This window comes from Azolla caroliniana, unplaced genomic scaffold, assembly GCF_043228905.1.
Source record: "Azolla caroliniana isolate FFs.n. ecotype wild unplaced genomic scaffold, voAzoCaro1.0.p SCAF_8, whole genome shotgun sequence".
Lineage (NCBI taxonomy): Eukaryota > Viridiplantae > Streptophyta > Polypodiopsida > Salviniales > Salviniaceae > Azolla > Azolla caroliniana.
In genome coordinates, this window is record NW_028230443.1 from 16,336,751 (window position 1) to 16,408,484 (window position 71,734).

Below are 71,734 nucleotides of genomic sequence, written 5' to 3' on the forward strand. Positions count from 1 at the left end.
GTTGACTCCTTGGCATGTCCATACAACTTTTTAAGATAAGTGTATATACAGTGATGTATCATAACATTAAGATCATGTCATATATCTGGATATACACATGCATATATGGTGATCATGGTAAGGTGGAATATGCAAATACAATTTCAAGGCATATGCTGTGTATAATAGATTAGATTAGATGTTTTTTAGCATCCATAGAAAGGCCAATATTTACCCACGGGACCTAAGTACATAAGTTTTCTTGATATGTGTTTCCCTCCTATGAAGAAATATTCATACTTTGAAGCACAAAGTGTTGATGTATGAATAAGGCATACACATATGAACTCAACCCTCTAGGTGTTCTCTTTAATGTGATACTAAAAGTCATCACCCTCTCTGAATGTGACATCATAACTTTCACGAATTGCACTATACAACATGGAGAGAAATATGCAAATACAATTTCAAGGCATATGCTGTGTATAATAGATTAGATTAGATGTTTTTTAGCATCCATAGAAAGGCCAATATTTACCCACGGAACCTAAGTACATAAGTTTTCTTGATATGTGTTTCCCTCCTATGAAGAAATATTCATACTTTGAAGCACAAAGTGTCGATGTATGAATAAGGCATACACATATGAGCTCAACCCTCTAGGTGTTCTCTTTAATGTGATACTAAAAGTCATCACCCTCTCTGAATGTGACATCATAACTTTCACGAATTGCACTATACAACTTGGAGAGAAATATGCAAATAGTGATTAAGTTTGACATTAAGATCATCATTCATGTCCTATATCCATATATAAGGAGGTGTATAAGATGATGTTGCTGTATGGAAATCTATGTATAGATTCAAGGCATATAATCTGAATCGTTTGATTACCAATAGATCTCAATCATTCATCTCTTTTCTTCATTGACACACATACACAAGTATGAATGAGGCTTATTTATTGATTGATTGATATGTCTTTAAAGGTGGTATGCAGAAAAGTTCTTGAAAGGACAATGGGAGAAAGAAGAGTGTGTGGTTGAATGGGAAGCATATCGTGCTTGCGTATTGGTATTGCACCTGCGGCTTTTAGTTCTTATTTGACTGATTCCTCTACTGTGCGAAATGTTGTGGAAAGTTAATTATCTGTAGTTCCTACTCTGTTCAGAAAAGAATGGAAGATCGGAAGCTCCACCATTTATTCAACATCGACACAGATATGCAGGAAAGTTGAGCGAGGTGGTGAGTTCTATTCTATTTGTTCATGAAAAGCCGTATTAGGTTTTCAAAATGTGATCAGAATATCCCTTGTGCAGTGTAATTTGTCTAGCATATTAGGTATTTCCAGGAAGTTTTTAAAACTTACAGATATTCTTGTAAGTATCCAGAAAGCTAGGTATATGTTGTTATTTTACCATTCATTTTGTGCAATATGCCTCTCCGGAGTCGTGAATAGATTTGTTTCTGCATCTCAGAGAATCGTACATGTTTTAATAGTATTTTAGTGCATGTATAATTAGGAAATTGTGTGACTGTATGGAAGCAATTATCTCTCCATTCCATTTGTTTCCCTGCTCCTCATGTTTTTTATTCATCCCTTTTTTCTGATTTTCAGTAGTTGATCAAAACCTTGGCTTTCCTCATGGTCAGATATTCTTGAAGCAGGCAATGAGATGGAAGAGAACGGGTATAATCCATGTGCTCATTTTGCAGATATCAAGTCTGTGATCCTCACAATGACCTGTGAAGAAAAAGGGGAGCCGAAAAGCATTTGCCATACCAAGGGTGATGAAATGCGATGGAAACTTGTAACTGCAGAATATGGAGGACATGGGAAAATAATAATCTGCGAAAATATACAAAAAGGAGTATATATAACTTGGAACATCACAAGCAGTAATGAAGAAAGAGCCCAAGTGAATAGGTGATAAGTTAGAAACCTACTAGTGTAAGAACTCGATATGCATTTGGTGCAGGACAGATCGATTGGAAGCGTATTGTAATTTAGAATGTGCGAGAACCTGCGATGCATGCTGAGAAGCTCCCCCTTGTACCAATTACAAAAAATTGGCATGGCGATCCTTAATTTGGGAAGCATTTTTTATATCGTATTAATAGTTCATGTTGTTTGAAACAGGACTGAGTGGGGATTAAAAACATGATGTTTTGGGTACCTTGTAATTTTGCCCAATGAATTATTGTTATTATTGATCCTTCAATTGTCCTAGCAAAGAGGGTTTTATTATTTAATGGACATATTGGTGTGAAGCATTATTGCTAAGTGGGAGAGACCCCTTGATGTTGCCCCTTCCAGACAATGTACATGATTCAATGCACATACTGACCATAGAAAACAATAGTGTTGCAATAAATTAAACACAACCTTGACGCATGAAGAAGGCAACAACATGCTTCCTTGTCCAAAATGACCCACAACGATATTGATAGAATAACTCTTGCTAATAGTAAAGTTTAGAAGGCAAAATGACATGAAGGCCCAAATTTGATGACCAATTGGACATTGGAGGAACATGTCCCTTGAGAGGACATTTGTCTAGATGAAGCTATGTTTGCAATATATAGTTAAACTATCGATTCTTTTGAAAGGGAGGGGAGATACCACTCTACTATGTTAAGCCTTTTTTGCCACCAATGCCTTCAACCCCTTCCCAAACATTCAAAATACTTTTTAAATCAATTGATCATACACTTTATTGTAGGGAGCTTAGACAAAGGTTTTGAATCCTTGAACATCCAATAGACCCATGGCTTGTCTAAAAACTTTGTCACATGGGAGTAGAGAACAATTGAAACCCCTCTAAACGCTGCCAAATATACACATCTTTGTAGCTCGTGATAATATGCTTAAGGATGTACGAGATTGCATCAAGTTTTACCTTAATGGGAAACTATGTATGGGTTCTAGAAAGATCTTAGTGAAGATTTTCAAATAAATTTGATTTGCCTGACATTCCCTACCATCCTATTGAAGGAGTTAAGAAGTTGGTAGAATCCCGGTCTAGATTGGCTTTTGGTTGCCAAATTATGAGGCATCCTCTATACTAATCAATTGATGTGTCATCATTTAACAAAACTCTTAACGGAAAACACCCCACCACCAAGAGGAAAGTAGACTCTCCAAAGAAAAATCCAAAAAGTGTCCATGGTTAGGGCCTCTCTCATTTAGCTTGGAGTGAAGATGAATGTGTCCCCTAGATGCATCCTCTATACTAATCAATTGATGTGTCATCATTTAACAAAACTCTTAATGGATAACACCCCACCACCAAGTGGAAACTAGACTTTCCAAAGAAAAAATCCAAAATGTGTCCATGGTTAGGGCATCTCTCATATAGTTTGGAGTGAAGATGAATGTGTCCCCTAGATGCCCATGCATCGTTCATGAGTACGTATGCATGTAACTTGGAGCATTTTTCAAATATATAAACTCTTCATGCTTGGCTTGCAAGTTCAAGTCTTGAGCAATGGGTTGTTGTTGAGTTTGCTATATACATGTTTCATAATTTTAGTTGAGAGCATGTCTAATGCTAGTTTTCTCTCGAGGAAGCAACATTATTATTGCCATATTTTCCACGATATAAAGAGTAGAAAGGATAAGATACGGCCCTTTAGAAGGCAATGCTAAGTTCTAACAATTATCAAATACATGCTCTTAATACAAAATGTAAAGGATTAAATTCAAGCAATCAAAAAATATCCACAACATGGTTCTATTATTAGAATTTTATTATTTTAGAATTTTATTTTATCATTCATGACAATTTTATATCAAAATCATTAGGATGATGGCAATTATAATTGTCAATCAATATAGATTTCATGGATCATATTGTATTTATGATCCACGTTGATTTATATTCGGATTCAAATCACATATCTTAATCACAATAAATATGAGAAGCAAAGCAAGTTTTATTAAACTAGTCCCAAACCCTAATTATTAGCATTGCCTGGTGGCGAGCTAACCAAGTCACCCAAAATCAACAACTTCTCGATCAATAATGAAACCTTCTCTTTGGGGATATCCTAAGTCTAAGATTGAGGAAGTATGCGTTCACAACCTCCAAGGTTTCATCATGATGAAACTAAAACGCGTTGTTGCATTAGTGGGGTCTCGGGTCATTATGCAACTTTTTACTTATTGGCAAGCTTCAATTTTTTGTTGATGCAATTTATTCCGACATTTTCATATGCCATCCAAAAAGGGAAATGTGGGTAACTACCCCACCATTTTGACAAAATATAGAAAAATCCGTGCGGGGCATTCTCTCTTGACTGCGTGTAAAATACAATGGTGTTTTTGTGAATACAAAACAATGTATGGAAATATAAAAAACACTCCTCGTGTATGACAATCAACAATATCCCTTGTATTCAACAATCTCAAAGTATACCCTTGATTGAAATGTAGCACATAAAGTTAGTTCCTCCTTAAATCCAATGTTGAATAAAATACAAACTTACCTCTATTTTCTTAAGGATGCTTCGTTGTTCGATTGCAGCATGCAATCTAATCAATATGCTTAATATTTTTTAAATAAATCATACACTTCATATTTTGATTTTGTATCATCAAATCAAGATGCTCATTGTTCTCATCGAGACAATACTTTGTGTATATTTACGTTGTTGTTGTTAAAAAGCTTGTAGTTGGATCTTAGGTGAGGGGAGTGATATGCCTCTTCAGTGTGCATTGGTCTCTTTGCCATTTTTGTTCAAGATGTGATTATGTTAGGATGTCCTTAACTTGTGGGCACTCAAATTCAACAATGTTACTTCGAAAAAATTTGAGCGCTCGAAGCAAGTCTTCAAATACGTTACTATGGAATAATGTGATAAAACCTTGGTCATATTGTGTTGGTCTTGGGGACGAGAGTAATGATTAATAGGGATAGCCAGGGGCAACATGGTATTGCTTAAGTGTTTCATCTAATTAGGTAGTGGATATTTTTAGGAGGAATGACTTACAAGGATACTTTTTGGCCAAGGGTATATTTCGATATTATGAAAATTGCGGAAAAGGTATACGATTGATTGATATTAGGATACACACAAGAGAGGAATATGTTCAATATAATTTCCCAAAAATATACACCACATCCTGGATCACTCTCACATAGGCTAACAATCAAGCACAATGATGTGATACTCAATGATTCAAGTGAGAATTGAAGCACTGAAAGAAACATGTCATGCCCTAGATGCGATTGGACTTATGCTTCAATGGCAACAACCCCACACCTTTGGGGTGGGGTGGGGGGGCATATGCTTAGGTACCTGGACGTTCTTTCTTTCTTCGAGGGGCCCTGGCTCTGATGGAGACCGAGGCGGGAGCACATTGTCAAGGACCTTTTTGTTATTATCGCCAGAAGTTGAAAACGCAGCGATGCCAAAAGCGAGAACCATTTACATTTTCGAAATGCAGGAAGGGGCGGTGAAAGCAAGCACAGGGACATGCAAAAGTAGAGCGAAAAAGCAAAGCAGAGGGGGGTCAATGAAGCGTTACAGGCCGAGAAGCATGGGCATGGTGTCCCGTGTGGGGCTTGGCTTGGACTTGGGCAGGCAAGTTATGGTCGAAGCGGTGGAACGGCCAAAAGACGAGAGCGGTAGCCGTCGGGTTTTGGCCGGCCGGCTATAGGCCACCGATGGACCCCACACCCCCCCCCACACACACTCTCTCTCTCTCTCTCTCCTTCTCTCTCATTCCTTCTTCATTCATCTGTATCCTGCCTGTTCCATCATCATCATCATCATCATCATCCGCCATAGCCAAAACCTAGCTCACTCTCAACAGTCACTCTCGACGATTCCTTTGTGAAAGATGAAGGAACAACAAACCCTAATTCTCTCTTTAGCTTCGTAGCTCTCTTCCCCCCCCCCCCCTCTCCTCCATCCGTTGCATTTTTGTATGTGCGCGCGTGGTGCGCGCGTGTGTGTGTGTCAGAGAGAGAGAGAGAGAGAGAGAGAGAGAGGGAGAGAGAGAGGGAGAGAGAGAGGGAGGGATTTGGGGTATACGGAGCAGGTAAATCATCTTCTGATGTACAGATTAGCGTCAGACGGCAACAGAGGCGAAAATGGAGGTCCGAAAGACTTATGTGACCTCTCCTTTTGCGAGCTTTTTAATCAGAGGAATGCAAAAAGGTTAGTAGTACGTGGTGAATGTTCTCTTTGCCAAAAAAACCATAAAAACATAGTTAGCTTCGAGGAATTGTCATTTCTGTACTCGAATTAGCATAATTAGTAAGGGAAGAAAGACACAAGTGCCGGATCCAAGGTAGGAGGAGAAGAAGAAGGAACATCACGATGATGAGCATATTGAAGGTGAATTTCATGTAAAAAAGAAGAATAAGAATAAGAAGAAGAAGAAGAAGAAGAAGAAGTAGTAGTAGTAGTAGTAGTAGTAGTAGAAGACTATCATGACGACGAGCATATCGAAGGTGAAATTCATGTGCAGTTCTGGAGGTAAGATACTACCTCGCCCATCTGATATGAAACTGCGATACGTTGGTGGTGAGACACGGATGATCTCTGTTGGTCGTCACACTGTTTATAATGCTTTCCTTGACAAAATGACAGAGATCTATGGTCCCGACATTGTGTTTCGGTATCAGTTACCTGAAGAGGATCTTGATGCCCTTGTCTCTGTTTCATGTGACGAAGATCTAGAGAATATGATGGAGGAATGTGATCGTCTGAGTTTGATAGGCGGCTCATCTAAGCTACGAGTTTTTGTCTTTTCAACATCTGATCTTGATGTGACTGATTTGCAAGATATGTCTCTAGACCATAAAACTTCGGAACAGAAATTCGTGGATGCAGTAAATGCTATGGCAGCCATTGACATAGCAAGCTCTGGAATGCATAACAAGTTTCCTGTGATTGCAGAAGGGGCCATAGGCCCAAGTTATAACATGAATGATGCATATGAGGTATGGAATGGAGTTGAAAGGCAAGGCAGACCCGTTTCTCTTATTAGAAAAAACCCTCAATCCGATGTTTGGCTTGCAGAGGGGGCTTTACCATTCGAAACATTTCGTAGATTTGACGACAATCCTACAAACCATGGCCAACATCCATTTCCGCTGCTTCCTCATGAAACCATTGCAAACCAACAGCATGGGTTTATTGGTAATTCGGTTTCTCCACCAGATTCATATAACAACATAGATATGTATAGTGGTGCTGTGGGTATGAATGATTTTTATGATTTAGAGAATGTGGGTGCAGTTCCCTCTTCTCAATATGAACCCAAAAGCAAATTTCTAGCAGATCGGCGAAGCCCATTAGCAAGTTCCCTAATACAACCTCAGGAAGAAAAGTTAACAATATACCATAATGAGCACAATGATGAAGAGAGAAGGGACCCTGGAATTAGCATGGATTTTGGCGTAAACCTTAGAGACGGAAAGCTTTTAGACCTTGATGATTTCAAGAGTTCAGATGCTCAACTACATGGTGATCAATTTTCATTGTCTCCTGGTGCATTTCTGCAGAAACAACTACATGAAAATCACCATCCAGTGGCAAAGCATTCTAAGAACCTACCATTTGCTGACAGTGGTGAACCACTTGCCACAGTAGATGACTTGAAACAACATGAAGTGAATAGAAAAGCTTTAAATGAACATGGTGGTGATTATGAGTGGGATCGTTTCCCTATCTATGATGCTTCTCCTGCTTCAGATCTGGCAACTACAGACATTGGAGGAGCTCTGCGTACACAATCCTTCATTGAAACTGAAGTGAATTCACTTTCATCTCCTTCTATTGAGAAAATAAAAAATGACAGGAGGTTGCAACAGGGGATAGGAGGTATACATCAGCGACCCTTGGCAACAAATCCTGCGATGATATCTTTAGATGAAGGGCAACAACCAGATATAGATTCACAAGATTTTCCTGATCATATGACAATTCATGGTGAGAATAATGAGAAATTTATCCATTTACAATGGAATCCTAAAGATCCATTTTTGAGCTCAGAGAACTATGAAGAAGATATTCTAAACCTGAATAATCGCCAAGTATGGTCACAGGTTCCTGAGACTTACTCTGATAGCTCCTCAAATCTCATTCCTTCTCGTATTCATAAAGTTGATGATAAAGACTTCCTAACTTATGTGGATAGATTTCAGTCTCAATCAATTCCATATTCACAACAAGAGCAACCAGGGAAAAATACAACGCGTAAGGCATTGGAATCTGAGACCGAAAATATCAAAGAGGCTTCCTTGTCATCGGTCATGGATGATTTTCCAGCATTAGACATGATTTCAAACTTGCTCCGTTCATCTTCACGGGCTGATTGCATACCAGCAAAAAGCTCAACAGAAGGGAGTCTTGGATCAGATAAGACAGGTGAAAGAGAGACAGAAGGACATCTCAAACTGTCTGATAAAGCAACCTTTGATGATGGAGGACTTAAAATGATTCATGATGCTTTACCTTCAAAGGAGGAGTTTGACATAATAATGTCAACGACATTTGTGGATACCTTAAATGAAGAAATACCTAGAGAAGATTTTTCACCGATTAGAGATACCATAACCCCTGTGGCTGTGCCTTGTCTTGCTGGCACACCACCTACAACTTCTTTAATTGACACATGGGATGAATGCGAGAAAAATGATGTAGTTCCACAACATGTGATGCATGAAATACCTGGGGAAGATCAGATTGATTTGGTATCTGATGTTAGTAAAGAAACTGTCCCTGAGGTATGTGAGATAGGAAAAAAGATTTACTCATCTTCTTCTCCGAACCTGTTAAAAAAGAGAAAAATTCTATGCAGGAGTACAGAGTGGAGTTGGAAGAAACTGACGAATTCAAGTCTTTTGGTAATGTGTCAACAGATCCTGTGACTCTTGCAGAGGCAGAGGCGATATCTCGTGGTTTACAGGTGAGAACTTATTCGAGTTTTACTGCTATGCATTTTCTCTTGTATTCACTAATTGTATACATGTCATACATGGATCTTCAGATAATAAGAAACAGTGATCTGGAAGAACTAAGAGAACTAGGATCTGGCACATTTGGTACAGTTTATCATGGGAAATGGAGGGGCACAGATGTTGCAATCAAACGGATTAAAGCCAGTTGTTTTTCTGGTCGAGAAGCAGATAGAGACCGACTGGTTTGTATTCTGTTAGCTGAAGAAGTCTAACAATATTATTCGGCATGCAATTTCAGTAAGTGATTGTATGATGCGATGAACTTGTAGATGGCTGACTTTTGGCGTGAAGCATATATCCTTGGAAAATTACACCATCCCAATGTGGTTGCATTTTACGGTGTCGTACCTGATGGTCCTGGTGGGACTCTAGCTACTGTGACAGAATACATGGTTAATGGTTCATTGAAGCAGGTTTTACAGAGTAAAGACAGGTACAGTGTCAGGATATTTTGCGTGTAAAGATTAAACAATCACGAAGTAATGCTTACATGCATGTATGCTGACTTGGATACTATTGGGCAGGACATTAGATAGACGCAAACGTTTGCTTATTGCAATGGATGCAGCATTTGGGATGGAGTATTTGCATGCGAAAAATGTGGTTCATTTTGATATAAAATGTGAAAATCTTCTTGTCAATCTACGAGACACACAACGACCTATCTGTAAGGTTATAATCTGGGAACCTTTCATCTCAATCATAATGTATTTTGTATGATCAATGCAATGAAAAGTATTTTTTTGCGTTTTACCTTTGCTTGAGGAGATGGTTTGAAGTAGCTCATCCATTGACATCATCAATCGTTGCTGAGAAACATGATGCTAGCACAATTGCATCTTTATCAGAAAGTGATCTTTTGCAGAAAGTGGTCATATATGCTTTATGGAGTAGGAAGTCATGAAAACTGGTGGGATAGAAAAATGTTGAGAATAACACAACCAACAAATTGACTGTGTTCAACAACTGGAGATGAGAATTATGATGATGCCTTCACATCCAAAGAATGGTGGGGAATACACTTGAGGGGATCATTGATGAGTTGAGCACATATTTTTGGCTGTCACAACTTCATCCTTCTATAGTGTCCATAAGTTTTTCGTGTGGCCATGAGAGTTTTTTTTGTAAGTTGTTAATTCATAATTATTTCAGTTGGTGATTCAGTTGATGTTTAAGTGGAACCAATAAAATCAATACTTTTTGTCAAAAACAAAAAAAGAAATAGAGGGTTCATGATAGATAGACATAATTTATTAGAGACATAGAGAGTGGAATATCTAGACTACGTTAAAGGTAAAGAGGGATGTTTGAGGGAGCAGCTATTGACTGATGATGTTCAGCAAACAAGACTGTAGTAGAGATGAGAGTAGAGGCACAGATTTTTGGGTGTACCCAACTGCCTTGATTGGTACACAAGAAACAAAGGTTATTATATTAGTTAACCCTACAAAGAAAGCGGTGTGTTCACATTACAAAAGGAGGTGTCCTGTCCAGGTGAACAATGTGTTCACATATACGAATAATTACCTAATTTGTGAACTATGGGCCTTTACACCTAACTACCTCCCACTTAAAGGTCCGATGTGAACATTCAAGTAACTCCCACTAACTGTACGCAATGCTCATGTTGAGCTTTGCCAAGACTTTTGGTGAGAATATCTACAGGATTATCCTGTGTTTTGATCTTGGTCAATGTGACTAGACCATCCTCCAAAACTTGTCTGATAAAGTGATGTCGCACATCAATGTGTTTAGTGCACGAATGAAACATGGCATTCTTAGCCAGATACACAGCACTCTGGCTATCACATCCTAACACAAGAGTACTAACAGACATGCCAAGATCTTCAGCAAGTCTGCTGAGCCATATAGCTTCCTTTGAAGCTTCTGTAGCTGAAATATATTCAGCTTCAGTAGTACTCAGTGCTACAATCTTTTGCAATTTGGAGCACCAAGACATTGCTCCACCAGCAACCGTAAATATATACCCGCTAGTAGACTTCTGTGTATCCAAGTCACCTGCCACGTCTGCATCACAATATCCCTGCAAACTTAATGCACCCTTCCCATAGCATAAACTTTCTTTGTGTACCTTTAAGATACCTGAAAACACACTTGACAGCCTCCCAATGTGCTTTGCCGGGATTAGACATATAGCGACTGACAACTCCCACTGCATAAGCAATATCTGGATGAGTAGCTACCATAGCATACGTTAGAGAACCACATGCTGATGCATAAGGAATTCCCTTCATAGCATTTATTTCCATCTCATCCTTTGGACAATCAGCCTTTCTAAGTTTAAGATATGGTGGTAAAGGAACTCCAAGAGACTTTGCTTTTGCCATATTAAATCTGTTAAGCACTTTTTCAATGTACTTTTCTTGTGACAAATATAACAAATTGTCCTTTCTGTTTCTACTAATTCTCATGCCCAAAATATGCTATGCATTTCCCAAATCTTTCATAGAGAAGACCGATTTCAATTGATCTTTTAGAGCATCAAGACTAGTCTTTCTTTTCCCAGCTAGCAACATATCATCCACATATAGAACAAGTATGATGGGACTATCATCAATATCCTTTTTCGTGTATAAACAATGATCTGCATAGCTACGATCAAAGCCTTGAGAAAGCATAAAAGTATCAAACTTCTTATACCATTGTCGTGGTGCTTGTTTTAGGCCATACAAGCTACGTTTTAGTTTGCATACCAAATGCTCCTTGTTAGGGACTACAAAACCCTTAGGTTGTTTCATGTAGATCTCTTCATCAATATCACCATGCAAAAAAGCGGTCTTTACATCCATTTGGTACAACTCCAAATTAAGCATTGCAGTGAGAGCAAATAGCACACGAAGTGTGGTCATCTTCACAACAGGAGAGAAGACCTCTTGGAAGTCAATACCTTCCTTCCGTGCATAACCCTTGGCAACTAATCTTGCCTTGTATTTTGGTTTCCCTTCAATTTTCTTTACCTTATAAACCCACTTATTTGGAAGAGCTTTCCTTCCTTGAGGTAAGGACACAAGATCCCATGTATCATTTGCATATAAAGATTTTATTTCTTCTTGCATTGCAAGCTCCCACTTACTGCTAAGTTCACATGACATTGCCTCCTTATAAGTAAGAGGTTCACCCTCATCTGATAGCATGACATAATGCAAAGAGGGGTCATATCCATATACTTGCCTCCTTGAACGATTAGACCTACGTACCCAATGATCAGTATTTTCTGGGATTGGTTCTAAATCTGGAGGAAAATCAGTTTCAACACTTTCTGGCTCTTGCAAACCATGTCCAACATGTTGTTCGACATCTATATTTTGTTCTTCAGTACCTTCATCTCGTTGACCAATACCTTCATGAGCATCTCTTTGCTGTGCAACTTCTTCTGGCTCAAAGATAACCGGTCAATCATCATATTCAACCTTTGGTATATCATCATGAGGTTTATTTTCAGATTTTGTGGATGGCTGTAATTGCTGAAATGGAACGCCCTTAGAGTTCCCAACAGAGGAACAAGCATTTTTCAGCAATTTTTCTTCATTAAAAACAACATCCCGGCTGCGTACAATTTTTCTGGACTGAGGTAACCAAATCCTATAGCCCATTTCACCTTCATCACCGTAGCCCATAAAAATGCCCATGGTGGACTTAGCATCGATTGAGCTTATTTCTCAGCTCACTTCTAATGTGTACAAATACAAATGCATCACAACCGAAAATTCGTAAATGGTCATATGAGGCTGGTTTGCCAGACCAAACCTCCTCAGGGATTCCATTCTTTAAAGACTTGTTGGGAGAACGATTACATATATGAACTGCGGGTTTTAATGCTTCTCCCCAAAATTCATGAGGGAGATTAGCTGTGGACAGCATGCACCGTACTCGCTCACACAAGGTCCTATTATATCTTTCTGCCACCCCATTTGATGAAGGGTTATATGGAGCTGTAAGCTCTCTTTTAATACCATGTAAGTCACAATAGAACTTAAATTCTGCAGATGTAAACTTACCCCCATTATCTGTTCTGAGACATTCCAGTTTTGTCCCTTTTTGGGTAGTCACAAATGCATTAAATGCATGAAAAGGTTTAAATGCATCACCTTTCTTTTTCATCAAGTACACCCAAATCTTCCTAGAATAATCATCGATAAAGGAAATAAAATATGCAACACCGCCCAAGGATTTTACAGGCATGCTACATACATCAGAATGCACCAAATCTAGCACATTTGGGTTATGAGAGATACTAGAATAATAAGAATTTCTCACTTGTTTGCCAAATAGACAATCATTACAAAAACCCAGCTTTGATCCTTTTAACATCAAATCTTTTTAGAGTAGAAAGGACATCAAGTCCTTTTTGGCTCATATGTCCTAATCTCTTATGCCAAAGCTCTAAACGAGAGTCAAATTCAGCAATAGCAAGAAACCTTCCAGGTAAAGCTTTACATTGCAAACAGTACAGAGTGCCCTTTTTGCAACCTTTCACAATAACCTTAGATCCTTTCTTTAGTTTCCGCAATCCACCACTGAATAATGTGGTGTAACCATGCAAATCCATTTGTCCTACAGATAGCAAACTTTTCTTAATGCCAGGTACATACCTAACATCTTTGAGCACGAGCTCTTGACCATTATCCAAAGACAAGTGTATGGTTCCAATACCATCAATATTGTAAGCACTATTGTTACCAAGATAAACTTTTCCATAATTGCCTGTGTCAAATGTGGTAAAGCACTCCAAACATGGAGTAACATGAAAAGAAGCCCCAGAGTCTACTATCCATGTCTGTGTCAATCCATCATCAATTGACAATAAAGCATCAATAACATCCGTTTTGGTGATTTGCATGTCTTGAACATGAGCTATGAAGGTATCACCTGTAATGCAAAGTACATCACCATCTTCACTAGATAGGTCTTCAATGATAACATTTGAAGTCATATTAGCTTTCTCTGTTGTATTAAATTTATCATCTTTATTTTTCTTCTCTCCTACATTCTTCTTCCTTTCTAGTTCCATCTTCAAATATCTACAATTAGGTTTCTTATGACCTTTACGGCCACACTGATAACATGTGATATCTTGTTGCTTTCCTTTCCCTCTACTCTTACTTCTATTTCTTTGTCCTACATTTAGGTTCCTCTTATCATATCTCCTCCTAATATTGTATGCTGAACCACTACCTTCTCCGCTAGATTGTCTTCTAAATCTCTTCACTGAGAATAGAGCCCCGCACACCATCGAAGGTCAAGGTGGGGCTATTAGATAGTGAAACAACTAATGTTTCCCACGAATCAGGTAAAGTCATAAGTAAGAAAATAGCTTTGAGCTTGTCATCAAAAGCTGGTAATCCCGAATCTTGTAGTTGGGAGAGAGTACATGTGAATAATGATAGATGCTCTGTTGCACCTTTCGACTCATCAAGCCTCATACTGACAAGTTTTCTCATCAAATGCACCTGATTCACAGGAGTAGTATTCTCGTAAGTTGTCTTAAGTTTCTCCCAAACTTGATGGGCAGTAATCAAGCCCTTTATATCTACAAGAATTTCATCAGAAACAACCATTTTAATATATGTAATGGCTTTCTTATTCAGAGTGTTCCAAGCATCATTTTCCATGCTCTCTGGTTTCTTTTCCACGAGAGCATCTTCACAATCCCTCAGAAAGAGGATGCCCAGCATACACTCTTTCCATAATTCGAAACCTTTTCCATTAAATCTCTTGATTTCAAAGAGGTTTTTCATTTCAGTTGAAGTGGAGGCTATTGCTCCCAAGATTTATGACAAATGCCTTCAGAAAATTGAGCAAAATACCAATAGGAAAGGGTTTGACAGAAATTTTTTATTTATTTTAAAAACTGTGTTTTCTGTTGATTCTGAATCTAAAAAAAACAGCAAAGCAGAGGAAAGAGATTTGGCTCTGATACCAGTTAAAGGTAAAGAGGGATGTTTGAGGGAGCAGCTATTGACTGATGATGTTCAGCAAACAAGACTGTAGTAGAGATGAGAGTAGAGGCACAGATTTTTGGGTGTACCCAACCACCTTGATTGGTACACAAGAAACAAAGGTTATTATATTAGTTAACCCTACAAAGAAAGCGGTGTGTTCACATTACAAACATACGGGCCTTTACACCTAACATACGTTTGCTATCTTGATATCAGTTGCTGGATAGTTTATTTCAGAGGCAAACTGTGCACACAGGCTTACGGCTGGTTATCTGGGTGGTCAGAACAGTTGATTATCCCACTTGTGGAATGTGAGGATCTTGTGCTGGATTTTACCAGCTCATTGCCTATGGCGCTATCCACCTACCCATGAACTAGTCTACTGAACTCCCATGCTGGCTTGCACACTGGATATATCTTCGGTGATCAGCTCTTCAGTTATGATATAAATGGAGTGTACATTTATTCTATGGGGAGATTTCTATGGACCCAATCTTCATGCTCTCCACTACTGAATACTCTGGATGCATCTTAGATACATTATATTCTTAAGAGATCATTATCATGGAGAATTTTCTGTATAGCTGATAGCAGCATTACTTCGTGGTGTATTTGAAGAGTAGTTACACTTAGATTCTAGATGGCAAAACTCATTCCATCTTGGGGAGACTTTTCAGTGTATGGTTTGAACTCATTCACACCTTGAGGAGTCAATAGGATGCTTCAGCTGGATTGTCGAGGGAAGAAGAGGAAAGAAGGCAGACTTTCCTGGCTTCCTGGAGGCAATCTTAGCTTTTCTTTGATTTATCTCTTGAAGATATTATTGTGTGCTCATTCACAGCTTTAGGATTCTATAGGATGGTTGAGCTGGATCATTGAGTGAAGTAGAGGAAAGAAGGCAGGCTTCCCTTTGCTTCGTGGAGGCAGTCTTAGCTTTTCTTTGATTTGTTTCTTGAAGATATTACTTCGTAGCAGTATTCTCATCCACTGGTTTAATCGGTCTGGCTTCCATCACCATTGACTGATGTCTGAGTTGTCCTTGTGACAGTACTTGTATATACTGTTGATGTACAATAATCAGAATTAGACTGCTTGGCAATTTAATTGGTTTTTTTGTACAGTTAATATATAACTGTATTTCTTTGAAAAAAAAGAACTTTAAATTTAGATCATGAAATGAGCCCAAGAGGGTTGCTTGGTACCACTTGTGTGTAATGGTGGGCTTGGAATAGGATTGATAGGAGAAAGAAAACGGCTGAGATGTAGAGGAAATAGAGAGAGAAAATACACCTAGGTTTTTTTAGCCCCCAAAATACAAAATGTTTTAGGGGCAATAGTATATTGTTTTATTAAAATGTGTTTTTAGAGCACTTGGGCCAGTTTGCACTGACCAAGTGACCTGAATATGTCTTAAGAGGCTCTTAAAAAGTGTTAATAGTGTGAAAGGGCCATTATAAATGTACCATTGAAAAGTTCTTGAACCTTTATAACCAACAACCTCCTGACTAAAGCGCCAAGGAGGCTCCTTTAAGCTATGTTTCTTAAACTAGCAGAACACAATGTGGTGTTGTGCCCTTCAGAGGTATTTAGTGATCATCTGCATGATTTTTCCTAGTGCTGATTTTATGCAATGAGCCGAGTTCCTCCTCTATCACCTCCTTGATGAAGTCATACTACACATCAATGTGCTCAGTGCATGCATGAAACATGGTGTTCGTACCCAAGGATATGGCATTCTGGCTATAACAATGTAGGACTGGTATCCCTTTATGTAGACTAAACTCATTGGTTGTAACAAAGTTCATTTTGCATTTGAATACCTGCAAAAGGTAGGTATTTATGGGATTCCTCATGTTTTAGACCTGTTCTCACCATGAAACTTCTTCAAGAAGCATCAAGTGTTTGTAGAACTGAATCAGCAGCAACACTCTTTTGTTTGCAATGCCTTTGTCATGAGAGATATACCTTGTCTCTAATACCAATTGAAAGGTCATCAAGAGGTTTGTTTTGGTACCACATGTTGTGATGGTGGACTGGGAAGAGAGAGAAAGAAAGAAAGAAGAAAGACCAAATAAGAGATTACATCTTAAGTGTTGTCTCGTCTTTGAGAACAAATCAAAATAAAATAAATATTGCACAGTAAATATAAAAGTAAATAACATGAAAAGAAAATTAATGAGGGAATCTGGTTTTTGGCACATGTGAGATCCTCAAGTTAGGTATATTGTAGCTTTTGTCTTCGAAAGATCTCTAGCATAGGTCGATCCAAAATGGAAATGTCTTTGAAGCGAGGGAAGCACCTACAATGGCGGGAGATAATGGCTTTTATCTGTCGATGACAAGGGTGTCGAGGTCATGGTCCATGGGGCCGAGGCCTATGTGCATGGCAAAGAGAGAGAGAGAGAGAGAGATTATATTATTGTCTTCGGAGGTCAAATATGACCTATGAGACCAAAAATATTACATTTCACGTGATACGTGTGAAGGTGAGTAGCGACTCTCGATTTTCAAGAACTTTACCAATGAATGTTGCAATCGAGAGTGCACATTGTGGTTGTGAGAAATTCGTGCAAGAATTGGGCTCGATCGAAGAGATGTGGAAAGCATGGTCGAATATGATCAAAGGCAGAGCATTGTATCAAAGTGTGATACTCAGACTCTCAAACTTGTTTAGGGCAAAGTGTGCATAGTTGGCCACTCTCATCACTTGTGCCCCAACGCCCTGTCTCACATCTCAATGCATGTGAGCTAAGTCGCATGTAAGAAATGGTTCGAATGGCAGATATCGGGATGGGCTCTAACATGTATCGATGTGTACCTTCCTTGTTCCGCAAAGAATATGGTTTTGTAGTTAGGTGCAACATTTGTAGTATAATGTGTGAAGCGTGAGCCACCACATTTGCCCCATGTCATGATACATTGGCGTTGCAAAAAGGCCTCATTTGCTGAGGAATCTAGTGACGCATCATGAAGCAAGTGTCTATCATCCCATCTACCAAACCATTTTTCTAAATCTTGCATCCAACTGGAACACAAAATTTTGCTTTTATGCGTCTTTTGGATCTTTTTGCTTGCTTCCCATGCAATTCTAGGAAGTCGATGTGAGGGTCTTTTTTGAACCTTAAGCATGTATTCTACAACCCTTTCCATGGCCATGATCTCAATGGGAAGCGATCCCGTCTCAAGGAGGAGGGTGTAGGGCGTTTGTTTCTTAACTTGTAGAAACTTTGTAAGAAAACGTTTTTGGACATTTGAGAGAGAGAGAGAGATGAGGGTATTTGGATCCCCCAAAATGTAAAACTTTTTTGGGAAAAAAATTTTGTTTTATTAAAATGCATTTTTAGGGCACTTGATTCAGTTCACATTTGCCAAGTGACCCAAATATGTCCTAGAAGCTCTTAAGAGAGTTATAGTATGAACGAGTCTTTATGAATCTACAAATGGAGAGCTTTTGAACCTTTATACCCAGCAGATCAATAATAGAGTTTGGTAGGCACAAAGATAAGTAACTATGATGGCCTGAGGGTTCTTTACCAAAATCCACATGGCAAAGTCTGAGGCTATGGTTGGGGTGGTGAGGCCAAGGTTGCTGCTGAAGACTGACTGATGCTTAGAGGTGAGTCATGGCTACTATAGGAACTATTGTGACACGATCTTGAAGATATCTGAGGGAAGATAATGATAGATGAGGCTAGAAGACACTGCGACTCATACTGATGGACAGTTGTGATAGCTATAAACTGAGCATAAAGAGATGTAGTTGATCAGGGCTTTGTGAATCTGAGCTACTATATCCTTTGCCTAGTTTGTTTCAGAGAGATACCATTCTTTTTCCAGTGATGGATTTGGATCCTTTGGGTGGAGTGGAGTACGGTTCCAAAGATGCTTAGGACATTTCTATCAGAGATAAGGAAAAAAGAGACAGTGAAATACAAATGTCTCTGAATTATGATACTGGCATGTAAGACCTAACAAAGACCACAGCATAGAGACAATTTATATTAATGTCTTTGAAAGATCATCCTTTAAAATCGCTTCCTACAATTAGTATTTTTTGAATAGATGCAGACTGGAGTAACCTTTAGGCATTATATGGGTTGCTTGAAAGCACAATTACTACCCTATCAAGATAGATAGATATATAGATATCTTTTTAGCATCCATAAAGAGGCCTATATTGACTGACCCATGGGACCCGAGTATACGATTTTTTGATGTGTGTCTTCGTCCTAAGAAGGAAATTCATACGAATCACAAAGTCTCTGCGTCAATAAGTCATACACATATGTGGTCAGCTTTCTAGGCTGTTTCTTAAAGTATGATACACTAGTCATCACCCCCTCTTAATATGTCATTGTAGCTTTTAGGAACTGCACTACATGTTGAGCATGTAGAAAGCAAGTGACTCATCGTCTGCTAGGCCGTCATCCCATACCTTATATGCCTTCAATACCTAGCTTGTGTGAATTGAATGTGAAGGCTTTACAAGAATTAATACTCATGTTGGCAATGAAATAAGGTTGAATACAATTATAGGCATTCTTGCCTTATAATGAACTCAACATTCAGGGTTGATGTTTGCAATGTAATACTCTAAATTTGCCATTTTAGAATCTTCCCGCTTCTTCCTTAGTGGTTCCATTGACCGTTCCTCCATATACATATTGCATAGCACCAGTTGAAAGCTTGAAGAGATCTCTGCACCCCATCTTTTGAACCATTTGTTGATGTCAGATACCCAACCAGATGAGGGAATTTTGTTTGTGATTTTTTTTCTGGATTACATTCAACAATTCAAGCAAGATGTGGCAATCTATGATTTGGCATATTCTTGACTTTTATAATGTATCTGTATACTATTTGTAGTGTTGAGACCTCTATGGGTCGAACACCTGTTTCCAAGAGTATAACCTTGCAGAAGGTGGCAGATTTTTCTCCCAATTGTCTCCTTTGAAATATCTTTTGAATATTCTCAATCTCATCCCATGCATTAAGAGGGATAGTGCCACCTCCTATTTTCACTCCATAAAGCAAGACTTGGGTTCCCATGCCATTAAATAACATTGATTTCACTTGCCATCCACAAGTATCACTTTGGTTGCATTGATTCTCTAACATGTAGTAACTTTTTCAAGATACTTAAAGCTTTGCACAAATTGTACATATTCTCCGTTATATGTAAGCATAGGGTATTGGTGAGGTTGATGGGGTGGAGAATGTGTCTTTGGTGTTATGTAATAATGGCCTTGATCTTATGAATTGGTCACCACTTCTCTGAGCCGTGTTTGCACTTTGTCCAGTGCCACGTAAGTTGCATGGATATCTGACCGGTAGAGATTTGAGAGACAAGTGGAGTATATCTAAGGAATTAAGGCAGAGATGGATCGGTTGAGTAGATAGATATTAATAGGGAATTGAATAGAGGGAATATAAAAGAAACTGATTACAAAGACTAAACAAGAATTAAATAGATAGTTCCTTAATTATATAATATGGAAAAATTGATTACAATAGTTGAGCTATCACCCCACTAGAAAGCTTGTTGCTTTGTCATTCCTAAAGCCTTAGGGTTTATAGATGCTCCTTTAGGTGCATGCAATTGCTTTTGTTTTTTCCTATTCCCTCTTCAATTAAGTCTGAATTATCCTTTTTACACTTGCACACTATATGCCCTTTTTGAAGGGCATGTAGCTTTAGATCATGTGAAAGAAATAAAGGCTGAGGAGCGAGCATCTGGAGGCTTGGTAATATTTATAGATTAAGGTTACAAGAGTGTTTATATCCCAGACATTAACATGTATGCTCTTCGATGTGGGATATAATTATTTTTCTCCTTTTCACACACCCTTACAAGCCATAGCTTTGGCTTGGTTTAGCCAGAGGGCACTTCTTGTGTGAAAAGCAACACAGCTGCAGGGCATTTGCTGTTATGGAACGAACTCTGAAATGCTCTATGCATGAGAAAATTACAAGAATAAGATTACAACACCTCAATGAAATATAACTAACAAGGTCTGCTAATGGCAGTAGATCTACCAAGCTGGATTTGTAATTATTGATTGTGCACCTTAAATACTGTACCATTACTTTATTTACCTGTTATCGTTGTCCATCTGTGACTACCTCTAGAGAGATTTGTCTGAAACCAGGAGAGATAGAAGGCCTTTCCTGAAACAAAGATAATTTGAGATCTACAATTATTCAGGGTGTCATCAAGAAGCCCACAATATATATAGAGTTGGGCAATTTTTTCCAGTGATTGTGTTAGGCATGAGCCATCGTTGTGAATTGTGCTACCCCAGCAAGATATAATTGAAGCCATAAGAAATGGGAGATTGTGACAGAAACCCATGGAAATTGCAGAATAGTCTTGGTAGGAATGGCTAAGGATGCGCTGGAAGCATATTTGCATTATCTTTTCAAAACGATCCATGAAATTATGATCTTGATGAGATAATGTCATTATTTCATTTTCTGCTGCTTCTGTAAGAAATATAGCAAAATTTGAGATTTCTAGATCCTGGCTTAAAGGAATCAGATGACATGGAATGATATGCTCATATATCCTTTCAAAACAATCCATGAAATTATGATCTTGAAGAGGTAATGTCGTCAATTAATTTTCTGCTGCTTCTGTAAGAAATATAGCAAAAATCGAGATTGCTGGATCCTGGATTTAAGGAATCAGATTCATGAAGTGAGAATAGATGCAAAGGTTGGTACATGACTGCATTATAAGACAAAATTAAACTAGAGACGGTTTACTCCACGTGAGTCTCATAGCTGGTGTTTGACAAGACTGCTCATAATAGTTGGGCAATGACGTGCATACTAGCTTGTCTCCATTCTTTGTTGATAAGATGAAGTATTGAGCTGCCCTATGTATATGCGAATTGATGTGACGTGTGCTTGGGTTGAGTAACGAAGCCATCTAGGGACATCTATCTTTGTGCCTTGCTATGTCCTTATTACTCATTTGGAACATGTTTTATTGGTCTATTCCTTATTCTCCATACTATTGTAATATTATGGGGAGGTGAATTGTCTATTTGGGAAGGGGTTAAGATCTAGTAAGAGACCATAGACTGATGGTTTTGAAGATAAAAGAATGCCTAGTTGTTATTGCCAACCAGAGGATTCAAGATCCTGCATAAAGACAAACGAGCAGGTTTAGATTCCCACCCATACAAACCATGTTCACAGACCCCTTTAACATTGATTATAAATAAAGTCAGAGTCTGAGATGTGACCCAAAGTTGTTGCTGACAATCGAACCATTGTGTTTTGTTGCAATGCCTTGAATCATCAATTGCCATATCAAATTTGTTTTCCTTTCAATGGTGACCATAAATGTTTGCAACAAAATTTAAGCTTCCAATATCTAGATTACATTTTCAAGGTGAAGTCATGGAAAATACATCATAACACTACAAAGTTATGTCAGATTGTTTCATCAAGGAGCAAGCTTAGATGGAATGGTAAGAACTGACAAATCAAGCTGGAGTACTCAACATGGGTGCTTGTTTACTGTATATTCTTCTCTTCTATATGCTGTAATAGTTTATTTCTCACTACACATTAGGGTCTGTCTCTATGTCTACCTTCAGTATCGCAGTATGTTTTGAATATTTATATTGTCGTAACAAAATTGTCTGATTAATCTTCATCCCAATAATGTTTGACCAAAAACATTTATTTTCTGGAAAAATGTGTGAATGTGTAACCTCACTAGACCAAGATTTCTTTTCCGTTTCCCTCAGGTTGCTGATCTTGGTCTCTCAAAAGTCAAACAACAAACTTTTGTATCTGGTGGTGTAAGAGGAACACTCCCATGGATGGCCCCAGAATTGCTCAATGGCAATAGCAACTTGGTCTCTGAAAAGGTGGCGATGAGCAGGATTATATTGAATGAATGCAATAGAATAAAACCACCACTAATAGTTCTGTGTATTATCTTTTAAAAAGGTTGATGTGTTCTCGTTCGGCATAGTCATGTGGGAGCTTTTAACAGGAGAGGAGCCATATGCAAACATGCACTATGGGGCAATCATTGGTAATTTGATTATATAAAAAATAGGGGCACTTTTTGATAATTTAGAAACACCTAGAGGTATTGCAGTAATCTAGAGAAACATTGGTATTCTGGTAATTTGTCAAGTAGTTACAGTATTTTGTTGTTTTCCCGTATGTATATGCATTACCAACTAATCTAATTCCAATCTAAAATGTAAAGGAGGGATTGTGAACAATAAGTTACGGCCGACGGTTCCCAAATGGTGTGATGTTGGATGGAGGTCATTGATGGAGAGATGTTGGGCAGCAGAACCGGCAGATCGGCCAAATTTCTCTGAGGTTGCAGCAAGTCTACGAGCAATGGAAGCATCCCTATCGCTAAACCCAAAGGGCCTTACATTCAAACAATGAAAACTCTTTACTTGTTTGAGTGTGTACAAGTATCTCTATCTAGTTTCCTACCAAACTATTTACATGTTGGAGTGTGTAAAAGTATACCTATCTAGTTTCCTACCTATTTATTGATTGTGAAAAGAACTTCATTCTTCGGTCCTATGTAATTTTAGAAACGATTTCTCTCTCATGATTTGTATAATGGTACTGAAGCCCATGGAGCTTGTATGGCATACATGCCTTAGCAAGGTATAATATCTGAACATGAAAGTTTTCATGGCTTGTATGTATTTTTCATACCTCCCAATTTGATTGGACATTCATATTTTTGAAAGAAAAGAAACAAAAATCAATTATATAACTGTTTCACTTCAAAAGACATATAATCATGTAGTATGATTGGTTATATATGGCCCGGTTTTCTATTAATGAGGGAAAAATCATAGGATCTAACTAAATAAATTTAAAGGTCGTGACTCTATGCTAGTGGTGGACTAGAGTATAATTGGCCTTATTCTAGGTGATATGGTTACTATCTAGAGTGCTATTATTGGTTGTTAGAATCATGAATTATGATATAAATTGAAGTAAAAATAACATCATATTGCTAATGTGATTGGGTATTGTACATGCATCATTAAAGTTTATTCATTGACACTAGTTCTCTTTTTGGTTGGAACTTGGAAAACATGTATGGGATCATATTCATGTATCAACCATGTGTAAACACAATATGGGTTGCATTTGCATCATTTGGGTCTAATATTTAACTGGGTTTTGGATCCATAACATGGAATCCATTTTGAATTTTGATTCGTTTTTGGATCCTTTAAGTTTTAGATGCTATAGTTTGAGTGCAGAAAACCCATGATATGCAATATTTTCTTTCTAGGGAGCTCGGCGTGGTACAATCCAAGTTAAGCTCTATTAAGACTTGATCCACAAGCCCAACTTTAGCTCTTAAATGTTGATATATTGAAATTATCTAATGAGCATATGAAGAAGGATAAGAATGAGGAAACATAACAACAAAATCATGTAGGAGAACACAATGGTTTCAAAGGATTGTGACATTTCAAAGAATCATGACTAGCGTGGGGTAGTTCATATTTAGATGTTGGAGTACTAACTTACTTGGAAGCATTTTGATTTTTTTTATTGAACCATGATTGTGACTTGACATTGATTGAAAGTTGGAGCACTAACTTACTTTTTGCATGTTCGAGTAGTTTCAATGACAATTAAAGACAATTAAAAACATGGATGTTCTTAAATTTTTCAAGGATATTCAACTCCTCATGGATCAATTCGGATTCCAATACATATATTGATATAATATCTCAAAAACTATAGGAATTAAAATTTGGATAGTCAAGACTGGTACATCTTACCTTGGGTTTGTATCATATGCCCTCTTGTAAGTGAATAACATTTGGATCTTTTCTACATTTTGTTCTTTTGAAGATATCAATAAAAAACGATAATATCCTATTAGTGCACGAAGAAGTCTTAGATAAGCTCAAAGTGTGAGGCCCAACAAATAATCAAAGATGTCACAAAAAAAGCTTCAATTTGTGATTGTTAATTTTAATACCAATGGAGCATATTTTTTATGGAAAAAAGAAAAAGAAAAAAAGAACATACCAAATAAGAATCAATGTAAGCTAATGGGCAACCTAGTGTAAAAGGAACTCACTTACCTTGTAAAAGGCTATAAAAGCCACTTTTTGGTGACTTTTGGAGCTCTTCTCCAATCTTATGTTTTCTCCTTCTCATTAGCACAATAGAGCTTCTAGTCTATCCCACTAAATCTTTCATTAGAGCTAAGAGAGATAAGTGTTAAGAGCTAAGTCAAGCCCTAATCTCCTCCTCTTGTATGATGCTAAACCTCTTTGCAAAAACAAGCAGTGTATTTGTTTATATCTTCTTTGTTTCTACATTCATGTTCATGTGCAAGAGAGAGTAAAGCAAGGGAGAGTGTGTGTGTGAGGTTAAGTATGAAGAATCATAGTTAAGTAAACTAGTAGCTCAAAGGTGCGTAACAACCATATTGATGCCATCTATAGGAGGACAAGACCAAGGCTATGGCAAAGCTATATAGTTTACCTTGCGATATCTTAAAATTGTGGCATCGACTCTATCAAGTAAATCACAAAGGGAGATAAACATCTTCTCAAGTTTTAACCACATGAATGCCATCTATAGGAGGATAGGACCAAGGGCCATGTAAGCTAGAGTCAAGGTTGAGATATTTAAAATTTGTGGCATCAATGTTGCCGACTAAACCAGAGAGCCAACAACTAGGGAGAACGACCCAAATTATGGGAGAGTAAGCTTATCTTCTCAAACTAACAATTGTCGATGCAACAACAACCAAAAATATCCAAGCGGATTGATACGATCAATATGGGGATATACATGGGGGGCGCAAAGGGTTTCATGAAGGCTTTAAGTACATGTCCGACAACAACACACCTTCTTGGGTTCAGGGGTACTTGCGGTTAGAGGAAATGGAGATTAGGAGTCGAGCATGGGTTGTTTGGAGGGGGGGGGTTCCCGGCGTTGGTGTGAGGTGACAAGCCTGTTAACAAGCAACACACATTAGTGGAGGCCAATACGATGTGATACAATTGATGGATACAATACGATTGATAGGGATACGATACAATTGATGGATACAATATGATTGATAGGAATACGATACAATTGATGGGATGCAATATGATTGATGGGATACAATGCCATACAATTGATGGTATACAATACGATACAATACAATCGATGGGATACAATACCATACAATTGATGGTATACAATACGATACGATACAATTGATGGAATACGATACGATACGATACGATTGATGGAATACGAAACGATACGATACGATTGATGGAATACGATACTGTACGATTGATGGGATAGGACACAATATGATACGATACGATCGATGGGATACAATCGATGGGATGGGTCGAAGGTGAGGGTCGAACCGGGGCTTGGGTTTCTCTACGATTGTACGGCAGGTAGCCAGCCGGTCATTGGTCCGTGGAAGGAAGCAAAGCAAAGCAGGGACAGGCAGGTGATGGTCATGGTCATGGTCATGGTCATGGTGGGCGATTTGAAGGGAAACGTGAAGAAGGTAGTAGACTGCAGGGGAGAGAGAGAGAGCAGGGGAGGAGGCGTGAAAGAGCCATGGCGGCACATCAAGGCCTCTTCTCCTCCTCCTCCTCCTTCTGCTTCTTCTTCTTCTGCTTCTTCTCCTTTCTGAGTTGCTTCCTCCTCGTCTCTGAAGCTCACAACGACGACGATGCTCCCCCTCCCCATTGCGATCGCCCAAGCGCATCATCCTTGAGCTTGCGTGCCGCCTTCCGCCCTGGCCTCATCACCGTTGACGCCATTTCCTCCGACTGGGCCACTGTCACAGGCGGACAAACCTTCACCCCTCTCCAAGCCATTCAACCGGATCCAGCATCTCCATACCCCTATGGATCCTTCAATATCAAGGTTAGTATTTGAGACTCAGAGAGAGAGAGAGAGAGAAAGAAAGAAAGAAATATATATATTAACGTCTTCTAAGACCAAAGAGATTGCATTCTGTACATACCCAAGACTAGGGTTTCTTTCCCAAGCAACAAGATCATTATTCTAGAACTTGTACATACCCAAGATGAAGGAATTGTTCTCTATCGAATATGTGCTTTTCGTCTGCTATGTTGTTGTCATCCCTAATTGTGGTCGCAGGTCAACTTAATTGTTCTGCAGGAAAGAGGGGACGATCCGATGGACACTTACAGCACTAGAAGTAGGGACTTTTTAGGGGGCTGATTAGTCACAATCTCTGCTTCTTATGCCACTGTTTGCGGGTTAGATCTTGTACATGCCTACAACCATGGAATCATCTCACCACCATTGTTTGGAAAAATCTAAAGATAGACAAATATCCATTAGAAAAGAAAAATATATATACTGATCTGGGCCGCTTTCGTCTTATTTCTCGTCATTCTTGGTCATTTTTCAGCATTTTTAATAATGGTGATAATTGTTGCCATATGTGGGATGATAGATTCATCCTTGGTACATAGTTTATAGGCTGAATATGGTTTCCATTGATTCACTTGGCCATCAATTGCTTCTCCTTTCATGAATGTGAATTTCTTTTTCTGTCTCTCTCCTTCATCAAGAATGCTTTTTGAAGCCTGAAGAGATCTAGGATGTGAAAGAACTCTTGTTATCTTAAAACACGCTTGGCCATCAATTGCTTCTCCTTTCATAAATGTGAATTTCTTTTTCTGTCTCTCTCCTTCATCTAGAGTGCTTTTTGAAGCCTGAAGAGATCTAGGATGTGAAAGAACTCTTGTTATCTTAAAACACGCTTGGCCATCAATTGCTTCTCCTTTCATAAATGTGAATTTCTTTTTCTGTCTCTCTCCTTCATCTAGAGTGCTTTTTGAAGCCTGAAGAGATCTAGGATGTGAAATTTTGGAGTAGTTGGTTGAAAATATTTATAATCTGATCGGAATATATATACATGGCATTTTTTTCTAGTTTCCTATTATTTCATTTTTAAAGGGAAACGTGGCCCATTATTAAGGAAAAATGTCCTGAACCCAAATGCTTAGGAGCACAACTGTTCGCGGCAGTCTTTTCTCTTCAGTTTCTGGATGCCCTTATGTGTTCCATCTCTGTGATGAGGAGATGTAGAAGGTATTTATGAAGGACTTGGAAAATCACATAAAGAAGTATTTGCCTCAGTTAAGACGTCCAGCTCAATATGGCTTCATTGTGGTTAGGAATATATTGCATTCTGTGTTTAGCGCAGTAATGACTATGGATTATGCCACACATACACACGATGAATTGATTATGGTGACACTTGAATTGGAGAATGTTTATGATTGTGTGAACTGGTCCTTTGTTTCAGGGTTGATGCTTAGTATAGGTTTTGGACCACATATATCTTGTCTTGTAATTTTATCAGGCCAAGAAGCTGTATCTTCAGTTATGCTTTATGGTGGAGTCACCTTGATAATTGGCATTTTAAGATCAGTCCGTCAAAACTGCTCACCTAGTCCATTGTTGTTTGCTATTGTTTTCCATCCTCTTTTGAATTTATTGTGGGTTTACACCTACCATTTGGATGTCTAGGAAGAACAGCCCCAATCATTATTAGTCTTTGTATTCCATTGCTTTGTAATGTGGGGAAAAGCCTTGTTCGAGACTTTATTTCTTAAAAAACAGTTCAATGGAAAATATAACGTTCCTGGGATTCCATATTCCAATGGCACAATTGCCATATTCATTCTCCCATAGATTTTCTTGCATATCCACTTGTCTCAAGCTCTAACGTCTGTGAAGATGTATTGATCTTTCCTACCGCACAGCAGAGCACACAAGATAGATGGGTATCCATATAAGAGGGCCTGTTAATAGATCCATCTTGTGAGGTGTAAAAAGAAGGTATTATAGTGAACCATGTTTCAGGCTGCTCCATGTTTGGTGCTGCATATGTAATATAATGTGTGAAATGATAAAGAAAGATGTATTAACATCTTTAAAGAGGCCAAAATGGCATATAAGACCAAACAGGAGAGAGAGAGAGAGAGAGAGAGCTGGTGTGACAGGTAGCTCATGATGGACGTGACATGTTCTTCCTATTGGAGTTTAAAGGGCCCTACGTTTATACACAAGGGTAAGACGATATTTTATTTCAGGCTACTAATTAAAATAAATAACTATCTAATTTTTGTTTAAGGTAGAGTAATCTTTGAAATGGGAACCTTAATGAATTGGCAGAATAATCCGACATTCTAGAAACCACACAATAAAATTTTAAGTCAGAGAATAATTACTGTAAGCAACTTGCGTTTTGAAGTCAGATCAACAGAGCAGATTCTGCACCTTGTTGCGATCCCTTGTCAATGAATCCACTGAGTGCAATATTATCTCTAAATGTCTTGCTCATCACAGATATGTTGCATTTTTTAATGTTATGAAATGATTGGAGAGTATGAAACGAGAAATACTAAAGGCTATCTTAGACTACTGCTTTGAAATGCCTTTGTCAATTCTTGATAGAATCCAAGTTTGAAAATTTTCTGATGAGCATGTCAATGAATGATTAAAGAGAGGAATTTAGAATGTTTTCTAATTTATCTAATCCAATACCATTGATAGGCTGCTTATGATTGTGATGTTTCAGAGACAAGCACAAGTGCCCTTCCATGGCACTTATGTTTGGCATTGGGGATGATGCAACTTACAATAATGTGAGTGGCTTCTGAATGTAAGCATTGTTTATTCATACAAACACACTTTCTACCAAAAAGGGAATATAATTTATGCTGATCTTGTCATTTATAAAACTCCCAAATATCTAGCCTAATTAAATTCAAATGTTTGTGAATTTTGGACTATTATGCGGGTATTTCATTTGTTACATATTGAAACAACGTTTTTTTATTGTAACTAGAAGAACACAAGTTAATCAAGGAATACTACAGCTGTACTTAAGAGAAATCTTGTGGTTACCATATGTGTTTTTATGCCAGATGGGTGGTTGTAAAGAAGAACCAAAAACATGTTCAGCTGAATCTTGCAAAGGCCATGAAGTGGACCTCATACATTTCTCAATCGGTGATGCAATACCAGGTCGACTATATGGAGGAAACATTTATGATAATGTGAATGGGTCAGGGCGGGATAGGTATAATAACAAAAACTTTTTATGTGAATATTTTCGCATTTGCATGCTATTGCAAACTATCACAAGCTGTATTCATCTTCTTCTTATTAGTTTTGGAAGCTTGAATGATATGTATGCATGGAATCCTCACTGTCGTAGTCTTGATGGTCTGCTTCCCAATGGTGAGAAATTAGTTTGGTTATGTTTGCATTTTTTTAAACTTTTATCATGAAATGAATTGCTGGAAGTATTAACCACTCCATCAATGCTGATAGGTTCAAAAATATCAAATAATGGAGCACAAAACAATTGGCAAGGTGCCTGGTCCCATTCAAGCATAGATCTTACCTACGGTATAAATACTTCAGCACCTGAGATCCACATAAAGAATATGCTACAATCTCATAAAATTATGCATCGCACCTAGAAACACACAAAATCTCTTTTCTCATTTGGCTTCTTCCACATTTACTTTTGTCCGCAATAAATGTCTTAAAAAACATGGTTTTAAGTAGGCCATTTAAGATGTGCATCATTTGATCATCCCATCTCCATTTAGATACTATGGTTTGCCACAATGGTTGCAGATATACCAGGTGATTTTTGTTTTAATTTAAATGAGCATGTGTTGTTCTATTGTATAGGATTGACCTCTTCAGGTAATCCTTACTCTTCCACAGAAGCTGAGGGGACTTTTGTTTTTGAGTTCTCTCGTCCCCTTCGCACATCTGATTATCTTCAGCAGGTATGATATAAAGAAAAAGAGAAAATTGTCAAAATTTACAGATACATGATTTATCACAGTTGAGGTTCCTAATCAAAGCTGTGGTATGTCTAAGAGGAAACAATCATTTATGAACTATTCTTTCTTTCACAGGATGTGCAGTTCACAATTGGAGGGACACATCGTTTCATGGCAGGACTTTGGTACCCAATAAACAATGCTCCATGGGCTGGATATCAACACTACACTGCTAGTTGTGACTGGATACCTTTGGAAATTCTTCCATCAGTTCCTTCTTCTACATCTCAACAAAGCAACCCATCAAGTGCTTTGAGTATCTTCACACTTGTGTTGTCATTAGGAGCTTTAATTATTTCAACCTTACTGTTCTTGAAGATGAGGTCAAAAAGCCTCGTGCCTTTCCAAGCCATCGATGGTTTATAGGCTCAGTTTTGGAGACAACATCAGGAAGAGAAAGAGGCGATTTTGTTCGATCTTTTGAGGCCATGATTTGTATTTCTAGTCAATATAGCAGATTGAATTTGTAACACTCAAATGAAATGAGATATTCTCATATTGATGTTTGTTTGATGTATGTAAACTGGCTGAACATGAAGATACAATAAGATCAAGATCCATCATCTGATATGAAGCTATCAGAGCTTCAACTAGACACTATACTTTTGAGTTAACATTGTATGCACCTCACCTCATATCCGAGGAAGTGATATCATCAATCCACCCTGCCCCTCTGAGGTTAAGAGTAGTGACCTTAAACTTTGAGAAGTCATAGTTTTTGCACAACTTCAAGATTATCTCGTTTTTGCAAAATTTCAACGAATCTTGCACAACTTCAATAAATCCTCATTTTTGTAGTAAACTTTGATTTCTTGTTGTTTTTTCACAACTTTAATGAAACATCGCATTTGCGAAATTTCAATGAAAAATTGTTGTGGCACAACTTTGACAAATGGTAATTTTCTTTGAGTGATTTATTAGCACTTAAATGAGTCAATGCATCATGGATAACACAATTTCAAGTCTACCCAAATCCCCCTTGTTAACCCTAAGACCACCAAATCTTAATCAAAGCATAAGGAGTATAGCATGCTAGCCATAGGTTGTAGCAATTAGCTTCCATGTAGTCAAGTGAGTGTACTCAAGTTTAAATGTGCCAATAAGCTTTTTCCCTAGACTCTAAAACCAAATCTATTTCAATGGCACCTACTATAAGAGCCCTTGACATTTGCACATTAGACAAGCAAAGAGACGAAGTTCTCAATGGATTTAAAGTTATAGATTGAGAGCTTGCATGAGTGACCAATTTGTTGGCTACAGGAAAACTTTCACTAGGAGTTGGAAAATACCCCTAATGTGCTTACAATCATATGGCCCCCACCCATAGCTAGGATAAGCCTTTTACGCCAACAAAGCCAACAACACGTTGGTTTAATAAACATTATACTTAGTTTGTTGTCATAATTCTATAAATCACTTGTTGGGCTCAAAGAATATTGTAATTGAATGTTGATAGTAGTGAACCCAAGTTTGCAACAATTTAGATGAACACCCTTGCATTTTCTCATATGGCTAGAATACCCTTTAATTGTTTCTATAAGACACCACACCAAAATACTCATAATTTAACAATCATCGTAATGTTATTCTTAATTAGAGAACAAGAGCCCAAAATTAACAATTAAAACAACCTTATTATCAGCGTTTATTTGAGTGAATAAAAAAGTAGGGGTTTTTTGGTCATCCTTAAAAAATAGGGGTATTAAGGTAAATTGAAATAAACAAATGAGTATCCCAATACAAAGTTAAGAGTGACATTTCAAAGTTGTAACTTTTCTCCTTGTTTTAAATGCAACATTTGGTTTCAAACTTCATTTAGAATCATGCAAATTCAATCTTGTTTCCAACCCTTGACATGTAGAAACTGATCTATGAAGCCACAATTTACAATTAGGACGGATGATCCGAACAAAAAAATGTGGGTATTTGTAAAGAATAAGACATCAAAACAATTGTTCGTGACTCCAACCCAAAGCATTAACATTACAAACCACATGATCATCCTTAAATATTATACACCATCATTTTAATTTATGACCTCCCTACGCGAACCCATTAATGAGCAAGAATGTTTACAACTGCAAGAGTCACAAACCAAGTTTTGCCTCTTCTTTATTCTTACTATTTTTCACACCCACGTTTATATGTGAATTTAGAATGCTGAGACCATACATGTCAACAACTGCTCCTAGAACAAAACAACCGGAAAAACAGTTCATGAGGTTAATATCTCATGTGATAAGAGCAAAACCCATCAACTCCACGTGAGATCATTAGAGCGGAGTCAAGGACAACACCACCAATGGTAGTAATGTGGTGCTCCTAGACAGTCCCAACCAAGAAGTTACCCCAAACTGAGTCACAAAAGAACCAATAAGCCCCAAAATGAGTGGGCACAAACCCACAGAGTCCCAATTGAGGTTGACACGCGCATAAGTAGTTAGGACCCAAGAAGAGAACCAATGCCAATCTTGATCTTAGTTCCAATCCCAAAAACGAGACACCACCCTTGGGTTGGGACTACTAGCCCCGATATGATTTGGGACTCACGAAAGACCCAACCCTAGACCTTGTTACAAAAGTTGTGCCTCCCATGTTTCAAGGTCCCCATGTTTTAGGTCCACAATGGTAAGCTCTATTCGAAGCAATGATTGTCAAGACAATGAGATTAGACACTTGCAACTTGTTCTAACATCCTCTATTCGATTGGTAACAAATGGGCATCGATTTGGATTGTCATGGTTTAGGGCATTAAACTTGATGGTGCCTAATTGGGTGGTGGCAAGCAACAACTGACCAACAACGAGTGAACACATTGAGAGGACATTAGGGTTAGCAATGGGCCCGGTTTCGGTTCAAACCAAACCGAATTGTTAAGCCATGGTTTAAAGGTTTATTAGTTCCATAATAATTAAACTGTTTGGTTCTGAAACAGGGGTTTATTGGTTTATAGGTTTAAGTGGTTTGGTTAAAAGGTTTATAGGTTTTTGGGCTAACTTTTTTTATCCCTTAAATGTTTATGTAATTTAATGGTTTAATTATATATTTTTTATTGATTTAATTCACTTAACTTAAATGTTTATTTAATCTAATGGCTTAATTAATTAATTAAACATAAATGCTTATTTAATTTAGTGTATTGTTATTTATTTAATTTATTTAATTAGTTTGGCTTAAATGTGGCTAGGTTTAAACTTTTTATTAAATGGCTCGGTTTGGTTTCAACTTTTCCTTAAATGGTTTTGGTTTAACTTTTCTTAAATGGTTTGGTTTAATGGTTTGAAAGTTCATAAACAGTTTGGTTTGGTTTTTGTTTTGTATAAATGGTTTGGTTCAATTCGGTCTGGTTTTAAGGCAAAGAAACCGAACCGGGCCCATTGCTAATTAGGGTTAGATTAGATGATCAATTTGGAGAGAGAGAGAGAGAGAGAGAGAAAGAGAGAGAGTCTGAAGAAAGCATGGGTCTGTCGTATGTCCAAGGACACATGGGAGTAGGACAAAAGGCACCTGATCTGGGGACAAAATAAGAGCTGAATATCATAGGCGGAGCTTTCGAGGCTTGGGTCGAGACTCCTAGTCGACACAATCAAAACAAGTCATTGAGATGGAGACCAACGCCTTTCGGTCTGCATCTCAATGACCGAAGCCTTCCGGTCTGGCCGCAACTATGTACATATAGAAAACGGCCGGCCGGGGAAACCTCTTGGCCGGAAATCAGAGAAAGAAAGAAAGAAAGAAACAAAAAAGAGTTGGGTCATTCCTATGGAGGGAGAGAGGTCCAGATCCAAGAACACTGAGACATGGGCAGATGAACTCAGGAAGATGGCTCCCCATCCCCTACAGTGTAGCTCCAAACACTTGGTGATTCAGGTTACAGAGGAAGCATTCTTGATTTGTGACAAATTTCCAAAGGTATATACTACATGCATAGATTAGAATTATTTTTTTGGTGCAATTAATAGAAGTAGTTACACAAAAAGTATTTCTATTGTTTTGGCCACAATTCTCTCTTTAAAGGTTGCCAATGTATACTTTATTGCTCCTCATATGGATAGATACTTCTACATTTATATGATCATGATCATGTGTATGTGTAGTTTGTGTGTGTGTATTTGTGGGTCTGCATAGGAGTATGAGTATGGATATGGATATGTATGTGCATATGTGTATGCCAATTATTGAACTATGTACAAACACATGCAGATACATATGCAATCTATTTTATGTGTGAATTAATGGAGTCTGGAATTCTTTTGGAGTTAAGATATCATGGTTGAACCTTTTGTAGAGCTCATCTTTGTCAAGCATTCAATCCATTCTCAGATGCTATCACATTTCGATGATCTGAAATGAAAGGAAAAGGCAATGTGTTTGAACCAATCTTGGGTTGAAACTCTCTAAATTTCAGAGATAATACCTAATTACATTGGTAATTTAGATCATTTTTCTTTGGGTTTCTGGTTTTCCTTAATTTTCAGGGCCGAAAGCATTTCCTTCTAATATCAAGAGAAGATGGTCTCGACAGCATAAAAGACCTGAAAAGCTCACACCTTCCACTTCTACAACATATGCATAGAATGGGCGAAGCATGGGCCGAAACTCAACTTGAACAAGACCCAACATTGGTTTTCCGAATGGGTTATCACTCGGTATGCCTTTGTATCCATTGGTTAAAACTTCGTGATTCTCATTGATGGATGAAGTATGTAGAATCACGGGTCTTACTATGTAATGTTCTTATTACTAAAGTCTAGATATGGTTAGGTTATGAGCAAAAAAAAAACCTTCATCATATATACATGCTTCTGCGCAATGTGATCTTGTTTGTTTATATCACCCCCCTCATCAGATGATTCTGGAGGGAGAAAGAGAGATATATTAAATGCTCTTAAGAGACACAATATTACCTATGAGACCAAAGTAGACATTATGCCTCAAAATATTATCTCACCTTGGAGACCAGCAAACCAAAGTAAAATATAAGTAAACTAGTAAAAATCTGTCTAATGTACCAAACATTCCTGTAGATAGATCGAAACTCTTTGTCTTCGAAGATCTCCAAGATAGACAATCCTCTGATAGTTTTGGGTTGATAAATGACCTTGATTTGTTGATAACAAAACTAACTTTCTAATCAAGAGGGCAATTAATAAACTAAACCCATTTCCTACTTATTATAAATTAATCATTGTAACCACAAATCCTTCTTTTTAAAATGTAGGGTTATGTGTTTAATCTTTATTCTCATATGATTAGGAGCCTAACGTTAACCTAAACATACATGCATCTTCCGCAGGAACCATCAATGAGACAACTCCACATGCATATAGTGAGCCAGGATTTCGATTCTCCTTGCATGAAGAATAAAAAGCATTGGAATTCCTTCACGACGGCGTTCTTTCGTGATTCCAAGGGGGTTATTGAGGAGCTGAAGAATACAGGGAGTGTAAGACCATGGGGTGATGAGAACAGTTTGCTTAGGCTGGAGCTTCGGTGTCATCGGTGCCGAAGCATACAACCGAACATTCCCAACCTAAAACAACACATAAAGTCATGCCGGGCCCCGTTTCCTCGAGACTCGGTAGAGAAAGGGTACTTCATCATGGCAAAAACAGAGGATATAAGCAATAAATCAATGACTACATAGGAGGTAGGGTCTCAAAGCTTGTAAATATCCGAATGTCCGAAGCCAATCACGAGATAAATGTACTTAATCATATGCATAGTTCATCAACAGTCTTTTTGATGGTTGTAAATATTGTAAACGATGTGGTAGCAATATATAATTTATATATTGGATGCATTACTCCTTTTTGTTTTCGAAGATGCAGATTGGATTTGGTTTTGTGTACGTTTTGTTTGTTGCAATTGTAGGCTTGGAATGTGCTTGGAACAAATTGGGTTGATCTCTAGGACATATATATACGTCATACATGTGTGTAAATACATACATTCTTTCATCATGTGTAAAAAAAAACAGGATGTTAGTGGCATAAAAGAATGCTCTGAACAAGAGAGATGGGCCATGAAAAAATATTTCACACGGAAAACGATCAGAAATTTTGTTGGCATATGCTTTTGCATGAGTTGCAGTCCTTAATCTCGTTAACGCCTTCTTGTTAGCAATCGACAATGGTTCAGTTTGTACCGAACTGAACCATGAAATTGTGGCTTAACAGTTTAAACTAGTTGGTTTGGTTTGGTTCAAGTTATTGTAAATGGTTCGGTTTCAATTCGGTTCAGTTCGAACCTTTATTGGTTTAACGGTTTTCAGTTTAAATGGTTTGAAACCACAATTCAAAGGGTTTGACAATTTAGGATTAACACCTGATAATTTTCTTAAATATATTTTTAAACATTTTAAGCCTAATTTTGATATTTTAAGAAAAATCTTTAAATTTTGAATTATTTTATTTTATTTTTATTTTTAAAATTAAAATGTGAAATTTTGAATTTTGGTCTAACTTGAAAACCAAATTCGAACCGCGAAACCGGGATTTTAACAGTTTAAAGGTTTGAAAGTCTCTAAAACCATCTGGTTTGAGCTTGAATTTTTTGTAACGGTTTTGTGGTTCGATTTAAGTTTCCTATTATGAAGATGATAAAACACAATGAGCATATATTTTGGTGTTCCACCTTGTAGTGTTTTCATAATAGGCATGATGAGGATATGTTGAACTTAACATTCATAGGTACTTGGATGTGTGAATTGTTGCCGATTGTTATTTCCTGTTATGAAGATGATAAAACACAATGAGCATATATTTTGGCATTCCACCTTGTAGAATTATCATAATAGGCACGATGAGGATATGTTGAACTTAACATTCATAGGTACTTGGATGTGTTCAAGGGAATGCCTCCGAAACTAATGCATGTCATGAATTCTTGGGATTTAATTCCCATGCACGCTCCCACTCACTTCCACAATCTATATAAAAAGTTGACTTGTGCAGTAGTTCAATATCATCTCGATGTTTTGATGTCATCCTCTCTGTCTTGGACACTTGCATTTCACTACTCCATTTAACCTTGGAATTTAGGTTGTATGGCAGTCAAGGCTTGTTCGATCACATCTCTTTATTTTCATTCCCATTTTTGTGAAACTATTCATCTCCCAATCAAGTATCAATATGCTTTCGGTCACAATCCCCATTATCACTTGATCACTCAAGTATTATGTCTAAGTACAATAATTTATCATGCATCACCTGTTATTCACGTGAAGGATATTTTGGATTGCACCTCATCCACATACCAACTATTCCAATCAACATTCATAGGTTTCTCGTTTTATCGTGTTGCGTTTTTTTTTCATTTGTACATGAGTAGACATTGCTTTTGTGCGTGAAACCTTACATTATATATGTTCATGATCCATGTTTTTGAGTCATAAGTTCATCCACCTCTCTCACGTCCACCAGATAAAGTACATGCAATTCGTGAAAAGCTACGATAGTAAGATAGATATATTTTTAACGTCCATGGGAGACTAGTTGCGATTTATGAGACGGGGGCCTAGCTGCCTAGGGCGAGGACCAAACTTGAAAGAGAACAAACACCTAGAAGGTTGAGCTCATATATGTATGATTATGCATTATTCTCACACATTAATAGATTATGCTTCAAAGGTACAAATATCCCTATTTAGGAAGGAGAGACGCAACTAGAAAGCTTGTGTACTCAATGTCCCAAGAGTATAGTAATTATTGGCCTCTCTATGGACTCTAGGAAACATCTCATCTGATCTAATCTAATCAGATCTGATCTAATCTAATCTAATCTGATCTAATCTAATCTAATCTAATCTAATCTAATCTAATCTGATATGATATGATCTAATTTGATCTAATCTGATCTAATCTAATCTAATCTAATCTAATCTAGTAGTCTCTTCGCATTCACAAGATATGGAATGCGGATACTAATACGGCTCAATGATGCAAAAGGGTTTAAGGTTTAGGGTTTAGGGTTTTAGCCTTTAGGGTTTAAGGGTTTAGGGTTGAAGCTGAGGGAGGAGGGTATTTCGGGAAATTTTGAAAAAGAGAGGGGCAACCCATGCTATTCCTGAATCCTCCTCTATCTCTATCTCTCCATGTACATATATATGTACATATGTGTTGCATTTATGTGTTTGAGACAATCAGAGGTCTCGCAGATCTTTTGGGTTATGATGCCTGAATGCAGATATGGAGCCCTGTGTGAGAGAAAGAACCCAGACCATCGCCTCCAGTTCTCTCATCCCATCTCAAACAACTCAGGTTTCCTCCCCCTCTTCCTCCTCCTCCTCTTCTTTATTTTGTTTTTGTTTTCGTTTTTCTGCGGAGGAGTATGTGGATACCATGGTATTGTTTGTATTTGTTTGATTTCCGACAAGAATGATCTTGATTCGGTGGTGTTATACCTGTTTTTTTACCTCCCGTTGTTTTTTGAATCGAAGCTCAAGTGGAGTGAAGGTTTGCATACGCATCCTCACAATCTATCAAATTCCTTTTGTGTTTGTGTTTGTTTGTTTTTTTCTCCCTGTCAAGAATGACCTTAATTTAGTTGTGCTGAAAGAGGATTCATTTGTTTTTTAGTTGAAGATCTAGTGAAGAGTGAAAGATTGCATGCGACTCCTCACAATCAATTGGATTCTGATAAGAAATCCTCTCCACAACAGAACTCGAAACAAGAACGTGATTTAAAAAACAACATTGTTTTAATGCTTGTGGGGCTTCCAGGGAGTGGTAAGAGCACTTTTTGCAGGAGATTGCTTGGAATTCATGCTTCCAAATGGAAGCGAGTTTGTCAGGTTTGTTTGTTCCTTGGCCATATTCTTTTGAATGTATATAATAGATGAACGTGTTACTTCTCTTGTAACATATCATAAACAAACCTAAGGGAGTGTTTTGAAGGATTGTAATAATGTGACTGTTTGCAATTTCAGACCGATCCAAATTCCTTTTGTGCCCTCTTTAGTCATACATGTAAGAATGGGGACTTATAACTGGCAATCTTTGCGCATGTGAGAATAGAAACGAAAATGAATGGCCAGAGATCTAAGAAACCCAAAGTTACATCCATGTAAAATTTAGTGAGAAGGAAAGAAAGATGTATTAATGTCTACTGGAGGCCAAAATTGTCCTGTGCGATATATATATCATGATTAAAAATATGGCAATTTCAGGTTATCTATATTGAATTAGGCCTATGAGACAAATCCTGATTACAAATGTGGGTTTCATGTTATCTATAATGTGTGTGTGTATGTGAGGGAGAGAGAGAGCCGCTGTGTGCTCAGGGGGTTGTGGGCCCTGATGTGATGTTGGCATCCTGTGGTCATACATTATCCCTTTCGGTAGCCTCATATTGTGTTCCAATTTGATACCTTTTAGAGGAAAAAGAAGCATTAGTTAATGACGGTTTTGTTTCTCCATGTCTTAGGACACTATTTCCAATGGAAAACAAGGAACAAAAGAGCAATGTTTGAAGTCTGCTAAGAGTGGCTTGGTCCAGGGATTCAATGTAATCATAGACCGATGCAATCTTAATGCAACTCAACGCCATGACTTCCTTGAACTAGCAAGGTCACTTCATGTGAATGCACATGCATTGGTTCTAGATTTACCTGTCAAAGTATGCATACACCGTGCTTTTGAACGCACAAGTCATGAAGGGGGCTTGCAAGGGAAGGTTGCGCCTGCTGCGATACATCGGATGGCGAAATCTATAGAAAAACCGTCTGAAGCTGAGGGTTTCTCTTCTATCTTCTCTTGTACTTCAGATGATAAAATCGAGAAAGCATTTAGCTTTTATGATCAATTCTCTGGGACTGGGAAACAAGGAAGAGGTGACAGCTCCATGATGGACATGCCTTCGGGAGTGAAACAGAGAGGACAAGAGAATGAGTCTCAACAAAATGCTGTCATTGATTTGAATGGAGGTTCTAGAACACTTGCTTTTCCTTCAATCTCCACTGCAGATTTCCAATTTGATCACGAGAAGGCTTCAGATATTATTGTTGAGACAGCTTTGGATTTCCTGCAGAAGGCCAAGAAACATAGATTAAGGCTTGTTATGGTGGATTTGAAAGAAGATTCTGATATGTTAACTCGTGTCCGTCAGAAGGCAATTATTTGTGGTCTTGAAAAAGAGGAGTTTTTTACAGTATCGGGAGACATAACGAGACTTTATTCGAGTCGTAGACTGAAGTGCAACTTCATTGCCAATGCTGCAAATTGGTCAGATAACTTTTTATTTTCTTTAATGTTCACATTAGGGAATTAACATAGATTTATAATCTTTGTTAGCTTGCAGAGGCCATTGTGGTCTTTTAGAAACATAATTATATCCATTTTTTTCCAGATTAATGTGTTTTTAGCTTTAAAACAAGATGTCTGGCAGGCGTCTGAAACCTGGGGGTGGGGGTGTAAATGCAGCAATTTTTGAAGCAGCTGGTAATGAGCTCGAGATTGAAACCAAAAAACTTGCCAAGACATTAAATCCTGGATCAGCTCTTGTTGTGCCCCTGCCACTTACCTCTCCTTTGTACACTCGTGAAGGTGTGACACATGTTATCCATGTCCTTGGTCCAAATATGAACCCCCAGAGACCAAATTGTTTGTATGGAGACTATAATGAAGGGTGTAAACTATTGAGACATACATATTCTTGTATGTTCCACGCCTTTGCATCAGCCGCTGAATCTCAGCATATACAACAGAGTCCCAATAATCAGTGCCCTTCACCAAGTGATAAAGCTACAGTTAATGCAGATAAATCTTCTCCTGTTAATGCATTTTCGATCTTGATGCAGGCAGCGAAACGTAGAAGTGGCCCTTTTGATGATGACCAGAAAATGAAACGCAACAAACATGATTCATACCCTAAGGGTGCTAGTTCAATTGGATTGACAGATTCTACCTGCAGTTCAAGGCCAAACTCAACTGAACATGGCAATGAAAAAAATAGTCATCGTGAGTTGGGTCAGAATAAAGATGTCTTTGGGGGAGAATCACATAGACATCACAGCGAGAAGAATTCGAGATTAAAAAACTCACAACCCTGGGCAGAAGAACTGAAGAAGATGGCACAGAATCCAGAGCTGTATAAAGACATTGTATTACAATTTATGCAAGAGGCATTTTTAATCGCTGATAAATATCCAAAGGTATTCAATTTTGTGATTGTTATCTTTGAATGCATGGGCGCTCATTAATGCATATATTTGTCCGATCCTTGTTTGAGTGGTATTTCTTTTATGTGTAAAATGGGATGCATATGTCATGTTCCCTTCTTTGAGTGATATTTATTTTATGTGTACATAAAATGGGATGCACATGTCATGTTCCCTTTTTTAAGTGTGAGAGAAGAGTCAAGATTAAGGTCCTTTACTAGAATAATCCATTTGGCCCATTAGCTAATCAATTTGTAAGTTATTCCTGCATACTCTTTCCAAGAAGCACGAGAAACACTTCTATGCTCATTCTCTTTTTTTACTTTGATAATACTGGTTTTTGCTTAACTTGAGGTTTCCGTAAGCAATATAATGCCCACACACATATACTATACAGACATGCATACTCTTATTTTTAGATGTATGGATAGATTCTTGTAGATAATTAGGTAGGCAAAGTGTCCAGTTTGCATGTTGCCTAACAATGCATGTCTTTTTCTCTTTGCCCAGATTCCAAGTTCCATCCTCTTGAGATAAAACTTTGAAAGATTCCAAAGGTTTTATCAAATCAACACCATATCTCCTAATGGCCACACTTTCTCACTAGTCCCTCTACATGCATTCGTCTTAGTCAGATTCATTTCTCAGTATGTATCACTTGATATTCCATACTGCATCTCTGTTCCGATTGACAGAATGCAAATGAATCCATAACTGCACAAACTGCATCTTTTCTACTAAATCCAATGGATATATAAAACTCACAATACTTAGAAGGGAATACCACATTGTACTGCAGGGTGCAATATAGCTCGTTCTCCGACAAAAATATTTATCCCAGTCTCTTGGATCAATGGCCACCAACTGAAACATGATCTTTTGCACTGTATTGCTGTAAAATACTCAACATTATGTAATCCCGCAATAACTGCTTTGCGTTGAGCACTATATATCAGAACTAGAGCTTCCGCTTTGGTAGTACCCCATTAAATTATATTTTTGGTTTAACTTCATTTGCAAAAGAACCAGTTTTGTTTGCAAAAAGAGATGTAATTAACAAAATCATCAAAAACATCCTTACTATTGTCGTTAACAAATGGTCAGACAAAATGCCCATACTCCATACAACTTTAAAACTAAGTTTAGCATTTGCAAAATCAAAAGGTATTCTTCTGTAACAAAATGCTCTGCATGAATAACACAAAGGGGTACTGGTGCCTGTTAACTTTGTAGCAGCATTCAATGGTCCGAAATCCATAGTCTTTCATACTCTTGTCAAAGGAGAAACCCAATAATAGCTTCAACGTGTAGATGAAGCATGTTTTTGAAAGTTGTCACTTGTATATCTCACATAAAGTAGTGCTAACTAAGTCCTTAATATTTAGCCTACAACATTATTGGCGCTCATTTTTACATACTTTTGTCACAAAAGTATTTATGTATTTATCAAATATGTTTGAATGTATCTCTCTTAGTTTCCTTGCCAGTAAGAACTTCCTGATCATTTACTCGCGGGGATTACTTTAACGGAAACCTATCTGTTCTATAGGGATGGTTTTCCTGACATGTAGCCTTATGGCATCGTTCTTGTGCGCTAAATCACCCCCTTACATGAGAGGGAGGAAAACTTGTCTCATTATGGTGCAATTGGAGGGCTAATTGATGATTCTACATGTTTTCCTACATCTTCTGAATCTCCTGAGGTTGCACTACAAACACCCAGGAATTTCTCTCAAGATGTGGGCAGTCATCTATTTTCTTTGCATTTATGCCTCAGTGCTACTACTTTACTGTCAATGTGACTAATGATTGCACTTACAGGATCTCTATGAAAATTTTTAGTCTCTATTTACCTGCAGTTTCTTCACGTTTGACACCTATGTTTGAACTCGGCATTTACTATTTTCAGCTTTCTGTTTATTATAATAAAAAGGGTTTATACAGGGGAATCACAATTGTCCTTGGTAGTTTTTTCTAGCAGTGACACATTGCTGCACTTCAGGATTTTTACTGCAAATCAGGCTTGGTTTATCTACAGTTTCTTCATTTAAGCAGCTCAAGCCTTTGTATATTTCATTTGCTATGCTTTGTCTCTCTTGTATATTTAATTGAACATTTTGGCTTTTCACATGTGTGTAATAAATAAACGTGATCTTTGTCATGGGTTTTCCCAAACACAGGATTTCTATCATTATCTCACTTGTATCTATAATTGACCTTTGTGTCTTCTTCATATGGGTGTGTAAATATAGATTCTATCTATCTTTTTCATGGGTTTTCTCAAACACATGATTTCTATCATCGTCTGTCTTGTATATAACTTGAAAATTGTGGCTTCTTTACAGGGCTGTAGTAGATTCTATCTTTTTCATGAGTTTTCTTAAACTCTCTTTCTCGTCACTTCTAAGGGACTCCTGATTGCCTGAAATAAAAATCATGACCTCAAAATTAGATATAATGTCCATTGTTTTCATAAAGGTGACAATCTTCTGCTTTATAGATGTGTTTTCAATTTGTGGAAACAGGTAAGGTATTGTTGTCTAGGTGTTCTGGTATTGCATTTTATCCCTATCATGGCACATAATGTGTGCCCTTAATATCAAATATGAGGCCGGAGCTGGCCAAATTCAACATCTCTACAAGCTGATATTTTGTTAGAAGCATTAAATTTCTATCTATAAGTTTTAATAATTTGTTTATTTTTATTTTGCAATTCAATGTTGTATTTTGGATAATCTAAGAAAGTAGTCATAGTAATATTGTGAACAAAAAATATCTATTACTTCTATAGCTTTGGTTGCCACTAAATCCACTTTCCCTCTGAATTGTCAAGGCCTCTTGTATGTCTCAGCACGTGTGTACACACTCAGCACCTCTTGCTAACATGCTATGGAACGAATACAAATGACTATTTATGATTTGTATGAATCTAGAGTTCTTTGAAAAAAAGCATTGCCAACATCTGGGTGAGTCTTGAATGCTTTCATATTTATATGGTTGACATTTAATTATCTGTACAGAGCTATCAGTATATTGTATTTATGCTTATATTTCTCTTTGAAATATGGAATTAAAGTTTTCTCTTCCTTGATGTAAACTAGTTCGTCTTTCAAACAGTGATGATATGTTACATCGGTAAATAAGGAATTGTTCTCAGTCTTTGTCTTAAATGTTTTCAGGGGCAAAAACACTTCCTTGTAATATCAAGAGAAGATGGACTTGACAGCATAAAAGAATTAAGAAGTTCACACCTTCCACTTCTACTGCACATGCATAGAATGGGCCAAGCATGGATTGAAAATCTACTTGACCAAGACAAAACTCTGGTTTTCCGTATGGGTTATCACTCGGTATGCTTTTTATTCATGTGTTAAACCTCTTGGTTTTCTTCTTGCATGAAGTCTCATTTATAAACGGTGTAAAGTCATCATCCTATATAATAATTTAGGTAAAGTTAGGTTATGAGCAAATTTTATTCCAGGATGTCCATTTCTTATTTTGCGCATACTCCTAGTACAAAGCCATTCTAACCACCGAAGAGCTGATGCCTTAGTAGAGGTTAGATGTGTATACATCCCCGAAGTACATAGTCATTCTAATAATCAGAGAAGGTTGATGTATGGTAGAGGTTAGATTGGGTATGAGCAAGTTGGCTACACAAACTACATTCTGGATATTCATGAAACATCTATTGTTTGAAAAGTTGAAATCATTGGAGAATTTGTGTAGCAATGTTGAAAATGGTCTGTTGGCGTTATACATTTGTTTTGACTTTTAAGCACTTCTAAAGGATGGCTTTTACAATTTTCAAAAGATATGTATTTGGTATATGTCTCTTTGAATTTGTACTCAATTGCATGTTGAAAGTCTGAGCAGAAGACGTTGGAGGACATCCTTAGTATATACCTATTCATTACCTCGTATTCTCTCTTAGCAGGGATATTCATGATCGGCCAAAACTGTGCATGGATTTTCTGTAACAAAGTCTGCTAAGCACTTTTTACAGTCTCTTTTAAGTTTCTGTGTTTGTTCTTTGGGAATGTACTGTTTGCACTATCTTTTGATACATTTATGGAGAAGATAATCAGAGTAGCTATTTTGTTACTGGCTTTTTTGTTGTATTAGTAGTAATGGTCTAGCCACCTGGTGCTTTGCACTTTCGTAATCTCTGTATTGTATCATTTATACATACCTTTTACACATAGAGAGAAATGTTTGATAAAAATAAAGATACAATTTCTGCAGGAGCCATCTATGAGACAACTCCACATGCATATTGTCAGCCAGGATTTTGATTCACCATCATTGAAGAATAAAAAGCATTGGAACTCTTTCACAACGACTTTCTTTCGGGATTCGAAAGGGGTTATTGAAGAGTTGAAGAGTACAGGAAGTGTAATACCTTGTGGCGATGAGGATAGTTTGTTGAAATTGGAGCTTCGGTGCCATAGATGCCGATGTGTACAGCCAAATATTCCCAAGTTAAAGCAACATATAAAGCTGTGCCAAAGTCCCTTCCCTCAAGACTTGGTGGAGAAGGGATATCTCATCATGGATGCAAACAAGAAATGCCATCTCTAAATAGTTGTAAATGCCACAAACATGTCAAATGATTTGTTCAGTAATATATCAACCTAGTTATGGTAATTCTCATATTCAAGTTCTGAACATCGTTGTTGTTCATTGTAAAGAAGTCATGGGAGCTATTTGGTTGGAATGAATTTGCTGTTCATTTGAACAGGTTAGATGATTGCACAAATGTGCCCAAAGGTTTGTAGGTGACTTGGGATTGAACAAGAGTGATTGAGTGGCCTTGTCGAACAAACTTACAGGTTATTGGTTGATTGGTAGAAGTTATTTTATTGCAGGAGTTAGACATACACTACCTTTTGTTGCTACATGCATCATTGTTGAAGTCTGTATACATTGAATCTTGTCATACTTACCTGCACTAGGTCTTGCATCATCCCACTCGGCATCAAACTCTAGGAACTCTTTGAACTTGGCATCCGTCTATACAAGCAAGGTAGAATGCAAATAGTTATGATATTCAAAAACTACAATAATCTAAACCCTACTTGATTCAGAAACATGCATCCATATTCAGAAACATTTGGATTACACCCTTTGACAATGCAGGTATATATTCAGAAATCATACCAGTTTGATGAATGCCACATGCAAGTTTTCAAAAATCATCCAATGCATTTTAACAAACAAAACCTATATTCAGAATTTAGAAATCATCCAATGCAAACAAAACGTATATTCAGAAATCATTCATTTTCGCATAAGAAATCCATATTTAGAAATCAAACAAAACCATTTTCCGCAAACAAAAGTGGCAATGCAGTAGTAAACTAATAACATACATGCACGAGGAGTAGGCAAGTGGTGATGCAAATGCAAGTGTAGGTGGTTGGCAGTTGTAGTTGTTGAAAACATCTTGCTAAAAACCTTGGTTATTTGTTTCAAAAATGTGAAAAATGACAAGCATCAGGGTTTTATTACACAAAAATTATAAGTAGGGCTCCCCCAATTAGTCGAGCTCCCTTAATTACTAGGGCTCCCTCAATTAGTCAGGCTCATGTGAGTAGGGCTCCCATTATGAGTCGTCTTGCCTTTGAACTGGGCGACATCATAATCTGAAGTCGGGTTCTTGATTTTAAAGAAAAATGAGAAGGCACATCTGTTTAGTAATATACATTGGTATGTCACAACTAGAGGGAGAAAATACAGAGATCGGTTATTTTTACATGAGGAGAAAGTTCCTCTTTATAAGGCCAAGATATGGCCGTTGGGCTAACTAGCTGTTGGAAACAACTAGCCGTTGGGTTAGCTGTTATAACTTTTAAACATTCTCAACACTCCCCCTCAAGATGGGCGAAAAATATCCACTAAGCCCATCTTGTCACACAATCTAGTAAGACTTACTGGCCCAAGTCCCTTTGTAAGACAATCTGCTACTTGATGTTCAGTAGAAACATGACTCAATTTTAATATTCCATTATCAAGCTTTCCTTGATAAAGAATCTATCGATTTCGATGTGCTAGGTCCTATCGTGCTGTACTGGATTGTTGGCAATGCTGATTGCTGACTTATTGTCACACCACAACATCATCTGATTTTCTTGATTCACCTTTAGTTCTACTAGGAGGGTTCTCAGCCATAACATCTCTGCAACTCCTATAGCAATAACTCTATTGTCTGCTTTGGCGGTTGACCTTGCTACTACTGACAGTTTCTTACTCTTCCAAGAGACCAGATTGCCTCCAACAAACATGTAGTATCCTGATGTGGATTTCCTATCATCAGCACAACTAGCCCAATCAGAATCACAATAGCCCTCAATGTTAAAATGACCATGTTTTCTAAAGATTAATCCCTTCCCTGGGGCACCTTTGAGATATCTCAGAATATGGTACACTGCATCCATATGATCTTTCCTCGGATCATGCATGTAGCGACTTACCACACTTACTGCAAATGAAATATCTGGACGGGTGTGAGTCAAATAAATCAGCCGACCTACCAATCTTTGATACCTTTCACGATCAACTTTCTCTCATGCAAGTTCAGTTAGCTTGATCTTTTGGTCGATTGGAGAAGCTACGGGCCTACAACCCAACATTCCAGTTTCTGTGAGAAGATCTAATACATATTTTCGCTGACATAGAACAACTCCTGCTCCACGAGCTACCTCAATTCTAAGAAAGTATCGTAGCAATCCTAGATCCTTCACCTCAAACTCTTTACCCAATTGCACCTTCAGTTGGGCAATTTCCCCTTCACCGTTACCCGTGATAATTATATCATCCACATACACAAGTAATGTAGTATGCTCCTTGTGTTGTCGAAAAAACACTGTATGGTTTGCATTTGTCTGTTGGTATCCCATACCCACCATAGCCCTTCTTAACTTGTCGAACCAGGCTCGAGGAGATTGCTTCAGTTCATAAAGTGACTTCCTTAGTTTGCAAACCTTACCTATTGTTTGAATTGTACCAAAACCTGGGGGGACATCCATGTACACTTCCTCCATCAACTCTCCATGAAGGAATGCATTTTTTACATCTAATTGATGTAATTTCCAATCCTTATTCACTGCTAAGGAAATAAGCGTTCTAACAGTGCTCATCTTCGCCATAGGTGCAAAAGTCTCATCGTAGTCAATGCCATATGTCTGACTATATCCTTTAACCACCAATCGTGCCTTGTATCGATCTATTTTTCCCTTTGGGGTCTGTTTTATTGTAAACACCCATTTGCACCCAATCGCCTTCTTTCCTGATGGTAGTGACACAATTTCTCAAGTCTTGTTCTTCACAAGAGCTCCGAGTTCTTCTTGCATGGCTGTTTTCCATTTTGGATCTTCTTTAGCAACCTGCCAACACTTGGGTAAAGTGACAGAGTCTAATGATGCAATGAATGCTCTATGTGTAGCTGATATGTTAGAATAAGAGATAAACTTAGCAATATCATGAGGAAAACCATAATGATCAGGAGGGATTCCTACATTACCGCGAGAGGTCCTCCTAATCTCTATAGGAGAAGGAGAGGAAATCATATCACCTGTGATTTCTAGGTTTGGGAGTTCTGTAGGTATTTCAGAAGTCGAGGCAGGTCGGGACATGGAACTTGATGGCACATGTGGCACTGAAGATGTGTTCATATTTCCTTCTTTTTGCCTCCTCTTCTTTGTATACACCTTTAGCTCCCCCTCAGATTGAGTCCCAACACATATAGGCTCCTCGTCTTTGTTTCCTTCTTCTTCCGTACCGCCTACGCTCACTTGTTTCTCAGCTGATGTAGGGATCAATAAAGGAATTGATCCTATTTTTAGCAACCTCTCACCATTATCTCCTTCCCTCACATTTTCAGTCTCAATTAAGTCATCAAAGGGTGAAGTTACCCCTTGTTTATAATATGGCTCTGATTCTCTAAAATGCACATCCATGCTCACAAATAATCTCTTCTCTACTGGACTCCAGCAAATATAGCATTTTTGTGTGGCAGAGTATCCCACAAATACACATTTTACAGCTTTAGGATCAAGTTTTCCTACAGATGGTCTACTGTCCTTTACAAAACACACACATCCAAACACCTTCAAAGGAAGGGTTCCAGAGTTATTGCCTTGCAACAACTCACATGGAGACTTCCATTCCAATACTCTAGAGGGCATTCTATTGATCAATGTGGCAGCTGTCAAAACTGCTTGTCCCCACAACTGCTTTGGGACATTCATAGAAATCATCATGCTTCTCGTTACCTCTAGAAGATGTCTATTCTTCCTCTTTGCTACTCCATTTTGTTCTGGTGTATATGGGCATGTAGTTTGATGTTGTATCCTTGATCTGAGAGGTATGCCCTAAATGTCATGTTAGCATACTCAGTTCCATTATCAGACCTCAACACTTTTACTATTGCACCATATTGAGTTTGAACTGATCTATGAAAATCTTTAAAACAAGCAAATACTTAATTCTTTTTCCTCATCAAATATAACCAAGTCACACGAGAGAAGCAATCAATGAAAGAGACAAAATATCGATATCCATTAATAGAACTTGTGGAACATGGTCCCCAAACATCGGAGTGTATTACATCAAATGCATGGGAACTCCTATGACCTGAACTAGCATATGAGCTTTTAGTAAGCTTACCAAATTCACATGCATCACAAACAAGTTTTGTTTTATCAGCCTTTTCAAAAAGGTTTGGATACACCCGACTCAAAACACCATAAGAGGTATGTCCCATACGTTGGTGGTAAAGTATCAACAACTCCTCATAACTCATTTTAGATCCCCTTACATCGGTTCCCTCTACCATAGATGCTAATGCTAAATCTAGCCCTTCATGATCCAAATACCATAGTCCATTATGCCATGTGCCATGTGCTAGTCCCAAGTCTCCGACCTGTCCCTTTCTCCTGGAATATCACCTTGGGAATATCAAAAGAAACAACACAGTTTAGTTGGTGTATGATAGAACTTATGGATAATAAGTTTATTGGGAAAGAAGGAGCATGCAACACATTAGACAATGTCACAGAGTCGGTACATTTTACTGTACCTATACCCACTACATGTTGTGTTGTACCGTAAGCAATTTGAATGCTTTCTGGCATTGATAAGTTAGTATACGAGGAGAATTCACTAGTATTACCTGTTACATGCCTAGATGCACCAGAATCAATTATCCATTCTGGTGTAGAGGCAAGAGTATTTGTGTTGCTAATACTTGTGGCTGAATAAGCATAGGTGGCAATGTTACCTCTTGACATGAATGAAGTATCATCTGCAGCTCTTTGCTTCCTCCTAAGTATTTCTAAGAGAGCTTGATCCTCTTCGGTGAACACCACCTTAGTTCCTTCCTCTTCTTTTGTTACCATCAAGTTTGCTTGGTGACCTCCTCTTGCACCTCTTCGGCCCCCTCGACCACGGCCTCTAGTTTGTCCACGTCTTCCATATTCTCTCTCCTTCGATGGTTTAGGGCAAGCATTCTTTAAATGACTAGCTTCACCACAATTGTAGCATTTTCGATTTTCACTTCCACTTGAATTTGACACCATTAGTGCTGATTGTACCCCTGGAAGTCCAATAGTGTCAGAGAGCAGCTTCATTCTACTCTCCTGTTGTATCATAGTCGCAATTGCCTCATCAAGTGTGGGAATTTCAGCCTTGGCTAGAAGAATTGCCCTTCTTTGATCAAAGGATGGGTTGAGATGTTTCAAAAATTGCATGGTTCTTCTTTGAGTAGAAATTTCCTTGCTCTTACATCGAGGATCATTGCACACTGTCATAGGCGAGAAATGATCGTATTCTGCCCATAGACGCTCTAGCTCTATGGCATATTCCTGAATCATCCTATCTCCCTACCAAACAACATCTATCTCTTGCTCGATTTGAAATAATCTCATGTTGTTTCCCCTCCCAACATACGTCTTTTGCAATTTCTCCCATATCTCCTTCACACTTAAAATTCCATCAACTGTTGTGGCGATTGATGGAATCATGGAGTTGAGAAGCCACGTGTACAAAGATGTGGGTAGCTCTCCATGCTTTCCATTCATTGCTCGTTGTGACAAGGGGTCCTTTCTCTTCTCTCGTTAGGTAGCTATCAAGGCTTCTCCCTACCAAGGCACCTATAATCCGATGCGACCAGATGAAGTATGTGGTTGGTCCATCGAGTTTGAACTCAACTGGGAGGAGTTCAAGTCGGGGTGGTGGTTGTGTTCCTGTCACACCTCTAGATACTACAATCTCAGCCTCCTTCATGTATTTCACCAATGTTTTCACCTCATCCTCGTTCAATTTTGAGAACACCTCATCCATCTTCTCAACTTGGCGTTAATGTTGGCATAAAAGGCCAACTCCTTCCACTTTGTATCTTTAGTGTGAACACGTCTTCGAGTTAGGGTTTGAGTATATAAAGCTCAAACCTAATGTTGTATACACATGGGAGAGAAAAGAGTTGCAGAGAAGAGAATAAGAGAGAACTTCCATTGAAGCTCAAATTGTGTCTATCGTCTACCTTTCTTCCTCTTCTTCTTGTTCCATATTTGTGTTGTTTGATGTACACATCTTATTGCAGGTCACCATCATCATCATCATTCTCATCATCCACTGCCCACCACCATATCAACAACAATTAATAGATGAGCATGTGATTCTTTTTTCAAGATCCATTGTAGATGTTGATGTTTTTTTTTCAAAGCAATGGTGTTTTTCAATAATTCCTTAGAGCTTCTTTTGTCAAATAGTCTATACATTACTCTTGCTTAAATAACATAATGCTTCTCCTAGTACATACATAATGTATGGATCGTATGTATATGTATTGTATGATATGTATGTATGTATGTATATGTGTTGTATGTTATGTATGTATGCATGTATTGTATGTTATGTATGTATGTATGTACGATATGTATTGTATGTTATGTATATTATATATGTATGTATGTATGCATATGTATTGTATGTCTTTATTTTAAAAGAAGATATCCTGTCATTAGTGTAAACATTTTACAAGATTTTCAACTCTATGTGATCGGCGGGGGAAACAACCATTTTGGAGGTTGAAAATGCCAATAAGGAGTGCCGTAATTGGATGTCATGAATGGAGTAGTTGTCCATATGATAAGAAACTCATGACATTGAGCAATTTTAGCATCAGAATGTCCAACGATACCATCCCATTGACCCTTCAAAGTATGAACTATGTCTAACCAAATATTTCAAACCAATTCAGCTGGTGATGTTTTAAGTTGATGGAAAACGAGAGAGCACCGAGCCTTCTAGATGTGATATACAGTTGTACTACTTAGTATCTCCCATACTGGCTGGACTTCCTTCCGTATTCCTGAAAACTGTAATGACAACAATGGTAATGCATGAACACTTCCAGATTTAGTGTAAAATCCATGGTCCATAGATTCGGCATCATAATGGAATGCATCACACACAAGTGATGTCCAAACCACCATGCCCCAAGTGAAAACCAATGGGGGAAAATAGTTAGCAAAAATTCTAAGGAGACGTTGCCATATCGGTTGAGACTCAGTGCATTCCCATAAACAATGTTTTCGAGTTCCCATTTGTAAATGGCATCGAGCACAACCAGAAGATACGCCCATCCTATGCAACCATGTGCCAACTGGTAAGGCTTAATGTACAAGTAACCATTGTACATGCAGGAATTGGGGAGTAATACCTTGTTGATTCCAATATTGAAATGCAACCGTTAACAAATCCCGTGTATCTGAAAGCACATGTCTTCCCAACTGATAATCAACTGGGTCCCAATCTAATTTGAATACTGGTTTTTTAGCCAACACCCACAAGTTCCAATGTGCCCTTATTAGTGGATCAATATACCATTTACGATCGGCATATTCGATGACCCTTATCTTGTGTTCAATAGCATAAGGGTAATCTATCATCATTTCCCCGACTAAGATAATTGATTTGTTTCATCCACCTCAAAAAACCAGTAGGTCTTATCCTATGAATACTCCTTAATAGCCAAGAGTACTTCCAATCTTGAAAAAACCTCAACCCATCTATGGTTAGAGTTATTGGTGGTATGGGGAGTCTACTCATAGCTTCTTGAATTTGGTGATACATTAGTTGACCTCCATGCATATTACCTAGGATTCTTTTTGCTCTTCCCATGAACGTGATACAAATTCTTGCCAGGTTCTCACTAATTTAGCAAGACCTTCTATCATTTTTCCACATGATAACCATTGTATAGAACCCAACACTAAACCATCTGATGTTGTAAACAATGGGTTCCAGACTATCCTTTGTTTGAGATACTCAAGATAATGTTTGGGGTTGGATTTATTGCGAAGGAAACTAGGTAATACTTGTTTCCATTTTGAAAATAGTGTCTTAATAAATTTGTCTTCCCATCTATTAGCTGAAGGTACTTGGAAAATTTCCCTAAATATCTAGTTTACATCCTTCGACCAGGGGGCACCTAGGCGAGGAGAGAGCAATCTAAACAACGGTAAAGTAATAATACTTTCCATATCTGTTGCCCCGAAATAAATCCTCTAATGAACATTTTACTTATTAATGCTCTTGATTGGTCTACTAGGTCAGTAATACCTAATCCTCCTTTAGAATGAGATAAGGTAATAACATCCCATTTCACTGTAGATCGAGCATTGCCTTCCGTTTTACCGAACTACAAGAAATTACGAATCAGTCTCCGTATTTTCAGAATACATGACTTGGAGAATATCCAGCAGGACATAATATACCATGTTGAAGCCAATAAGACCAGATTGGCAACTACAATCCAACCAGCAAAAGACAACTAGGCTAAACCCCATAATAACAACTTTTTTTGCAATGACAATAGGAGGGGTGCCACTTGATTTTCCACTGAAAGATCAATACCTATCATACATCCTAGGTACCGAACTAGGAAACGTGATGATATCCACCGAAATTGCGGATGTGGATTCCATAAAGGAGAATCTACATCCCCCACCCAAAATGCAAAGGACTTGTTCCAATTGACTAGTGCACCTGAAGCCTTATAGAATGTGGATATGGCCAAGTCTGTTTTTTGGAGATTTTCCAAATCACCTTTTAAGTAGCTTTAGGGCAATGTCATCTGTGAATTCAACATCCCTTACTTCAGCATAATCTATGTATACCAATATCACAAACATTCAGAAAAGAAATCATTGGCTCAACAAAAAACAGAAACATGAAGGGAGCCAAAGGACAACCGTAACGAACTAATCGAGAAATAGAAAACAAAGGGCCATAATTCCCAACCAGTAAGAGTCGGCTTTGTGTAGAAGTATATAATGAGGAAATACCTCTTATCCATGCTTGTGAAAAACCAAAATGAACCAATACACCTTGCAAAAATTCCCAGTCAAGACGATCATAAGCTTTTTTTTTAGTAACACTTTTATTACTAGTGGGAAACCTCAAAGTGAGGAGAAAACCCACAAAGAATAAAAAGAAATATACACGTGTGTATTAGACACGAAAGAGCTTAAAAGCACTCAAAGTAAAGAGTGTAAATTTGTAGTGTGATGTCTCTAAGGTGCAGACAATTAAATAAAGATTGCCTAAGGTATTGCTTAAAGAAGCTAACTTCATGTAGTTGGTTGCGATCAAAGATCTTAGTATTGTGGGCCGTACAAATGGTCTAGAGTGCCCAAAATCTTGTCCATTGGAGAAAATTGGCATTGCTTTATAGGGCACACGGAATTTGTCCAAATAGTCAAAAGTGTTTCCCAAACCTTCGGCCAGGAAATCTATGAGAAAGAGATGCACTTAATCTTTGTACAAATGTTGCAGTGAATGAGTGTTGAGCGAGCAAGCTCAATCGTATCCGGATCGGCTGAACAAGCTAGAGTCGGATCAGTGTCCGGATGGTATCCGGAACCAAGAGAGGGATCAGAGAGCTGGATTCAAATGTGAACCGAAAGGCTAGTAGTAGCCTATACTCCTAGATTACTAGGTTGTCAGAGTCCTCATAGTTAGTGTCAGCCGCTCTTGTGAGCATTGAAGTACATAGTACTTCTGTCAGTCCTTTTGAGGACTTGTATAAATAGTGTTGTTTAGCACGTTGTATAGAGAGCAATACAGAGTATTATTTTTTGAATAGAGTTTATGTTCTGTGCTCTCTCTGTCTCTTTGTCTCTCTCGTGTATGCTAAATACTCTCAAGCTTCCATTGAACTTGTGTCTTTATTCTCTGATGCTACTTGGCTAAACCGGTTTTGTCAAGCTTCTGCACGCTAATTTGTACATGGTATCAGAGCGCGAGGGTTGAGACTCCTCTACAGCCAACAGACTCTTTCGAAGACAAACCCTAACACCCGGTGAAGAACAGTAGAGAACCAAAATGGATAGAGGTATGGCAAGTTCGCATCCCACAGAAAAGCTCGACCAGAGAAACTATGCATCCTGGTCATATAAAATGCACCAGTATCTGTTGGGGCATAGATATTGAGTTATGTGGAAGGAATTAACGAGGTAGCACCGGAGCCAGCATACAAAGACTTCCTGGTGTGGGAGCAAGGAGCGAGCCGAGTATTGTACTGCCTCGCATCTAGTGTGCACGATCAGATGCTCGGCTACATCAAGGATGCAAAAATGCCAGAGGAGGCTTGGGAAAATCTATGGAAGATTTTCGCCGCAAGTACCACAACCCGTAAGTTGCAGCTCCGACAAGAGCTGAACAACATCCGACAAAGAGATATGTCGGTTACGAACTACACCACCAAGATTAAGGAGATCTGCGATGCACTCAGATCCATCAACGTAATGGTGGAAGAAGACAAGATGGTCTAGATCTATCTTGGTGGTCTAGCACAACGGTACGGGCCAATCCAGATGACAATTTGCACCTGGGAGAAGCCACCGTCCTTCTTCAACTTGCAATCCATGTTGATGGTCGAAGAAAACCATGCGAGTGGGTCAAGGGCCACTCAATCGGACAACCGGATGCTGTACACGGAGGCAGATTGGCCCCATGGGCGTGGATGACGAGGTGGGTCGGCACGCAATGGAGGTGGCCAACAAGAGCAGAACCGAAGGCACAGAGACGGTGCCGACAGCAGTTCCGAACCCTCCACAAGTAGGGGGAGTCAAGTCGGAGCCGGAAACTGGTAGTTGAAAACCGACACGAAATGTTGGTACCATTGCAAAAAAGGCCACAGAGAGAGCGAGTGTTGGAAGAAGCATGCCGATTCAGATAAATCCGTATCCAGCAAGGCCGAACAAGGAAACTGGCAAAGCTTGCACTACGCAGAAGGATCAGACGGATCCGAAACTGGGAAGACCAGAAAAGGGCCAACCTTTGTAATGAAGCACAAGGCGAACTCGATGAAGAAGACCACTATCGGATCGGAGGAAGTATGGTATGTTGATTCTGGAGTGTCAAACCACATGATGAGCCACGAAGAGTGGTTCTCGTCTTTGGAGAAACCGGAACAACCAGGAATTGTTGAAACCGGAGACGAGACCCCTCACCTGATTGTGCATGTCGGAGAAGTCCCTTTAAGCCATGCTGGACAAAAGGGAAAGCTGATGAACGTACTACACGTTCTGACAATCACAAAGAACCTGGTGTCAGTTGGACAAATAGTCGACCAGGGAATGCATGTGCGGTTTACGCACATCGGGTTCTTCATCGAGGAAGAAAGTCGGATAATCGCGCAAAGGGCGCAGAGAAGGGAAGATGTTCATCCTCAACACAAATGACGTCGACACCACCATGTTTGCCAAAGGACAGAAGATTGAATCGGACATCGATCTCTGGCATAAGTGGATCGGCCACGTCAACTACCGAAGGCTTCAAGATCTGCAATCGAAACAAGTTGTGTTTGAATTGCCGAAGTTTAGTTGCCGGAAGGCCTAAATGTGTGAAGTCTGCCAACTCGGGAAGCAACACCGGCTTCCATTCCCCACCGAATGAAACCGGAACCGTAACAAGCTCGATCTAATCCATTCGGATGTATGGGAATCGGCACAGAACATTAGTCTTGGCAGGAGTTGGTATTTCGTCTCCTTCGACGACTACAGCCGGCACACGTGGATCTACCTCATCTAGAAGAAAAGCAAAGTCTTCGACTATTTCTAGAACCTTCAAAGCTTAGTCGAAAGGGAAACAAAGAAGAAGATAAAGTGCATGCAGTCGGATAGCGGAAAAGAATACTTTTCGGCCAATTCAATAGTTATCTGCAACAAAAAATAATTCGGAGAGAATTCAGCTATTGATATACACCGGAACAAAACGGTGTGGGCGAAAGAAAGAACCGGTCGATTGTTGACACAACAAGGGAAATGTTGGAGGATAAGAGCATGCCCAAATTCTATTGGGCTGAGGCGGTTCGGACGACCGTCTACATCCAAAACCGAATCGGGGACGAGGTGTCAGCACATGAGCTATATTTCGGGCGGAAGTCGAATTTGAGACACCTTGGGATATTCGGTAGCATAACATATGTGCATGTACCGGATGAGAAGCGAAGGAAGCTGGATCTGAAATCGGAGAAGTGCATACTCGTCGGCTCCTCACATGAACAGAAGAGGTATAAGTGTTATAACCCTCGGACTAAACAGGTACGAGTAAGTCGAGATGTTGAGTTTGATGAGTCGACATCATGGTACTCCCTACCGACTCCAACTCCCGATGAAGACCCGATTCCGGAGGATGAGGCTAGTGGGCCCAGAGATGTTCAAGAAGAAGATGAAGGATTCGGTACTCTAGATGAGAGTCCGATCTCATTCTAGGTAAGTGGACCGAATGAGTAGCTGAGTCGGGATGACCAGTCAGATGAGGAACCGACGAGTAGTGGAGACTCTGCCGTGCTCTCCCTGCGCAAGGAACCGAGGAGACAGTTCATGCGCAAAGCGAAGGGGAAGAAGAAGATGTCGGAATACGATACCTGTAGTGAAGGGTTGGATCGGAACAAATCTGACCTCAGAAAGGAAGAAGCTAGATCTTCAGAAAGGAAGTCTGAACCGGCCAAGAAGGGCCTCAAACTAGGTAACAAAAAGTTATGCCGATCAACCCGTCAGAAGAAAACCGTCATGAGGTACGGGTACAATGAGTACATGGCGCATCACTATGTGTACATGACTAAGGTGGCGGAAGTGTGTGAGCCGGAGAGCTACGCAAAAGCAGAAAAAGACGCAAATTGACGTGCTGTTATGGAGGAAGAAATGCAGGCACTTGATGCCAACGACACATAGCACCTGGTTGACCCTCCTCGACATTGTAAACCGATCGGTTGTAAATGGGTCTATAAGGTGAAGTACAATGCCAACGGTTCGGTCAACCGGTACAAGGCCCGGTTAGTGGCAAAGGGATACACACAGACCCACAGAATCGACTACGACGAGATGATTTAGTCATCACCGGACCCGAACTCGATGAAATCGGTAGAGTGAAGTCCCAGTTGTTGGACGCATTTGAAATGAAGGACCTGGGGGAACTTCATTATTTTCTTGGGATCGAGGTGATCCGGATCCTCGACGACATATTACTCTCACAAAGACACTACGTGCTGAATATGCTATACAAGTTCGGCATGACGGAATGCCGAAGGATCTCCACACCCCTGGACTAGAACCTAAAGCTATATCCCGACTCCGGACAGGCCTGCAATGAGAAACGGTTCTGACAAATTGTTAGAAGCCTTATATACTTGACGATCACCCGACCCGATATCAGTTATCCAGTCGGGGTGATCAGCCAGTTTATGCAGAAGCCGATCGTGGAGCATCTTCAGTGCGCGCATCGACTATTGCGATATGTGAACGACATGAAGGACTGGGGACTGTTATACTGACATGGTATACCTGAGAAACTAGTTGGATATACTAATGCCGATTGGGTTGGTGATGCATTAGATCGCCGATCCACCTCCGGTTACATGTTTTCTCTTGGTAGTGCGGTTGTTGTATGGAGCAGCAAAAAACAGCCAACAGTGGCTCTGTCGAGCACTGAGGCTGAGTACTGGGGCGCTACCATTACCACCTGTGAAGCCATATGGCTTCGGCGACTGCTGCGAGACCTCCAGTTCTGATTTATTGTGACAATGTAAGCAACATACAACTCACCAAGAACCCTGTATTCCATGCTCGGACAAAGCACATAGAAGTGCATATATCACTTTGTTCGTGAACAGGTCTTGAGCAGTGAATTTGAACTTTGGTATGTTCACACAGATCGGCAGGTTGCCGACATCTTCATTAAGCCGCTAAGATCGGACAATTTGCAACATTTTTCGGAGATGCTCGACATTCAGCATCTCAATGTGCCGCACTTGAGGGGGAGAATAGGAACGGGAACTGCTGGCACCGGACAAGGAGCCGGAAAGGAAGAAAGAACCAAGGGGGGAGATGAGTAGATAAAGGAAGCCGAGCCGACCAAAGGAGTCGACACATCTGAACTAATAGGAACTATGCGGAATAATCTTCGACCACAACTGAGACTTAGATCACTTCAATGATAATCGAAAATCACAGAAAGATAAGAAATGGAAGTAGGTACACAAACAGAAGAGAATGCACAAGATGTTAACGTGGAAAACCCTAAAACGGGAAAAACCACGGGAGTCCCCAAACTCCAACTATCACTATGTAGAGAGGAAAAAAATACAATAGATAAACACAGAGGCCACGACCTCTTGCTCTCAATCTTCGCTTGGCGGCGGTTACAACAGAGACACACACAGTATCTTTCTCTCTCTCTCTCTCTCTTCTTCTTCTGCTACACTTTGTACAACAGTTACACCAATAACTCTATACAAAATAATGACTACACGTTGATTCGCGTTTGTCCTAGGTCATATTTATACTAATATGACTTTTCGGGCTATTTACAAATATAGTCCCAGTGGGATCTCTGGAACATATTTACATATATGTCCCTTCATCCGGTGAGAGGTTCTCACCAGGCTTGCATCATCCGGTTCTCACCGGGTCTTCCTTGTCGGGTACTCATCATCCGGTTCTCACCGGGTCTTCTGTTGCCGGGTACTCATCATTTGGTTTTCACCGGGTCCTCCGTTGCTAGGTACTCATCATTCGGTTCTCACCGGGCCTTCCGTTGCCGGGTACTCTAATCCCATCCGGAGGGACCGAAATCCTAACAAACTCCCCCTTCACTCCGGCTTGGGATGCCTTGACAAACTGATCCTCTTCCTGCATGCATCCAGCTTGTCGGGTGTCAACACTTTGGTTAGCATATCCGATTGATTCTCCTCTGTGTGGATCTTTGTCAGAACAAACTCTTGATCTTCCACTCACTCCCGGATCCAGTGGTATATTCGTTGGATATGCTTTGTCTTGGAATGATACGCCGCATTCTTCACAACTTGGATGACACTTTGACTGTTGCAATAGAGCCGGTATTCCTCCTGCCGGATCCCTAGCTCTTTGATGAAGCCCTTCATCCATAGTATTTCCTTGTTGGCTTCCACAACTGCCATGTACTCCGTCTATATGGTTGACAACGCAACCATGTTCTGTAGCCTCGACTGCCACGAAACAACTCCCCCTGCATATGTCATAACATATCCCGATGTTGACCGGCTGGTATCCGCATCAGCCGACATATCCGAATCGGTGAAACCGTCAAGTTGGGGTTTACCGGAGCCGAATCGGAGACACATAGTTGAGGTGCCTTTCAAGTAACGGAGTATCCATTTTACCACATTCCAGTGCTCCTTATCGGGATTGCTCATGAACTGGCTCACCACTCTAACTGCGTATCCGATATCTAGTCGGGTACACACCATTGCGTACATTAAGCTCTCGACAACAGATGCATATGGTATCTTCATCATATCCGCCTGCTCTCCCTTCGTCTTCAGGCTTTGCTTACCGGATAACCTGTAGTTTGCCGGGAGTGTCGATCCGACTGGTTTAGCATTTGACATGTTGAACCACTGAAGCACCTTTGTCACGTACTTCTCTTGTGACAGCTACAATTGCTTCTTTGATCGGTCCCGGATGATATGCATCCCTAGTATCTGTCTTGCCGGACCCAAGTCTTTCATTGAGAAGGTCCGGTTCAGAGCCTTCTTCAGCATCCGTATCTTGATTAGGTCTCGTCCGACGATCAACATGTCGTCCATGTAAAGGAGGAGTATCAAGAAGTCTCCACCTTCGAACTTCTTCACAAATATGCAGTGATCGGCCTGCGTCTTGTGGTACCCTTGATCGGTCATGAAGGAGTCGAACTTCCGGTACCATTGCCAGGGAGCCTGCTTCAAACCGTACAGGCTCTTCTTCAACCGGCAAACTAGGTGCTCCTTCCCTTTCTTCACAAATCCCTCTAGTTGCTGCATGTAGATCTCCTCTTCGAGGTCTCCGTGGAGGAATGTTGTCTTCACGTCTAACCGCTCTACCTCGAGGTCCATGCTTGCCGCTATGCTCAGCACCGTCCGGATGGAAGTCATCTTTACTACCGGGGCAAATATCTCGTCAAAGTCCACTCCCTTCTTCTGCTAGAACCCCTTCACCACGATCCTGGCTTTGTACCTTGGGGGGTTGCCGGCATCTCCCGGTTTCAACTTGTACACCCACTTATTCCGGAGTGCCCTCTTTCCTTTCAGCAACTCCATCGAATCGTACGTGTGGTTCTCATGTAGGGAATCCATCTCGTTCTACATGGCACTCAACCACTTGCAGCTATGGGTGTCATCCTTCGCTTCTTCGAAGATTTCCGGCTCCCCCTTATCAGTCAGCAACACATGCTTTGCATCCGGAAATCTCCGGGGGGCTCTTCGTTCCCGGAGAGGATATCTCCATCCTTGGTTTTCGGTAACCGGTTCCTGTGTCTGTTCTTCATCCGAATCTGATTCGGTGTCTTGTCCGGTTCCGGTGTCAGCTTCCTCTCCTTCTTCTGCCGGTTCGGTATCCTCATTGTAACCGGCCGGTTCTTCGAGTGTCAACTGGCTCCTAGCTGGGTACGTCTGAATCTCATCGAACCGATCCTTACCGGTCGACTCAGAGTTCATTATCTTCTTCTCCGACCCCTAGTCGGCAAAGGTCTTGTCCTCTATGAAGATAATATCTCGACTCTGGAAAACCTTCTTGTCGACCGGATCCCACACTCGGTAGCTGAACTCATCATCGCCGTATCCTAGGAATATGCAAGGCCGGGACTTTGGATCCAACTTTGCTCTCCGGTCCTTTGCAACATGCACGTAACTGAGACACCTGAACACCTTTAGATGCCGGTAAGACACTTCCTTAACGGTCCACACTCTCTTCGGCGTGTCTCCATCCAAGGGTACTGAGGGTGATTAGTTTATCACGTACGTCGCTATCGTTAGCGCCTAAGCCCAAAATGTCTTGGGTAGCTTAGCATGTGCTAGCATACTCCGGACCCTCTCCATTATGGTCTGGTTCATCCTCTTGGCCAACCCGTTTAGTTCCGGCATCTTCGGCACAGTAAATTCGATCTGGATTCCCTTCGAGCGGCAGTACTCCTCGAATTGACCCCGGTATTCTCCTCTGTTATCTGTTCGAACTGCCTTCAGCTTTTGGCCGGTTTCTCTTTCCACTCTTGCGTGGAGCTCCTTGAAGACGGATAACACCCGATCCTTCGTCTTCAGCGGTGAGGCCCACAACTTCCGACTGTGGTTGTCTATGAATGTCACAAAATACTGCGATCCGGCATGTGACTTCGTGTCTACTTGACACACATCGGTATGCACCAACTCTAGTGGTGCATTACGTCTCATCGGTGGCCTTGATCGGAAGGAGGTCCGGTTCTGCTTACCGGCCAGGTAGTTGGTGCACTTCTCAAGATGCATGTCCTTGACCGGAATGAGGTTGTCATCGGCAAGCCTCCTCATCCCCTTCTCGCTCATGTGACACAATCTCTTGTCTAACAAAAGAAAAAGGAAAGAATTGTGAAATTAATGAGTAAAAAAATAAGAAGGTTTTCCGCAGGGTTAAAAAGTGAGGAAACGAATTAACATTTCTTTTAGTTTTGATTTGACATTATACAATGAGAAAGCCAAAAGAATCCCATACTAATAGTGTTGAATCATTTATCTTTTTTACTTCTGTTTGTGCCTAATTTTCTCATGGATATGTAGCCCTTGGTGCTCTCGAAAGACAATGTGCACATTTGCAGTTCCGAGAGCCATGAACTAAACCGTGGCTATTTGATACACTGATGACACCAACTCTTCTCTATGTAGTAGAAACATGGGAACCAAGTCTTAACAAGGCAAATAACTGGAAAGATTTAGGAGACCTTTAGTCTCAATGATTGCCTACATGAAAAGGAACAAAGGATCAGTGTTGTTACCGGCCGGCAAAGGAGTCCAGAGTGGGAAACGGAGAGTTATTTAAGTAGTAGGAATGTGGTTGTAATTAAGCTATGAGTGTGGACGGACAGACCGGAAACGGTATGCCGTTTTGGATCCGGACCGATCCCGAACAGGTGCGGATGGCACCGTTTTGTAATACAGACCGGAAACCTATTTAAAGGCCCGGATACAATGTAATCAATAGTGGTTAATTAATAAAAGCTTAACCGTTGTTATCTCTCTGTGTTAATTGCCGTTCTGTCTTAATTGTTAGATCTTACGCGTGTGTTATGAAAGACGATCATAATAAGTAACTTAATTTAGTAGGATTAAGCGTTGAGGCAGATCCGGTTGCCGTAACACCCTTTGGGGAAGTGTCTTCCATAGACACCTTGTGTTAGGCCATTGTCCGGCCCTAAGAGTTAACACAGTTTTTGGCGACCACAATTCCTGTTTTTGCAACGAATGACGGCACAGATGGATGTCTACATCAACGCACGACCTGGTTACAGATCGAACTCGACGCCTTGCCGAAAGGCAAAGGAGATGCGAGGCTTTCCAGCAAGCGGTGCAGGAAATTAGAGCGGATCGCTCGTTTTCCAACGTAATCCGGAGAGTAGCGGAGGACTCCCTCTGGTTATAGCAAACATCGCACCCGGACGACGGCAGCAGCCTAAGCAGCCTCCGGGAAACCGAATCCCTTCTCCACGCGTTGGCAAACGGAGAAGGCGAAGCAGAAGCCTTTTCAGCATATGAATCGGACTCCGAAGTGGAATACAACGTGCACACGAACTACCGTAGCAACAACGAAACCCCGGGCAGACCGGAGGACGAAGGATCAGATACCTTACCGACACTGGAACCGGAAGTGCTAACGCTGGAACCCCCGGAACCAGCAGAAGAAGAGCGACCTTTGACACCGGAAGTCGAAGAGGAGAGACCTCCGTCACCAAAAGAAGAGGAAAAACCACCGACGCCGAAAACAAAAGAGGAAAAACCACCGACGCCGGAAACAAATCGGGAAGGACCACCGACACCGGAGAAAATTCCGGAATGAGCACCAACACTGCCAGCCCGCACACCGATACCGGACGACGACATGCCGTTCCAGTACTCGAAGTATAGAGATGACCCGGACGCGGAAGCTCATGTGCACGCCTTTGAACAGACATGGGAAGCCAACCATGTGTCCCAGTGATTGACCCCGGAGGAAGAAGAACGCTCTAAGATAGCGGAATTTGGCGTCACATTGGAGGGACCGACAACAAGATGGCGCCGAACGCAGGACCCGTCTACCATCAACACCTTTGCAGATTTAAAAGCTAAATTCTTGCATTTTTTTCAAAAAGAGGTGGACCAGACCATAATGGTAGGCTTATTTTATACCATCCAACAGGAGCCAGGGGAGAGCATTCCCCAATTTGTCATCCGGTTTCAACGGATGCATAGTCAGCTTGCCCGCGCACCCCCGGAGGAGGAATTACAGACTATATTCCTAAACGCGCTCCGGGAACCCCTACGCACGGTTTGCACGGTAATTGACTTCCGCACAAGTACCATCGACCAGGTCATTGACCGGGTGAGAGAGATGGAAAAGACAAGCTCCTGGCTCACACTGGGAGCACTCCAACGGGCGTTACCGTCCAATGAAGACCTCCGGTTTGGGCAAGCAATACAGTGCACAACCTGCTTGAATTCCGGACACTCGGCTCTAGAATGCACTATGAGGACGCAATGTGTAATCTGTCAATCCAAGAGCCATACGACGGATAGGTGCGAGTATAATCTGTTGAACCGGCAAGCACCGCCCGTCCGACAAATTGAGCCACGCAGCAGCCGGGATGAAGAAGACGAACGCTGGCGGCGAATGGACCGCGACCGATCGGCACAGGATGTCCGGCATGGCGATCGACGGGAAAATGATGTCCGGTACGATGATCGGCGGGATAACTATGACCGGCATGATCGGTACCAGGGTTACAATAGACGATACGAACATTACGACTGGGAGCACTCCCCTGGGTATCGTCAACAACGGGAGGAATAAGGCAGATATAACGGGCAACCCCGTCAAGAGTACAGTAATAAGAAGAGCTATAACAAAAAACGGCATTTTAAAAAAGGCGGCTACCCCCTGGATCCGGAACAAGGAGCTCCAAGCAGCCAACCGGTACAAAACCCCGCGCCTATCGTAGGACCTGCCCCGGGTACAACAGACAATGCCGAATCTAGCAATACCCGGAAAGCCTACTGCTACTACTGCTGACAGGAAGGCCATTATAGTAACCAATGCCCGGTGAAGAGCTATGAAAAACGACCGGCGGTAAATATGGTAGTCCCTGAGGTGGCAGATCTGCAGCAGGTGACCACAAGGTCGAAGGGCATGGCCAAGGAATGGGAGACGCAGGAGACCATCCGGAAACAAGCAACGGAATGGGTAAAGAAAGCAAACGAACATAATGTCACAGACTTACAACGGCAAAAGGAGAACACTGCAGGGCTTGCCGGCGGTAGTCACTCCGAGAACAAGACATGGCAGGCGTTGCAAGAGTGCCAGATTACGTTGCCACTAGGAAGACTCCTACAACTTGTGCCAAGATTCACGGAAGAACTGAGGACGGCCATGACGGCAGGAGAACCATCACCGACACCGGTACTCTTCTCGAATCCGGAGGAAGGACTAACGGTGGTGGACACCAGCAGTCCGGCAATCACTGCCATTGTAAAAGGGAAAGAACTCCCCGACACAGTTATAGACGGAGGCTCTGGGGTGAATGTAATAAGCCTCCGGACATGTGATGCCCTAGGAATCCACGAGTGGGAGCCGTGTCCGTTCTGGTTGCGAATGGCCGATACAAGCTCAGTGCGGTCGACAGGATTAATACGGAAATTAGAAGTCACCGTCGGCGGTCATACATTTTACATCTCGGCCGTAGTGCTACAATTACAGGCACAAGGCGCATACCCGCTATTGCTGGGGCGGCCATGGTTGAAAACGACACATATCAAACAGAATTGGCGGAAAAATATAATTACCTTCCGGCGAGGAAAAGCCAAGGTACGGGTACCAACACAGCCAAGGACGAGCACTGGCAAGGAATGTACACCGTTGTATGCAAAATGCGTCAACATGCTAGAAGGGTTAGCGGACGAAGAAGAAGCTCAGTACCTGTAGGAAAACCCGAAGATCATACCCCTCTTCGAAATTGACATTGCTGAAGCAGTAACACCATACTTACCGCAACTGGAAGAGGCTGAAGCAGAACCGGATAAAGACGCAATCCGGGAGTTACGGCAAGCACAGGAAGCGTTGGAACGGGAAATGGCCGTTTCACAGCGCGTAAAAGCGTCGCAACTGGAAGAGGTGAACCTAGGCACCACGGACAAAGCAAAACCGGTGCACATCGCCAAGGAGATGAAGTCCGAAGACAAAACGGCGATGATCACACTTCTCACGGAATTTCGTGATGTGTTCGCCTGGTCATACGAAGACATGCGAGGACTCGACCCTCAATTATACCAGCATCAGGTGCACTTGAGCAAGGACGCAAAACTAGTGGCACAAAGACGGTACCAGATGAATCCCAATTATGCCGCCAAAGTAAAGGAGGAAATCGACAAACTACTAAGAGTTGGATTTATCCGTCCGGTAAAGAAAGCGACATGGCTGAGCCCGATCGTAGTCGTACCGAAGAAGAACGGAAAAATTCGAGTTTGCGTGGACTACCGGAAACTCAATGCGGCTACGGTAACGGATACGTTTCTACTTCCGTTCACAGATGGAGTGTTGGATGCCGTCGCCGGCCATGAGGTCTATAGCTTCCTAAACGGATTCAGCGGGTATAATCAGATCCGGATGCACCCCGACAACCAAGAGAAAACGGTATTCGTCACCGAATGGGGGGTGTTTGTGGCCGTGGTGATGATGTTCGGACTCAAAACGGCACCGGCAACATTTCAACGAATCATCATGGAAATCTTTGGTGAATATATACCGGCTTTTATGCAGGTTTTCCTTGACGATTTCGCCGTCTATAGCCGGGAGGAGGACCATTTTCAGCACCTCCATCTTTGTCTAGAAAAGTGTAGAGCGTATCGGCTAAGCTTGAATCCGGCAAAGTGTGTATTTGGCGTGTCCAGTGGAACTTTATTAGGACATATTGTGAGCCAGGAAGGTATTGCAGTCGACCCGGACAAAGTGAAAGCCATATTAGAAGCACCGGCGCCGGCAACGGCAAAGGCATTAAGCCGGTTCTTAGGCCAGATCCGGTGGCACAGCTGGATGCTCCGATACTTAGCCGACCTGGCTACACCGTTGCATGCCGCCGTACATCGGACACCATTCCAGTGGACCGACACCGAGGATAGAGCGTATAGGGCCCTCAAGGTACTATTGTCGCAGGCACCGGTAGTACAACCTCCGGATTGGAGTAAAGAATTTTACGTGTTCGTAGACGCCTCCGACATAGCAATCGAAAGCGTACTTATGCAGCTTACGGAGCCAAAATGGTACCGGCCAGTGTACTATGCTAGCCGAAAGCTATCCCAAGCAGAACGAAACTACTCTACCACGGAACGGGAAGCTCTAGGGATGATCTACAGTGTGACAAAGTTTCGGCATTATTTATTGGGAAGGAAGTTTTCCTTCCATGTAGATCATTCGACACTCCTTTACCTGGTGTCCAAAGCGTCACTCACCGGCAAATTGGCCCGGTGGACCTTATTGTTACAGGAGTTCGACTTTGAAATATTCCACCGACCCGGTATACAGCATGCCGTGGCGGATTACTTAAGCCGATTGGAGTCCGGAGAGACGGGTGACGGAGTAACAGATGAGTTTCCAGATGCGGAGCTGTTTCAAATCACTACGGAGACGGCAGCAGATGAGACGGTGGCCCAGGAAGACAAGTGGCTCACAAATATGCACCAGTTTCTGAGCACAGGACTGCCTCCGGAAGAGTTGAACCGGGACGAACGGAAACGCCTGGCGGTGCAAAGGCGACATTTCTGCTTACTACAAGACACATTGTACCACAAGGGCGCGGACGACATATGGAGACGGGCGGTGCGCAACGATGAAAAGGAACTGATATTGAGGGAAGCCCACTGCGGAGTTGCCGGAGGTCACTATGCCGGAGATGCGACGGCCAGGAAAATATGGCAAAGTGGCCTATGGTGGCCAACGACACTAAGAGATGTGGTACGATACGCAAAAGAATGTGACCTATGCCAGAGAATGGGCCAGCCAACGGAGCAGGCTCGTATGCCACACCAGCCGGTACTACCACTCGAGCCATTCCAGAAGTGGGGGCTGGACTTTGTAGGACCCTTCAAGCCATCGACAATGAGAACAGGTAATCGGTACGTCATCGTTGCTAGGGATTATTGCACGAAATGGGTGGAGGCCAAAGCATTAAGGGATAACACCGCTGCGTCAACGGCGAAGTTTCTATATGAGTACATCTGGTGCCGTTACGGATGCCCAATTGAATTAATAAGCGACCAAGGGGGCACTTTCTCGGCCAAGTAGTGGAAAGCCTGACGACATTCTATGCTGTTGTCCACAAACGGAGCACACCTTACTATCCACAGGCGAACGGTTTAGCGGAATCAACGAACAAGACGCTCCAGAATATCCTCCGAAAGATCGTCAACGAAAACCGGACGGATTGGGACACAAAGCTACATAGCGCGCTTTGGGCATACCGGACGGCATACAAAACGAGCATCCGAACAACACCGTTCCGGTTAGTGTTCGGACTAGAGGCGGTCATGCCGGTAGAATTCCAAGTACCCAGCTTACGGATCCAGCTACGGGAACGGCTGAACGAGAAGGAGTCGGAGGCAATACGGTTGACAACGCTGTGTGAGCTCGAGGAACAATGACTGGCTAGCATCCTGCATTTAGAATTGGAGCAACGGCGACGGAAAGCATTTGTCGACCGGCACAGGAAATGTAACGAAAAAATGTTCGCAATCGGCAAACCGGTGTTAGTATTTCAAACCCGGATGGGCAAGATGCCGGGTAAACTACGGTTTAGATGGACTGGACCGTATTGGCTAACACGGGAGTATAATGGGTCCTACCAGTTAGGGACACTTGCCGGCGAAGTGCTAGGCAAATGGGTCAACGGATTCCGGTTGAAGCCATATAGAGGACCAATGCCTAAGAACCCATTTGAGCAAAGGACCGACACCAGTGAGGGAAACGGCAACCACCAAGACGGCAGAGAAGGCGAGCCGGTAACTGGGGAGAATGAGGCCGGTAAGGGTCCGAGAGGACCAACGGACAAGTGACGTCACACTAAATTAAATTATAATTATAGAGAGAAAAAAAATTAAAAATAAATAAAAATAAAAATAAAAATATAAAACAATCATGCAAAAGCGAGGAATGAATGGATGAAAGAGCGAGGAGCGAAAAGGTACGTAGTGGGCATTTAAAGCCCCACCATAGGACATAATGCTATTTTAGTACACGACATGCACACACTCGAAAAAGGCGCCAGAATGCACAAACAAAAACCACTGCACATAGAGACCCTTTACTTTCGCGAACCCAGGAGCACAGAAGCACCAAGACGCTGCAAGATCATCAGACGAGAACCTGCGCACAGAGAACCCCCGCCTTCTGAACTCTCTCTCTCTCAACCTCACTCTCATCACCATCCAACCTCGCCACCGCAATCCGACCTCGACACAGAAATGGACCCGCAAACGTTGTCGGAAGCTGCCAAGACATGGCTAAAGCAACACGGGCTAGAGGGCTTCTTGATGATGATGGAAGTACCGCCACACAAAGAAGCCGACAAAGTGATCAAAGAAATCGACACAGAGGTCATAACGGCAGAGGCGATTCGAGCGTTAACAGGCCTTTCGGAGGGAGGCATACTCACGATCGACAATCCAACCCCGGAGCAACTCATCAGGTATTTTGGTGAGTATTCTCTAGCCAGCAAGGGCTACCGGACACAGGGCGGCGGAGACATGCTATTTCGCGAGATTGCTCGTGTGCTCCACGAGTATGGCCACGTGTACCCTAGACCCCTTGTCATGCTGCAGAACCGGGTAGGGATGATAATTGCCACCTATGAAGGGATCAAGGTGGATTGGCCCGTATTGATCGTAGACGGGTTATGTGCGGCCATCGAGATCGTCAGAGGCAAAGACGGCAAAGAAGGCTGAGACGGACGAAGGATATGGCACGCCGTAACACAGTGGCTCACCTTGCTTGTGCCACCCGTCCAGCCCGTCCGGCCCAAGAAGCGAGGAAGAGTGGCGGACGGCACCCCAAAGACGGCTTCCAAACGACAATAGCTGTTGGCCTCTAAGGCCACTAAGGGAAAGGCGGCGGATGCAGAACAAGCGGCAGCAAGAAGCGGCAGCCGGAAGCGCCCAACGGAGGCGTAGGAGGAACCACCGGCACGGCCCGTAAAGGTTAC

At 40.4% G+C, this 71,734-nt stretch overlaps 5 protein-coding genes across 12 annotated transcripts in view; all 5 read left to right on the top strand.

The window, feature by feature from the left end:
- Window positions 1-2,234, top strand: part of LOC147861098 (protein phosphatase) — a 3,349-nt gene extending 1,115 nt beyond the window's left edge. Inside the window, exons 2-5 of one of the 6 annotated variants that reach the window (XR_015530087.1) lie at window positions 969-1,053; window positions 1,151-1,224; window positions 1,299-1,358; window positions 1,633-2,234. Coding sequence is in view for 4 of the 6 variants with exons in the window: in XM_087323163.1 (XP_087179289.1) it covers window positions 969-1,053; window positions 1,151-1,216 (151 nt within the window). In the remaining 2 variants the exon portion in view is untranslated. Of the gene's footprint in view, window positions 1-968; window positions 1,054-1,150; window positions 1,225-1,298; window positions 1,359-1,597 lie in introns of all 6 variants that reach the window. The other 5 variants (XR_015530088.1, XM_087323163.1, XM_087323160.1 and 2 more) reach the window with 5 other exon arrangements.
- Window positions 2,235-5,979: 3,745 nt separating this feature from the next.
- On the top strand, window positions 5,980-23,729 carry LOC147861099 (RAF-like serine/threonine-protein kinase 24). Of its 2 annotated transcripts, XM_087323494.1 has the most exons (9): window positions 5,980-6,335; window positions 6,369-8,720; window positions 8,795-8,902; window positions 8,984-9,136; window positions 9,224-9,387; window positions 9,479-9,626; window positions 22,678-22,800; window positions 22,883-22,970; window positions 23,151-23,729. In XM_087323494.1, the coding sequence occupies exons 2-9, from the start codon at window positions 6,420-6,422 to the stop codon at window positions 23,339-23,341; spliced, it is 3,276 nt and encodes a 1,091-aa protein (XP_087179620.1). In that variant the 5' UTR covers window positions 5,980-6,335; window positions 6,369-6,419; the 3' UTR covers window positions 23,342-23,729. The 2 variants fall into 2 exon arrangements, with proteins under 2 accessions (XP_087179620.1, XP_087179619.1); XM_087323493.1 differs by having other exon boundaries at window positions 5,980-8,720.
- Window positions 23,730-26,503: 2,774 nt separating this feature from the next.
- On the top strand, window positions 26,504-31,323 carry LOC147861100 (heme binding protein). Of its 2 annotated transcripts, none has more exons than XM_087323495.1 (8): window positions 26,504-26,830; window positions 28,948-29,015; window positions 29,526-29,592; window positions 29,875-30,029; window positions 30,120-30,190; window positions 30,284-30,361; window positions 30,653-30,753; window positions 30,886-31,323. In XM_087323495.1, the coding sequence occupies exons 1-8, from the start codon at window positions 26,519-26,521 to the stop codon at window positions 31,174-31,176; spliced, it is 1,143 nt and encodes a 380-aa protein (XP_087179621.1). In that variant the 5' UTR covers window positions 26,504-26,518; the 3' UTR covers window positions 31,177-31,323. The 2 variants fall into 2 exon arrangements, with proteins under 2 accessions (XP_087179621.1, XP_087179622.1); XM_087323496.1 differs by having other exon boundaries at window positions 26,785-26,830; window positions 29,501-29,592.
- Window positions 31,324-34,524: 3,201 nt separating this feature from the next.
- On the top strand, window positions 34,525-36,602 carry LOC147861101 (transcription factor bHLH140-like). The gene is made up of 3 exons (XM_087323452.1): window positions 34,525-34,722; window positions 35,289-35,459; window positions 36,107-36,602. Exons 1-3 carry the CDS (start codon window positions 34,573-34,575, stop codon window positions 36,455-36,457), a joined length of 672 nt encoding a protein of 223 aa, XP_087179578.1. The 5' UTR covers window positions 34,525-34,572; the 3' UTR covers window positions 36,458-36,602.
- A 2,349-nt stretch (window positions 36,603-38,951) lies between these two features.
- LOC147861102 (transcription factor bHLH140-like) lies at window positions 38,952-46,615 on the top strand. The gene is made up of 6 exons (XM_087323451.1): window positions 38,952-39,071; window positions 39,390-39,604; window positions 40,237-41,033; window positions 41,197-41,962; window positions 45,148-45,318; window positions 46,214-46,615. Exons 1-6 carry the CDS (start codon window positions 38,981-38,983, stop codon window positions 46,547-46,549), a joined length of 2,376 nt encoding a protein of 791 aa, XP_087179577.1. The 5' UTR covers window positions 38,952-38,980; the 3' UTR covers window positions 46,550-46,615.
- Window positions 46,616-71,734: the final 25,119 nt, after the last annotated feature.

Excerpts from the sequence above, each read along its gene's own strand:
- LOC147861101 (XM_087323452.1), top strand. The coding sequence starts at position 34,573 with ATGGAGGGAGAGAGGTCCAGATCCAAGAACACTGAGACATGGGCAGAT. Across the intron at positions 34,723-35,288 it reads TTTGTGACAAATTTCCAAAG|GGCCGAAAGCATTTCCTTCT; the intron begins GTATATACTACA and ends CTTAATTTTCAG. Across the intron at positions 35,460-36,106 it reads TCCGAATGGGTTATCACTCG|GAACCATCAATGAGACAACT; the intron begins GTATGCCTTTGT and ends CATCTTCCGCAG.
- LOC147861102 (XM_087323451.1), top strand. The coding sequence starts at position 38,981 with ATGATGCCTGAATGCAGATATGGAGCCCTGTGTGAGAGAAAGAACCCA. Across the intron at positions 41,034-41,196 it reads ATTGCCAATGCTGCAAATTG|GCGTCTGAAACCTGGGGGTG; the intron begins GTCAGATAACTT and ends GATGTCTGGCAG. Across the intron at positions 45,319-46,213 it reads TCCGTATGGGTTATCACTCG|GAGCCATCTATGAGACAACT; the intron begins GTATGCTTTTTA and ends CAATTTCTGCAG.
- LOC147861100 (XM_087323495.1), top strand. The coding sequence starts at position 26,519 with ATGGCGGCACATCAAGGCCTCTTCTCCTCCTCCTCCTCCTTCTGCTTC. Across the intron at positions 26,831-28,947 it reads ATGGATCCTTCAATATCAAG|GTAGCTCATGATGGACGTGA; the intron begins GTTAGTATTTGA and ends CTGGTGTGACAG. Across the intron at positions 30,030-30,119 it reads AATGGGTCAGGGCGGGATAG|TTTTGGAAGCTTGAATGATA; the intron begins GTATAATAACAA and ends TCTTCTTATTAG.
- LOC147861099 (XM_087323493.1), top strand. The coding sequence starts at position 6,420 with ATGACGACGAGCATATCGAAGGTGAAATTCATGTGCAGTTCTGGAGGT. Across the intron at positions 8,721-8,794 it reads GTAAAGAAACTGTCCCTGAG|GAGTACAGAGTGGAGTTGGA; the intron begins GTATGTGAGATA and ends AATTCTATGCAG. Across the intron at positions 22,801-22,882 it reads GCAACTTGGTCTCTGAAAAG|GTTGATGTGTTCTCGTTCGG; the intron begins GTGGCGATGAGC and ends TCTTTTAAAAAG.